The sequence below is a fragment of the Mus musculus genome, chromosome 3, assembly GCF_000001635.26.
Source record: "Mus musculus strain C57BL/6J chromosome 3, GRCm38.p6 C57BL/6J".
Classification (NCBI taxonomy): Eukaryota; Metazoa; Chordata; class Mammalia; order Rodentia; family Muridae; genus Mus; species Mus musculus.
The window spans coordinates 104,548,510-104,620,598 of record NC_000069.6 but is presented as its reverse complement, the minus strand read 5'-3'; the positions used below and the strand labels follow the sequence as shown (position 1 = coordinate 104,620,598).

The 72,089-nt window shown below is 44.6% G+C and overlaps 1 long non-coding RNA gene and 1 other non-coding gene across 3 annotated transcripts, besides 1 other annotated feature; one reads left to right on the top strand and one right to left on the bottom strand.

Annotated features, from left to right (window-relative positions):
* The first annotated feature begins 19,332 nt into the window (after positions 1-19,332).
* Positions 19,333-19,441, top strand: Gm26091. The gene has a single exon (XR_003954740.1). It is a non-coding gene; the product is annotated as a U6 spliceosomal RNA (small nuclear RNA).
* Positions 20,000-23,664: an enhancer, noted in NCBI's record as "VISTA enhancer mm143". NCBI's record gives its function as "enhancer in: heart[3/3]" and the evidence as "EXISTENCE:transgenic organism evidence [ECO:0001131][PMID:17130149]".
* On the bottom strand, positions 49,228-65,213 carry Gm34490. Of its 2 annotated transcripts, none has more exons than XR_375933.3 (3): positions 65,175-65,213; positions 51,850-52,067; positions 49,228-49,972 (listed from the first exon to the last, which is right to left on the bottom strand). It is a non-coding gene; the product is annotated as a predicted gene, 34490 (long non-coding RNA). The 2 variants fall into 2 exon arrangements; XR_001784064.2 differs by having other exon boundaries at positions 51,850-52,063; positions 65,175-65,211.
* Between the last annotated feature and the right edge of the window lie 6,876 nt (positions 65,214-72,089).

Here is a 72,089-nt window from a genome sequence, read left to right as displayed (position 1 = left end):
TACCTCAGCCTCCCAGTTGCTGGGATCAAAGGTGTGCACCACTGCACCTGCCTGGTTCTTTCTTTCTAGTATGTGAATTATGGGAATTGAATTTAAGTCATCAGTACATATACAAGTGTGTTCATCCCCTGAGCCCTCTTACTGGCTCAGTAAGTGAATGGAAGACAATGACGACGACAACAACAACAACAACAACAACAACAACAACAACAACCAGACTCAGATCAGAATTATTAAAGAAAAGACTACAAATACCATAGATATGAAATAGTAGTGGGGGTGTGTAGTGGGTTGGCCTGGTACTGTGTGTATTCTGATGCTAATACTGGTTCCTCAAGATCTGCTTGCCTCAGGACAAGAGAGTCCTCACATAGACCCAAGTGACCCATTGTGACCTTGCCCTCAGGTTATTTCTGATTGGTAAATAAAGGTGTTGACAGCCAATAGCTGGCCAGAACAGACATAGGCGAGGCTTAGGGTTCCCTGGGCTTGGGGGTTGGAGAAAAGAAGGTACCTGGAGGAAGGGGACACCATGGGTAGGAGGAAAGGAAGTGTGGCCTAAGGGCTGGCCAGTGGGAGTTATGAGCAGCCCAGATGAAACATAGTAAGTAAAAACTCAGGGTTGTTGAGAAGAAATAGATTTTAATAGTATAGAAGGTAGATACTGGCCCAACTTTAGTCCTGATTAAGGTTTATTGTAAATAATAAAAGTTGTGTGTCTTTTATCCCAGAACTGAATGATCAAAGGTAGGGTAGAAACCCCAGATTAGGATTAAAATATTTCTACAACAGAGAAATAAGTATGTATATTTCCAAATGCTAGATTAGAAATGAAGCCATGAAAACAGTCACACAGATTAGACATGTACGCTCCTGCCATTCCAAAGATTGAGAAATGGAGACAGGTAGATCAAGAGGTTAGAGACTCCCAGGATATATAAGACTCTTCTGAAACAAACATGCTTTATATAGGCAAGAATATAGGCAAATACTGTCCAAGTAGCTCTCTGAGCCAAACACAACACTCTTCAAAGACTTGAGAAGTGAATGGGGCTGAGGATGTAGCTCAGTGATAGAGCACTTGGGCATTTGCCTAGCTTTAGAAAGGCCCTGAGTTTGATACTCAGGTCTTGCCAGGCAGTGGTGGTATACGTCTTTAATCTTAGCATTTGGGAGGCAAAAGCAGGAGACTCTCTGTGAGTTGGAGGCCAGCCTGATGTACATAGTGAGTTCCAGGACACCCAGACCTACATACTGAGACCGTAACAGAGTTGGAGTTTGGTTTCCAGCACCCATATCCAGAGGCTGACAGCTGTTTACAATGCTGGCACCAGGGAATCTGACATCCTCTTCTGGACTATAAAGACTTACACACACACACACACACACACACACACACACACACACACACACACACACACTCACACAGGAACAAGGATGGAAAAAAAAAGGGTGAAATCACAGACTACTAAGCTAGAGAATGTGTTGGAAATACTGTAACCCAAGCCCTGTTACTGTACAGCTGGAAAAGTTAGGGTTTATCCAAGGCCATACAGGGCAGGGCTTCCAACCCAAACAACAACGAAATTTTTTAATTCCCAGGATTGTTAGCTCATCTTCTTTTTCCTTCCCACTTATGTATAATGCTGTGGCTGAAAAGAAGAACAGAGAACTTGAAGATAAATCAGCAACATCTGAGTAACATTGTAACACAGCCTTCTGTTCTGAGTTGATATTTGAAAAAAAGAGAAAGGAAAGAAACCATACTTTACGGCTATCTGCAGAATAGCCCATTTGAAAATAAAACCTCCTCGTGCTGATTTAAATATCATCCTTTAATATCTCCCTGTTTCCATCTAGTGCTCTTATTATCCCTGAAGTACAGAGGCTACAGGAAGTAAAAATCTGCTTCTCAGAGCAGTTAGATAGCTCAGTGGATAGACCTGACCACCTGCTTTCTATCTCTGGGATTCTCATGGTGGAAGGAGAACTGACTCCCACAAGATGCTCTCTGATCTCCTCCCAGAGCTATGGCACATGCAGACCTACACACATTATACACAGAGAAGAAATGTTAAAAAGAGAAAAAGGCAATGAACATTGTGTGCCTTTTTTAAAAAATACATGTAGTATTTATTTATTTATTTTTACTAGATATTTTCTTCCTTTACATTTCAAATGCTATTCCCAAAGCCCCCATCTCCTCCCCCTACATGTAGTATTTATTTCTTGAGTTCCGGCCATGAAACTGACTGTGTGCTGTCTAATATGTGATTCTCTGCTCGATTGTACTTCATAAGGCTGAATTAGTGTCTTATCAGTACAGTGCATGTAGTAGTAAGTTTTCTCTGAATTCTTGTGGACAAAATGAGTTTTAGTGGAGCTTGCTCTACCATCAACTAATTAGTGACTACCTCAGACATACATTTTGGGAGACTGAGAAATAACATAGACTAAGAAGCCCAGAGGTGACCTTTCTCTTGATTTTAGCATGTTCCTTCCAATTCAATCTATAATCCAAATGACCTAGAGCTGGGTCTAATGTCTGACTATGAAAAGATCCCTGACACAAAATGTGTTTGCGTGTGGCCAGCTGATGACAGAGGTAACTGCCTTGGCGCTCAGCTCCTGTTATCACTGAAATGGGAACAGATTGTCGTCATGGCTGTGATTTTGCTCTTTAAAAAGGAAACACTTTGGTATTTACTATAGTTACCATAGTTTGCATGAGATAATTTGGGGGATATAATCAGAGAGATTACATGACTGAACAGTTTGTTTGTTTGTTTGTTTGTTTGTTTGAGATGACTGAACAGTTTTAGATTCCAACACCAAAACCTAACAAATCTCTAAAATTGCATATATACATTTGTGCTATACTTATTTCTCTATTATATGCACATTTCTGCAGTGCTGAGAAGTGACTTCAGAGCCTCCTGCAGGCTAGGCAAGCATTCCATGATTAAACTCTACTCTATCCCAGTCTCTCCTCCTCCCCCCGCCAGCCCCCATAAGTGTGTGTGTATGTGTGTTTTAAAAGATTATTTTATTTGTATGAGTATGTTGCAAGCACATATGTATGTACTTCACGTATGTGTCTGTAGACCTCTGAAGCCAGAGGAGGGTGTTGGGTCCCTTAGAACTGGAGATACAGAGGGCTGTGAGCCACTATGTCGGTTCTGGGAACAGAACCTGAGCCCTTTGCAAAAGTAGCAAGTACCCTTACCTGCTGAGCCATCTCATCAGCCCAAGTAATACATTTTTTTTAAGTGACCATAATGCTGGGAACTTTAGCAGATATGGAGACCAAGTGATATTCAACCATGCTTTTCATTTATACCACAGTGAAATTGGGCCAAAGAAGTAAAATCCTGTAAGTGTTTTCCTCTGTAAGCACCCCTAGAAATAGTAGATTCTAATACTTTAATGTGTCTGGAAAAGCTAACACAACAGTGAAAGGCAAAGATTTGGCCCTCTCTAAGTCTGGCCCCCTAGAAGATAAAGCAGTGCACTTGGGTCTCCAAGTGTCAGGTTTGGGGGATATTTTTTGGAGGTTTTTTTTTGTTTTTTGTTTTTGTTTTTTTGTTTGGTTTAGTTTCTTGAGACAGGGTTTTCCCTGTATAGCCCTGTCTAGAACTCTCTCTGTAAACCAGACTGGTTTCGAACTCTCACAGACCCACCTGCCTCTGCCTCCTGAGTGCTGGGATTAAAGGAGTGTGCTGCTGCCACCACCACCCAACCAAGTGTTAGCTTATGTGTCTTCCAAGAGAAGGGAAATACTGTCCTCCGACCTAGGAAGACAGTGGCAGTGTGTGGTGGGTGATCTTACCCTCTGACAGGATTCTGGAATCTGTGTGGGATTTGGGAGGGGGAGGGGTGTGGGGGTGTAGTTTATACCTTGTTACTTTCTAGCAAATACAGAGAGTAGTCACCTGACTTCTCAATCCACGGGTTTCCTAACCTTGAGGGCAGAAGAAAGGGGTCTCTATCGTCACTTTTAGATGGACCTTAGATCCCATTAATGAGCTGGCGCCAGTGGAAGAGATACATGAGCGTGGGTCTCACAGGCTATGTACTCTGAAAATGAAATCATAAACTAGAACATCTGATGTGTGTCTCATCCACAATGAGCAAGGGAAGGCTGCTGACGGAAATGTCACATGCGGCTGCTTTTAGAGCCTGGCTCTCCTTGATGATGCCTCCCTCCTGCCACCGTGCCCCACCCTCTTTCTGCGAGCTAGTCATTCGGGGCTCTCTGTTCTCATCCTGCGTGCTTTGAAGCAGGCTGTAAATTGATATCTGTTACATCAGCCTCTTTCATGGTTGGTTGATATGCCTGATGGGGCTATAAGAATAACTGGCTCAGCTAAAGTTTGAGTCATGAAAGAAGATTTACTTTAAGACAGACTTGCCTGCAGTGCCCTGATCTCTGCTCATCAGCGTATGCAGAACAAGCTTTCCTCTACAACCTCCCCAGTTGTCCAATTAAACCTGTATGCTGCATGAATTAATGGACCAGAGAATGTGCTGTTTCCTCCAACCCTGAGTTCTTCCCTTCGCTTTTCTGCTGCTCAGTCCTCCGTCTTTGAATTTGAGTTAAGAAACTTAAGTACTTTGAAGAGATCTTCCTGATCGCGCATCTCAAAATGAAGATGTTTTCCTAGTTTACCATTCTGTAGCACCCAGTATCTTGACTCTTACGACCAACATTATGCTTATTTCATAAGAATTATTCAGTATTTATCTTCCCTATCAGATTGTGAGTCTCATGAGGGATTTGTGCCTGTCTCCTGCACCTTGACTCTCTAGTACCAAGTACTGTGTGTCACCAAATTCACTTGGTAAATAAATGAATGACAAACTTTTATCTCATAATCATGCTGAGATTCCTTTGGTGAAAAGCCCTACTAATCATTCAGGTAAAATTAAGATCAGGTATTGAACACCAGCCAAAAGGAATTCTGATTGTTGGGTGGCTCCCCTGGCCTTGACTGTTCTTTCTCTTTCTATAGCAACACAATCTAAAGTCTTTAGCCATGAGAACTGTTCCTAACTCTCTAAGCAATCACGTCTTAGAGGACTGTGGTTCCATTTTTATATGAAAACAGAAGTCTCTGTGATCCCCTCCCCCTCACAGCCTCACTGGGATCAGCCATTCGGTAGCTCTTAGAGGTTGGAGTAGGGCACCTGTGTCTCACAGGCTGCTGTGGCACTCTATGATCTTGGAGTCTTGGAGGCAGCTCAGCCCCAGTCACCCCTCTAAGCATTTCCTTTTTACCAGCTCTCTTCAGTGGCCTTTGCTTTTCAGGTTGGGTGTTGTATTCCTTCATATTTTAGTCAACTTAAAGAATGCAGGAGAAAAGGTATCCTGACCTGTGCCTGTAATTCTAGCACTTGGGAAGTAAACACAGCATGATGAGGAATTCAAGCCCATTCTCAAGTCAGAGGCCAATATGAACTGTATGAGTCCCTGTCTAAAAGGAAAGAAAAAGAAACCCAACAACAGTAATGAAAGGGAAGCAGGGTTGGGCATAGTGGTACAAGCCTATCGTCCCATCAGTCAGAAGGCTTAGGCAAAGAATATCGAGTTCAAGGCCAAGCTGGGCTATATAACAAGACTGTCTCAGAGTAAAAGGAGGTGGGTGGGGAGAAGGAAAGGGAGGGATACAGTAAAAACAAGAACACTCCCAGGGGACTTAAAATATTTTATATAATCTGTAGTTATATTTGAGAATGAGCTCACAGGCTTTAATAAACTTTTACTAAAATAACTTACTAACGCTAGATGTTCCTGAAATATTAACCTGAACTCATCCATTTTTGTCTCATTATTGTTGCAATAGTAGCTGACTCTGTAGCCCAGCCTGACCTGAGACTCACTGGGTAGTCCAAGGTGCCTTTGAGTTCTCAGGAGTCATCCTGCCTCAGCCTCTTGAACGCTGACCCCACTATATTCATTGAATAACCCATCCTATTTAGACATGTCTCAGAGTAGTCTCATAAGTAAAAGAAAAGGTTCACTACTTTATTGACCATTGACTGAGCGATCATTAATGAGCACCGTAAGTCAAGCACTTTCCTAGGTATCTGGAAATGTCAGTAAGACCAGGCATGATGGGGATGCCTTTAACACTAGCAGAGACTAGCCAGGCTTTGTGAGTTCCAGGCTAGCCAGGGCTACATAATACATTCTCTGTCATCTTGGTTCACACAACCTCTCTTGCAGTTAGGTTGGGATCCTATGACTAGAGCTGGCTTATGTCCAATGAAAGAAGTACCCTGTGTAATTTTCAGACCAGGGAAGGAATCAGGTCACGTGCTTCACCTCTGACACAGCAAGCATTCTCCATGCCCTTGTGCTTCAAAGTACAGCCTGAGCCTCTGTGGTTACAGAGTATCTTTGTCTGCTCAGCTGCTGTAGTAAAACACTTGAGGCTAGAGTTGGATATAGTGGCCTACACCTGTGATTTGGCACTTTAGAGGTAGAGGCAGGAGGATTCCAAGTTGGAAGCCAACCTGGCTTATATGGTGAGAACCTGTTTTAGAAAAGAAAAACTTGAGGCTGGGTAACTTACAAATAATATAAACTTACTTCTCTAAGTCCTCACTATTGTCAAGTTCAAGGTAAGATAAAGAGGACTGGCATCCAGTGAGAGCTACATCTTCCAGAGGGATGAAGACTATGTCCTTACAAATAACAAGGCTCCATAGGAATGCCCTGCTTCCTCAAGCTCATTTATGAGGCCCTAATCCATTCATGACTGGTAATTCACAGCCTAATCCCCTCAAGGCCCCGCCACATAATATTGTAATGGGGATTAAGATTAAATGTGAAGTTTGGAGGAAACACAAACATTTAAACCATAACATTCCATCCTTGGTCCTCCATATGCTGTAGCCTTCTCACATATGAAATCCCTCATTCCATCCCAACAGTTCCCAGAACCTGCGCCAATCAACGTGAAGCCAAGTCTAAAGTCTCATCCAAATGCAGTCTAAATCAGATGGCACTGAGGGTACAGTTCCTCTTAAGGCACATGTCTCTAGCTGTGAACTTGAGAAGTAGAGTAATTGCCTTCTCCAGAAAGACAGGTAGAGAACACACACATTCCCATTCCAGAAAGTAGCAATAGGCCAAAAGCACTAGCTAACAGCTCATAAGTAGATCTAAGACACAGTAAGAAAATGACCTTAAACCTGGAGGCTGAGACTCAAGTCAAATGATCTTGACTGTCTGACCCGTTTTCCAGACACACTGGGGCAGAGGTTAGGCCCCGGGCAACCCCACCTCCACAGCTTCTCAAGGAGCAGCTGCTACTCAGTATGCTTGGAATTGAGCCCTCGTGTCTCTCCCAGCCTCTATTATCTCTCTAGGCACCGTCCCATGGAGCCTGTCTGTAGTGGCTCTCACCTCCCTGCTCCACCAAGTGCCTTACCCATGTAGAACCTCTCTGCATTGGGCCTCAAGGCTCTCTGGGGACAGCTTTAGAAACGTAGGTAAAGCAGCAGCTCCACAGCTCTTGCGCTGTGCATACCTAGAGAGCAGACCCTACAAGAACCCAGCCTAGGCTTATGTGCTTCCAAAGGGGTCATGAAAAGCCACTCCTGGGCCATTTGAGTCCCAGCTCGAGTGGCTGACAAGTGCTTCCAATGAGGCAGTGCTGGACAGTGACCCTTCAGGCCTCATTGGTCCACAAGCCTTCCTAACTATTCTGCCCCAGAAGCCCTAGCTCTCTGGGCCTGCGCTAGAACTAGCAACCTGGAAGCTCTCTGAAACCCCTCACTGTTGTTCTTCCTCTGGCCTCATGTTAGCCAGGGAAACCCTCCTTATCAAATGATTGCTTGGGCCGCAACCCTGTAATCTCGCCAAGCTGGCTTTTACAACATAGTCAGCTTAAGAATTTTTCAGACCTTTAATTTTGTTACTGTTTTCATTATAAAGTCAATCTTTAGTTTGTTTCTGTCTTCTCACATTATACATATACATAGTCAAAAGAAGCCATGCAGCCTGGGGACTGAATTCCATGAGTTCTCTGACCTCTGCATGTATATGCTGCGACATACATGTATCTTCACACACTCCCACGTGCATGTGAGTGCACACACATACACACCTTGCCTCTTCCTGTTCTCAAAGCTGCTGTGTGCTGTGTGTGTGTGTGTGTGTATGTGTGTGTGTGTGTGTGTGTGTATACTGTGCATATTATATGTGGGTGTAAATGTAAAAAACCTAATTGATTGCTTGTATGCTCTGCAATCAACATGAAGCATTAGGACAAAGACACAATTCAGCCAAATTCTGTCGCTTTACGACAGATTGCTCTTTGCTCCAGTCTCCAGTACCTTGTTCTTCATTTCCATCTGAGACCTCATCAAAATACCTTTTCCTGCCAACTTTGCTACCAGCATTCTGATTACAACCACTTAAGCAATGTGCAGGGCTTAGGCTCTCACTCTGGCTCTCCCTGCCCTTGCCAGAATTGCCCTTTAGCACTCTAGCAAGCTAGGCTTTGTCTAGTGTGTACTCTCACCCTGTCCCGCCTCTACCCATCAGTCACTGCTGTAGCTGCATCCCCATCTTCAGACACATGTTAGAAACATTCCACTGTCAATAACAACTCACTTCTGACTGTATTTGTGCTGTTACTTATTTTTATTTTTTAGTTATTTTATGTATATGGAAATTTTGCCTACATGCGCATGAATGCCTACTGGAGCCCCTGGAACTGGGGCTACAGATGAGTATGAGCCACTATGTGGGTCCTGGGAATCAAATCTGGGTTCCCTGCAAGAACAAAAAGTACTCTTAATCACTAAGCCATCTCTCCTGCCCTTTGTGCTATTATTGAAAAATAAAGAAATACAAAGCTAGATGTGAACTCAACAACAATAGCATATACTGCTCTTGCAGAGAATCTCAGTCCAGTTTCCAGGGCCATCTGGTGGTGTACAACTTCCTGTACTCCAGCTTTAGGGGATCTCATATCCCCTTCTGGTCTCCACAGTTACCTCCATGCATGCACACACACACACATACACACACAGGCACACACACTTAAAAATACATTTTTTGAAAAAAAAAAAAAAGATGAGGTGTGGTTGTTATATGCATCTCTAATGCAGCCCTTGGGAGACAGAGGGAAGAGAATGGCCAGGAGTTTAAGGTCAGTCTGGGCGACATAGTAAAACCCTGTCTCAAAAAGACAAAAGAGGTAAGGGCCATTGAGATGGGCTGGAGAATAAAGGAGCTAGCTATTCATTATCCTCTAACCTCCATGTGTGTTGTGACACGCACACACACTGTACACACAATTGTCAGAAAACTACCGAACAAGTAAGTAAATAAAGCAACAGAGACTGAATAATTTATAAACAACGGAAATGACTCGTCACAGCTGGGGAGGCTGTGAAGTTTAAGAACAAGGTGTTTGAAAGCTTGCTGTCTGATGAGAGCCAGTCTCTGCTTCCAAGATGGCTCCTTGTGCTCACAAAGTAGAAAGGGCACACAGGGAAGAGAAGAAATCTGTGTGAAGCTTTTTTTTTATATGGTATTAAGTCCTCTTCACAAAGGCACAGTCTTCCATTGTCAGAATGTAACCAACTCCTACAAGCATGTCCACCTCTTTTTTGGGGTGGGAGAGAGTGCTTTTCAAGACAGGGTTTTTCAGTGTACCTGGCTATCCTGGAACTCACTTTCTAGACCAGGCTAGCCTCAAACTGCCTCCACCTGCCTTTACCTCCCAAGTGCTGGGATTAAAGGGGTTCATCATGATATCCAGCTACAAGCCCAGCTCTTATAACTGTAGCAGATTAAGTTCTGACTTGATTTCAGAGGGGACACAGATGCTCCTGTCATCACATGACGCAAGCTGGAGCAGCCCTCGTCCTGCTCTGATCGCCAGCCTGGGCTAGAAAAGTGTTGTGTGCGAGGTTCACACTTCTGTTGTTGAAGATACTGAGAATTCAGGGTGTGGCCAACATTCTCTGCACTGAGTGCAGCCCTGTTGTTTATTTAATCTTTTCATGTGCTGGGCAGGCACAGTGCTGGGATATTTGTACTAGTGATTTATTGCTATTAAAGCCCTGAAAAGACAATTTCCTTGCCAAAGACATATTCAATATTCATTATGAACCATTGCATCCACTCCTGCCAGATCTCCTTCGTTCTGTTTTCTTTTAATGTTAGTTCTGAAACTGATGCAAATCCTGACATTTTAGAGGGGGAAAGAAAAATGTGAGGATTTATTCTGAAAGACACAGACCCAGAGCATCCTCAGAGCCTGAGTCTGTGGTGTCAAAGAAGAGTAGCTCATTGCCCCTTTTCCCCTAGAATTAAAACTGGAGATGATATGTTGCTACTGATACAAGTTTATTATGATACTCCAAATGACTTAACTGAATAGACAGAGTGCAGGCTAATGGATGACGTAATGCTTTCTTGTCACTCAGCCTCTACCCGCAGGGCTTGTTTAGACTTACATAGGCACTAAAAAGACATTGTTCTTTTTGGTTTTCTGTGATACTGGGATTAAACCCAGGAGCTCAAGCATGCTAAGCACACGTACTCGGAGTGATGATATCCTCAGTCCTACATACGTTGGCTTTTATCATACAACATGCCTCTGCATTAATAAAAGTAAAGTGTAAAAGAAATAACTCAGATGAGGTCATTCAAATCCCTCCCAGCCAGCCTGTCTTCTGAGTCACTCGCTGATATCTGTATTTCAGCCCCGTGCCACCCATGCCAACCAGCACACTACTGGCACAGCCTTCCCCAGGCAGGACTCCACGGTTTTTGCTTTTGCTGTAATTTGGTTGTTTTTTTTCCTGAGGATTTTGTTTGTTGGTTGGTTGGTTTTTATGTTGTTGTTTTGTTTTTGTGCCACTGTAGTAACACAATGTAGCACTTTCTGGCCTGGATCTCACTGGGTAGACTAGGCTAAACTTAAGCTGACCAAAGGCATATGTCACAACGCCTAACTCTTTCTGAAGTTTCCTTCAAACCTTGTGCATCCATCCCTTTTTAAAAATGTTTTATTATTTTCATTATTTTATATTTGTATTTTATGCTTGTGTAGGCCAGAAGAGGGTGTCAGATTCCCTGGGACTGGAATTATAGAAGATTGTTGGCTGTCATGTAGGTTCTAGGAATTGAACCTAGGTCCTTTGGAAAAGCAGCCAGTGCTCTTAACTGCTGAGCCATCTCTCTAGCCCTGACCCTTCACATTGTATGTCTTAGTTAGGGTTTTTCTGTTGTGAACAGACACCATGACCAAGGCAACTCTTATGAGGACAACATTTAATTGGGGCTTGCTTATAGGTTCAGAGGTTCAGTCCATTATCACCAAGGCAGGAGCATAGCAGCATCCAGGCAGGCATGGTACAGGAGAGGCTGAGAGTTCTACATCTTCATCTGAAGGTTGCTAGGAGAAGACTAGCCTCCAGGCACCTAAGACAAAGGTCTTAAAAATCACACCCACAGTGACACACCATCTCCAACAAGGCCACACCCCCTAATAGTGCCACTCCCCCGGGCCAAGCATATATAAACCGTCACATTCCACACCCTGTGCAAAGCATATACAAACCATCACATGGTGTTTTCTTGAGCTTAGTAGGTGGTGTCTATGGAAGATGGTCAAGCAATAAGTAGGACCTGTATTCCTTATACCAAAGTTTAAATCAACACACTAAAATATCCATGGGTTTCATTTTCTGGCCATGCCTGAGTGAACAGCAACTGAATTTGTGCATGAACAAGCAATGGCAACCACATTAGAATGGCCAACTAGCAAACAACCACAAAACATCTTCCGTGATAAGATATACCTCATCTTCACAGACATTAAATATGACAAGATGTGTCCTAGACTAGATAAAATACAGTACTGTTGTTTTACAAATAAGGCTCTATAGTAATACGTCTCTAGTACCACAGGTACTCATAAGATTGCAGATAATTCTTCCATTTACTTACATTTTACCCTTGGCCTCTAACACTGATCATAACAATGATCCAAGGACTCTCCTGTCTAGGGGAAAAGACGGGGCTTTGGTGTCAGAGACTTAAGCATGCCTCTCAGCATTACAGTTTTCATATGTGTTACTATGGGGGAGTGAAGTTACTAGGCTAGCAAAATATCTGACTCCAAAGGTTGTTGTGTAGGAAAAATAATGTTTGAAAAGTACATTGTAAAATCTTTATGCAGGTGAACGAGATCTAAAGGTCACGTGTCAGGACCTGTGAAGGGCGTTTGGCACTTAGTACTCCGTATCTCCTGTGAGCACATGAAGGTGCCCAGTGCCTAGGAACTCACCTTGCTATCTGATTAATCACAGACTCTTTACCCTCTGCAGTAACCCATCCGTTGCCTCACAAGTTAAAGTAGAAATTTACAACCACCATTTGTACCAGAAACAAGAGTTGATAAAAATGAGCCCGGTGTAGACTCCGTTGTAGCTAGACTTCTGTGGGCCATATGGCACAGCAGTGGAATATTACCTAGCATGTGTGAGACTCAAGCTTTGATTCCCAGCACTAGAGAAAGATAAAAGTAACACTTGAGTTTGGAAAAATGGCTCAGCCGTTAAGAGTATTTGCCGCTGATCTTTCCTGGGACCAGAGTTCAGTTCCCACCGTCCTGTTGAATGGTTCATACCTACCTGCAACTCTAGCACCTTCTTCTGGGCTTCAAAGGTCCCTGAACACGTGTGTATACATACATATACACATATATGAGAAACAAAAAGATAAATATAATTCTCTGTATTTTCTCCATAGATAAAACTGGGGATAATACTTTTCTACCACTATTATAAGGTTATTATGGTAATCAATCTAAGCTGTGAGTAAGCTTAGTTTATGTGAGCCGTGAAGTTTGTGTGAGCCATGAAGTTTGTGTGAGCCGTGAAGTGTTCATACCTACAGGACCATTCACTGTGAATTGAATCCAAGAGATTACTGCTGGTAAGGTACTGTTACAGTACTAAAACTGAAAAGAATATTAATAATTAATAATAGCAGATTAATAACTGTAAAAGCAAATGAATGAGAGAGAGGGAGAGAGAGAGAGAGAGAGAGAGAGAGAGAGAGAGAGAGAGAGAGAGAGAATATGCCCCTCTTACCCCTACTTCTTTTGCTTTTGGTTTTTTCAAGGCAGGTTTTTTCTGTGTAGCCCTGGCTGTCCCAGAACTTACTCTGTAGACCAGGCTGGCCTTAAACCCAGAGAGCTGCCTGTGCTTTTGGAGTGCTGGGATTAAAGCTGTGCGCCACCATTGCCTGGCCTGAAATAGAACCCCTTTTGTCTGAGCTGTCTCTTAGGAACAATTCAGAGATTTGGGGGTTGTTTTTGAGACAGGGTCTTAAACTGCCCTCAGACTTGGTCTGTAACCAGGGGTGATCTTGAATTCTGGTCATTCTGCTGGGATGTCACACGTGCACCACTACTACAAGTTTTATTTATGGAGTCCTAGAAATTGCACCCAGGGCTGTATGCATGCTAGGCAGGTAGGTAGTCTACCAACTAAGCTGTGACTTGAGTGGAGAAAGGCTATACTTATGGTTTTAAAAATGTTACAATGAATCCATGAGTTAAGATGCTGACCTAAAGAGCTTTAGACAGTTTATTAAAAAGGCTCATGTTGGTGACCATAAAATATTGTCCATAGAGCCAGGCATAATGGTACATGTCTTTAGTTCTATCACTTGGGAAGCAGAGGCAGGAAGATCTCTGTGACTTTGAGGCCAGCCTGATCTACATAGTGAGTTCCAGGACACACACAGCTACATAGTGAGACCCTGTCTTAAAACAACAAAGACACACACGTACAGCAGCCATAGAGACCAGAGACTGACAAAGAGACAGTTGAAAATTAGGCTGGGCAGTGGTGGTGCACACCTTTTATGCTAGCATTTGGGAGGCAGAGGCAGGTGGATCTCTGAGTACCAGGCCAGTCAGGCCTAGTACTATCATGCAGATACTACACAGAGCTAGTTTCATATCACAGGGCTTCATAGAGAAATCAGGTCTCAAAATAAAGGCTTCCATATGAAGGGACGCTCATTAAGATACAGGATGTTAAAGGGGAGTCAAAGACTCCATCGGGCAGGAAAGTCTTTAAGCTCAGGAAGTAACCCAATGGCTTCAGAAAGTCCCTAAAAGTTATCCTTACTTTGTTCTGTCCTCCCTTCCCCATCTGGGGTCACTGAACATTTGTTCATGGCTACTCCAGAAATGGTGTCACACCACATTCTTCTAGAAGAAAGAACTGGAGTCCTTAAAGTGGAATGCACTTAATGTTCAAATTAGGGTCATGATTCAAACTAAGAGGCTGCAGAGACATAGGCATGTTGTATACTGCAAATGAAAAGTGATCTTGATTTAACAGAGAGTAGAGTGGAGGAGGGGTGAGTAATAGACTTCTTAGTGTTTCACATGCCCATGGGTCGAGGAGCAAAGCCCCATGGAATTGGAAGACTCCATAGAATCATCTTAAAGCTGCCTTCTTTAGGACATTTTCTTGTCAGACATTTAATCTCTGTGACAAACACCTGAGGAAAATAGTAAAAGGGGTGGTTTAATCAGGCTCACAGTTTCAGTGGTTTCAGTCTATGGTCTGTAAGCTACTTTACAGGCCCAAGGCAAGATGCACCATACTGGAAGTGGTGGTAGGAGGCAGAGAGCAAGCAGGTGCTCACCCTCATGACTGCCAGGAAGTGGGAAGAGAGACAAAAGAAAACAGAGCCCAAAGGGTTTTTTGTTTGTTTGTTTTGTTTTGTTTTGTTTTGTTATTCATTGGCTTGGGGAAAGGTATGACCCCAGTCACTGTTCCTCTAACTAGGCCCCATTTCTACCATGGGTAATGCCATTGAATTATGAACACATAGTATATTATTAATCTATGGACTGAGTCAGCGCTCTCATGACCCAATCACCTGCCGATGCCTAGATTCACTATCTGGGTTCCAAACCCTTACCATATGAGCCTCTTAGGCTATCCAGACACCGTCAACAACAAAACTGTAATATTTAATTTGTGACTATAAGCATATTGACTCCCCATTGAGATTTGTATGTGTGTGTGCACATGCTCACACACGTATGTATGTGTGTACAAGTGTACATGCAAGTGCACAGAAGTGGGGTGCATGTACATGAGGCCAGAAGTTGACACTAAGTATCTTTGGGGTTTTTTTGTTTCCTTTTCATTTGTTTATTTGTTTGTTTGTTTGTTTGTTTGTTTGTTTTTTTTTTGAGACAGGGCTTCTCTGCATAGCCCTAGCTATCCTGGAACTTGCTCTGTAGACCAGGCTGGCCTTGAAATCAGAGATCTGACTACCTCTGTATCTTAGGATTTCATTGCTGTGAACAAACACCATGACCAACTCTTATAAAAGACAATATTTAATTGATATTAGCTTACAGGTTCAGAGATTCAGCCCATTATCATCAAAACAGGAAACATGGCAGCATCCAGGCAGGCATGGAACATGAGGAGCTGAGAGTTCTACATCTTCATCCAAAGGAAGCCAGGAGCAGATTATTTCCAGGAAACTAAGAGGAGAGTATCCAAGCTCAACCCACAGTGACACACTTCCTCCAACAAGGCCATACCTGCTCTAACAAGGCCAGACCTCCTAATAGTGCCACTCATGGGGCCAAACATATTCAAAGCACCATATTCCACTCCCTGGCCCCCATAGGCTTGTTCAAACACAAGAGTCTATGGGGGCCATACCTAGCCATAGCATAATGCTAAAACATTTATTACAACTTCAAAAGTCCCCAGAGTCTATAATAGTCTCAACAATGTTAAAATTTCAAATTCAAAATCTCTTCTGAGATTCATCCAATCACTTAACTATAATTCTCAAAGCAAGACAGGAAACCAGCTAGGCAAATTCCAAACTCTGCATCTCCATGTCTGATGTCAAAGTGGTCTTCAGATCTCCAACTCCTTTTTCATTTTTGTTGACTTCAACAAACTTCTTTTTCCTGCACTGGTTCCACTCCCCATTAGCAGCTTTCCTCAGCGGGTATCCCATAGCTCTGGCATCTTTACTATCTTGGGATCTCCAAGTCAACTTGAACTTCGCAGCTTTTTGCTCCAGTGTCTTGGTTCCACACATGATCTTCTGAGCACCAACAAAGAGATTTTATCACTTCTCCAGCTCTGCTCTGTAGCATTCAAGGCTTGGGTTGATTCCACTCTAATGCCAATGCTGTTTTGGATGGTGTCTTAGTCAGGGTTTCTATTCCTGCACAAACATCATGACCAAGAAGCAAGTTGGGGAGGAAAGGGTTTATTCAGCTTACAATTCCATACTGCTGTTTATCACCAAGGAAGTCAGGACTGGAACTCAAACAGGTCAGGAAGCAGGAGCGGATGCAGAAGCCATGGAGGGATGTTCCTTACTGGCTGGTACCAACTTCTGTCTTAGTTAGGGTTTTACTGCTGTGAACAGACACCATGACCAAGGCAAGTCTTATAAAAAAACAACATTTAATTGGGGCTGGCTTACAGGTTCAGAGGTTCAGTCCATTATCATCAAGGTGGGAGCATGGCAGTATCCAGGCAGGCATGGCACAGGAGGAGCTGAGAGTTCTATGTCTTCATCCAAAGGCTGCTAGTGGAAGACTGACTTCCAGGCAACTAGGGTGAGGATCTTATACCCACACCCACAGTGACACACCCATTCCAACCAGGTCACACCTATTCCAACAAGGCCACACCTTCAGATGGTGCCACTCCCTGGTCCAAGAATATACAAACCATCACAGATGGTCATCACATGGTACTGGGATCTCCAATACGCTGGGGTCTTCTGCTGCAACTAAGCTTCACCAATAGACTCTCATAGGCTCTCTTCATTGTGTCAGACCTCAGCTTCTTTGTATGAACCCCTTCAGTCCTGGGCCATCAACTGCAATTGAGGCTGCTCTTTTACCAATGGTCTTCCCTGGCCTCTCACAATGTCAAGCCTCAGCTGCTCTTCATGACCCCTTCATGCCTTCAAAACCAGTACCCTCTGGGTGATTATTACATATTACCAAGTCCAGCTGCAGCACAAGGTACAACTCTGGCTATCTCTGAAACACAGCTTCTTTGTGCTCTCAGAAAGATTTCACCTCAGTGATTCCAGTCTCTTCTTAATCACTGCTAATTCCTTAGCTCCCTTCTGATGCTTGCTGGGGCTGGAACATTCCCCCCAACCCCCTTATTCTATTACCAGCTTTCTATTTTCCAACTCCCTCACTGACTAAGCTTGGCTGTCCTGGAACTTGTTCTGTAGATTGACCTTGAACTCAGAGATCTGCATGGTTCTGTTTCCTGAGTGCTGGCATTAAAGGCATGTACCACTGTGCCTGGACCTAAGCTTTTCTTCACCTAGAACTTGCCCTGTCCCAGGCTGGCCTTGAACTCAGAGATCTCCTTGCCTTTGTAAACAATAAATTTAGCAGGGTGGGATCTGCTTTGAGGTCCCTACTGCCAAAATCTGTTCAACTCCTTGAACATAGTATTCAGCTCCTTTCTACTTCCTGGTGTCCCTTTAATACTTGAATCATACATTTTATATTTTTTCTTTTTCAGCTTACTCCTTTTCATTAAAATGTTCTTCATAAGAATGAACTATAGTGACCACACAACAGAATTTATACAAGGCTGTTTCAGGACTCCCTTTGTCAAAGCAATTAAAATTTTCACCTTAGCCTCAGGCAGACTCTTCAGACAATGGCAAAGAACAGCCACATTCTTCACCAAAATACCACAAGAACAGTCTCTATGCCACTGAAATTCTTCTCCACTGAAACCTCTTGGGCCAGGTCGGCACAATTCAAATCACTCTCAGCAACAAAGTCTTCCATATTCCTACTAGAATAGCCCACTAAGCCCCACTTAAAACATTCCATGGCTTTCCAGATCTAAAGTCCCAGAGTCCACATTCTTCTTAACAAAAGCATGGTCAGGCCTATCACAGCAATACATCAGTCCCTGGTACCAACCTCCAGCCTCAAGATCTGGATCACGGGTGAGCCCTCCATTTCTGGACTGTAGCTCATTCCAGATGTAGTCAAGTTGACAACCTAGGATAGCCATCATTCTCTGCCTCCAGAGTTCTGGGATTAAAGACACCACCACTGCCTGGTGATGCTGAGATTGTTTTGCTACCATTCTCCACCTTGTCTTTTGATGGGAAGCCTCCCCGGATGTGGTGGTGCTCACTAGTTGTCTACACTAGCTGGCCACTGAGCTCTGGGGATCTGTCTCCACTCAGGAATAGATTACAGGGAAGTGTGACCATGCCCAGATTTTATAAGGCTCTGGATCTGAACTCAAGCCCTCATGCTTTTTCAGCAACACTCTCTAACTGAGCCTATCTCTCCAGCCCATCAGTGAGATTAAACATAGGCAAAAAAAAAAAAAAAAAAAACAACAACAACAAAAAAAAAACAAAAAACAAAAAACAAAAAAACAAAAAAACACAACAAAAAAAGTCTATGTGCACAATGTGTAGCATAATGCCATGTATCAGAAAATCAACTGCACCTCTTCCTACTTAAACCTGGAAGAGATGCATAGTACGTGATATCTGTAAAGGTGACATCTTACATTGCTTTTCAGAGAACTGAGCCATGCCAGAAAAATCCATTTTATTTGCAGAACTGTTGCATAACCCATCTCTCCTCTACTTCAATGGAATGCCCCTGCCGTTGCCAAATGTTGTTTGCCTGGTGGAAATTCTTGGCCAGACCTATGGATTGCCAGACCTTGCAGCTGTTTACCCTTGAAGTCCAGTTCTCCTATAACATCAAATCAAACAACATTTCCTAATGCCCTAACAAGAGTGCTCACCAAGCTAGTTGCCAGTAAGGATAGGACATCACTATCGCTACCCTCAAGTGATATAGAATCGATATAAAAACAAGCCTATGAGTATCAAAATAGTAAGTGCAGACTGTGGAGTGACAGCCAGGAATGATAGAAGGGATAGCAAAGACCCAACAGAAGAAAGGAAGGCTACCTGCGTTCTCAGCACATGCTTCTGTTCCTAGGATGTCAGGGGTATTATTTCTGCGCAGCCTTGCCTTACCACCTACAACATGGCCTTCGAAGGACCACCTTTTCCTCTAAGACTCTCAGGACCACCCTTTCTTCTAAGAGGAAGAGGCCCGGCTTTGCCTAAAACAGTGCAGTAAGTGTAGCTGAGAATGCTGGTGCATGGCTGTAGTTCCAATATTCAGAAGGAAGAGACAAGACGATCAAGAGTTCAGGCCAACCTTTGTTACAGAGTGAAGCCTCGTCTCAGGAATGTAAAAACCAGTACTCGCGTTGGCAGCACATAGAGTAAAAAAAAAAAAAAAATAGAGTGATACAGAGAAGATTAGCACAGTCACTGCACGAGGATGACACGAAAATCTGTGAAGTGTTCTATGTTTTTGGGTGTTTTGTTTTGTTTTGTTTTTTAAAGAAATACAAAAACCAAACCCAAATCAAACAGAGAACAGTGCAGGAGCCACAGCCTGCTCTCTGCTAACCTCTTGCTTTTGGCCACTTCATTCATTTCCCTGTGAGAATGAATGTCATCCCCATTCCAAGTCTTCAGTCAATGTGTTCTAAAAGGAGAGAGAGCCTGTGAGTATGAGTCAACTTTATTCCTGGTACTGGACCCTGTTTGTTCTTGTATTAGTTGCCCCGAGGAACAGGGAAGAGCAATGTAACTTCGGTTTCTCCGGCTATTAAAAGGAAATGATTGGCAGTCAACCCAGTTTACTAAGTGAGAAGAAAGAGCTTGCACACTGAGCTCCTGTTAGGTACACACAGGGACTTTTGAAGAATTTACTTTATAGTGCTCCACTTGCTTGTATTAATCTTGACACTGGCTTCTTGGGCACAAAGAGAATCAGGCTACCCCAGAAGGCTCCAGGCATCTTCCTGGTGGGCTGGTAAGGGAAGTGCATTCCTCTACCTCTGCCAGGTAGAGCGACGTTTACTGATGGGCTCTTCTGTCCTCCCTCTGGAGTGCACTGATTTGTGTGGGTACCTATGTCCTTGTTAGATGATAGCCTTCTGAAGGATGGGGTGTAGCTCAGCGGTGGAAAAATTGTGAGGTCCTGGGTAGGATCCTCAGCACTGGAAAAACAAAAACAAACTCTGAGAGTTAGGATCAAGAATTCACTTTTTATGTCTCTTCAATCCTCATTCATATCAAATTGTGCAGTACAGAGCACAGTGTTGCCAGTGCTCAGCAAGAGGTTTCTAATCAGTCAGTTGATGAATAAGTCTGTTAGGATCGCCTGCCTTTATTTAAGGGTATCGTTCCCGTATGGCAGTTCATTAAGAGTTAAAAAAACATATTGGGCATGGTGGCAAATGCCAAGAAGCAGCAGCAGGTAGATCTCTCTGAGTCTGAGGCCAATATGGGCTACAAAATAACTCCAGGACACTCAAGGCTCTGCTGTTTAGAAGAACAACAGGAAAAACGGTTAAAAAATGATGACAAGGACCTTCGAGGTAGATAAAGGTGCTGGCTGCAAAGCCTAGTGACCGGAGTTTGTTCCCAGGAACTGATACGGGGAAGGAAAGAACAGACTCCGGCAGACTGTCCTCTGACCGCCACCTCTGCAGGTGCACCCTGCTCTACTCCACTCCCCCTCCCCCCCAAAAGAAAGAAAAAACTGACAGTAGAAGTTTCTCGTAGTGAATCATTAACAACCCTCCTGACGACCAATGCAAGCAGAGGAAGGGAAAAGAATCTTGTGGGGGACGTAGTTCAGCCTGGCCCAGGGAAAGGAGCCTGTGCACACCACCACATCCGCAGCAGTATCTCTCTGGCTTTTCAGCAGTCAGCACACAGCCTCTGAAGGACCTTGCTCTTAGGTCACTCTGTTCTCACACTGTGAATGAGGAGGGCAAGACTCTCTGGCCCAGCCTGTGATTCTGAGAGGCTCCCTGACAGGGCGGCTGAGAGGTTGAGCAGACGCAATAGGAATGAACGCCTGTGCTCTTCTCTGACTGCCTATTTTGGCCATCTCTCTGCTTTGAGTCGATGCTGTGGAGGGGTCAGAGGCCTGAGCCAAGGCAAAGATATAGGAGAGGTCTGGAATCCACCTCAATGGGTAGGGCCCATTAGGACGAAAGGGAGTAGAGCGTAGGGAATGTTCAAAAACACCCAGACCCAGAAGGATCACCGAGGGGCCAAGCCTTCCCATTTAGTTAACCCTTAAGCACTGCTAGGAACGCCACGCGTTTCAGGTGTGAATGTTGGACTGAGGCAGGAAATGGTAATAAATTTTCCTATGTTGAATAAATGAACTTGGCAGTCTAGAACCCTGCTTGGTCTTCAATGAGCAGGGCAGACAGTCTGAATGCTTCTCCCAGCAAAATCAAGAGATCTCTCCCAGAAGAGGTCGTGGATCACCAAATATTTCCAGTGTTCTGTGGCCTGGAGCTCAGAATCTACCTAGGAGTCTTGGAAGAATGAGTCTCAGAAGGCAGGGTCTTGCCTGGGAAGTGGTGTCAAAGGGCTATTATAAGCTCAGCAACTCTGAAGCAGGACTGGGCTGGAGCCCCCCCCCCCTCCCCGGGCTGTATAGTGAGGCCATGCCTCAAAAAAAGAGCAAAACAAAACAACCACAGCAAGGCCTGGATCCTCACTGTATTTGCCTGTGTGGGAGCCCAGAAGTGTAGGGGAAAAAACCTGCCCCAGAGCTCACAGGCCCTATCCCTCCCTGAGGGACTATTGGCAGTTAATGGTTGCTAGAGAAGGAAGTTATTTTATTCAGTGGTGTAATCACTGGTAAATTGCCCAGTGTCTGGTACATAACCCCCCACCTATGCTCATGTGAACAGCTCTACCTAAACTGAGACTCTCTCCCTCCTGCAGCACACTCCAACAACTTGAAAGGAGGCAGGAAGGAATGGGAGAGAGGTAAAAGAGGGCAATGGTCCAGTGTGATGTTACAAGTCTGTAGTCTCAGAATTTGGGAGGCAAAGGCAGCGGCAGACAGATTTCTTTGAGTTCGAGGCCAGTCTGGTCTACAAAGTGAGTTCTGGGCCATCCAAGACTACACAGTGAGTTTAGTTCCCAGCACCCCTGACAGGCAGCTGGCAACTGCCTGTAGCTCAAACACCCTCTGCTGCCTTCTGAAGGGACCTGCATTCATGTGCACATATCCACAAGCGTGAGCATGTGTGCCCATGGGCCACCCTTCCCCAGCCCCCACCCCCCAAATTTAAGAAAAGAAAGAAAAACCAGGTGTAGTGGTACATGTCTTTAATCCTAGCAGGGGCTAGTAAATTCTGTGTTTTAGGACTGTGCTGGCTACTTTTATGTCAACTTGACACAAGCTAGGTTTTTCCAGGAAGAAGGGATCTTACTTGAGAAAATGACTCTGCAGATTGAACTATGGGAAATGTTCTTGATTGATGATTGATGTGGGAGGGCCTAGCTCCATGTGAATGTTGCCATCCTTAGGCTGGTAGTCTTAAGTCTATAAGAAAGCAGGCTGAGCAAGCCATGAAGGAGCAAGCCAGTAAGCAGCACCCTTCCATGGCTTCTGCTTCAGCTCTTGCCTCTAGGTTCCTGCCTCTAGGTTCCTGCCCTGACTTCCTGACCCGACTTCAGCCTTCAGTGTTGGACTATGACATGTTGCTTTTAGCGATAGTGTTTCGTCATAGCAGTAAAAACCCTAAGACAAGGCCAGCCTAGTCTACACAAGTTTCAGGGAATCCAGGACTACATAGTAAGGCCCTGTCTCAAAATTAAGTAAATAAGTAAGATTAATTACATAAGTAAAAATATTTCTAGAACACTGGTTAATAAGATATGAAATTGACCAAAATTTGTGAATTCATTCTGAATATAACAGATGAATTATAAAGAATTAAAAAAATAAATTAAAAGCAAATCTGCTCCTCAGAACCTACATTTTCTTCCCTGAACTCTGAGAGCTCAGGAGAGGTGAGAGGTTGCTCATGGCTTGCTCAGCCTGCTTTTTTTATAGACTTAGGTCTATAGTTTCTCTATACTATCCCCTCTGTGCAAAGTGTTATATAACATACACAGGCGGGGTTCATCCTTTCTTGCAGTAGATTCTGACATGACCTGATTCCAGGGATCTGGCCGCAGCCATTCGCCTTTAAGTTCTGGCTGCCTTAGCTAGTAGGACTTGGAGCCTTGTCTTTCAGAGGTTGTCAGCAGGAGACTCCCAGCATGCTAGAAGCTCTGCACGAAAGCAGGAGCTGCCAATGTTGCTGTAGCTGTGGGAACTGTGGCCAAGAGCCAAGAACTAGAGCCGACTCTTGCTGTGTGCAGCGACTCCCCCAGAGTTGGCACAGCCAGGGAGTCTGCAGAGCCATGTAGATCTTCCTCCAAGCGGTCTGTCTCTTCGGTAGCTACAGAAACAGTATTTGTTATCCTTTGGTTTTCAGGAGACAGGCAGAAATCTGACGGCGACAGTCTGTTTCTGAAGCTTGAGAGCCCACCCGGCAAAACCTTCAGAAATGAAAGAGTAGCTAATGTCCACCAGCCAGCCCTGGCTCTTAGGCTTCAGTCAGGATTTGAAGCCTCAAGAACTTGGAACTAACTTGCCCTTTCAAGATCAGAAAGCTGAGAGTCAGTATAGTATCCAACGTTTCACTTAGTAAAGGAAAAGCACGGCCCCGTGGGCTGCAAGGTGCTGTGTGGTATGGGGTAATAATTGACCTCAATTCACACACAGTATTCAGGACCAGGGCTGGACCCTGGAGGCTTTGGAACAGAAAGGGTCTCAGAGTGAAAACTGAGGGTTCAAGGGCTGGCAAGAAAGAGATTACCCTCACCTGCTCAGTTCTTAAGGCAGGTCAGTTGATGCCTTGGCACCAATGAGCCTGACTCTGTCATGATTTGCAGTATCCATAACTTAAAACAGACTTCCTAGAGACAAAGGAAAGGGGCTCCCTGGCTTCTGATGCCGGCTCTGCAAGCAATGACTTTGGCCACTAGGCTTCCTGAGTGCTGAACGTGTGACATGAGTGTATCAGTCCCCAGCCTTTGTGCTTCTTTCTGTATCCAAGAATAATTTTAAGAATAAACTGCTGTTGTGATTTTAAACACCAGCCTCTGGGATTTTGAATCAGCTTTAGGAAACAAATTCACTGCCTATGTGTTAGCAGATTGGATTTTGTTCTGGCTTTTTTGTTTTGTTTTGTTTTTAAACAGAGCCTGTTCTGTAATTCCAGGCTGGTCTTAAATGTATAGCAATCCTCCTGCCTCAATTTCCCAAGTGCTGGGATTACAGGTGTACGCTGCCATACCTAGTAAGGCAGACAGACTGAATTTCTAAACATATGTGGCTGAGAATAAAAACCTCACTGTGGTGAAGTCATGCCACACAAGACTTCTTGGGGGCCAGGATGACTCCTTGTCTGACTTCTAGAGACCCCCGGTACAGTGAGGGTTCCCTCAGTGTTCAAGGACCAGAAGGATATATGTTTGGGATCCTGGTCTGGGATGGGACTTTGTGCACCACCTTTTTTCTATTTTCCTTTTAAGCAAATTCCTCACTCTTTCTCTGCCTCTCCCTTCTCATCTTTGAACTGGGTATGACAAAGTGACATACTGCATGCTTATGCTAACATACTACAACACACTACATACTAACATACTACATGCTCAGCATGTACTAGTTTTCTTTTCATTTGGAGACAGAGTCTTTCTCTAAACAGCTCTGCCTGTCCTGGAACTCCCTCTGTAGACCAGGCTGGCCTTGAACCCACAGAGATCCTCCTGCCTCTGCCCCCAGAGTGTTGGGATTAAAGACCAGCACTACCGAATCTGGGCTCCATTTAATTTTTAAATTCAATTTAATTTTAGAGACAAACCTAAACTCACCTCAAAGTCCTGAGCTCAAGTGATCCTCCTGCCTCAGCCTCCCTGGTAGGGGGGACCACTACAGTTAGCTGTTTCTCTTTGTTCACTGTGCTAATAAATCTGCCCAAAGCTGAACTCTTGGCAAGAAATAGAAACAGAACTGAGAGTTAATCAGACCAAAGCTTGTGTGTTTGACTAGCAAGTTAAACTGTCTGACAGTTCAATAAATACACAGGAAAGTTTTGTTGCCTTTAAAGGAATAGATTTGGAAGGCTCTATATTAGTCCGATTTAGAAATTTGTTTTTGTTGGGGGTTACCTATGAAATCTGTGATATATAGTGGGGTTTTGTTGGGAGCCGCCCCCACATTCGCCGTTACAAGATGGCGCTGACATCCTGTGTTCTAAGTGGTAAACAAATAATCTGCGCATGTGCCAAGGGTATCTTATGACTACTTGTGCTCTGCCTTCCCCGTGACGTCAACTCGGCCGATGGGCTGCAGCCAATCAAGGAGTGACACGTCCGAGGCGAAGGAGAATGCTCCTTAAGAGGGACGGGGTTTTCGTTTTCTCTCTCTCTTGCTTTTTCGCTCTCTTGCTTTTCTCTCTCTCTTGCTTTTCTCGCTCTCTTGCTTTTCTCTCTCTCTTGCTTCTTGCTCTCTTTTCCTGAAGATGTAAGAATAAAGCTTTGCCGCAGAAGATTCTGGTCTGTGGTGTTCTTCCTGGCCGGTCGTGAGAACGCGTCTAATAACAATTGGTGCCGAATTCCGGGACGAGAAAATCCGGGACGAGAAAAAACTCCGGACTGGCGCAGGAGGGATACTTCATTCCAGAACCAGAACTGCGAATCAAGGTTATAAGGTTCCCGTAACACAGACTGTTGAGAAGGATTCAACTGCCGAATTCAGAACTCATCAGCTGGGGAACGACGGTGATAAAGGTTCCCGTAAAGCAGACTGTTGAGAAGGATTCAACTGCCGAATTCAGAACTCATCAGCTGGGGAACGGAAGTGAGAAATGGCTTTACCAGGTATGTTTGGCCTTGAACTTTTTCTAGTGTTAGGAGCCCTTTTGTTCCTTTTCACATGTTATATAGTGCTTAAGGCAGGGCTAAAAATTCTAGAGGAAATTCAGGACAGTCTATCAGAAGTAAAGCGGAGAGAGAGAGTAGGAACAAGGAGAAACGGTAAGTATACAGGCCTTTCCAAGGGTCTTGAACCCGAGGAAAAGTTAAGGTTAGGTAGGAATACCTGGAGAGAGATTAGAAGAAAAAGAGGAAAAAGGGAGAAGAAAAAAGATCGATTAGCGGAGGTCTCTAGGAGATACTCGTCACTAGATGAGCTCAGGAAGCCAGCTCTTAGTAGCTCTGAAGCAGATGAAGAATCCTCCTCTGAGGAAACAGACTGGGAGGAAGAAGCAGCCCATTACCAGCCAGCTAATCGGTCAAGAAAAAAGCCAAAAGCGGCTGGCGAAGGCCAGTTTGCTAATTGGCCTCAGGGCAATCGGCTACCAGGTGCACTCCCGCCCTATGCGGAGTCCCCGCCCTGCGTAGTGCGTCAGCCCGTAGTGCGTCAGCAATGCGCAGAGAGGCAGTGCGCAGACTCATTCATTCCCCGAGAGGAACAAAGGAAAATAGAACAGGCATTTCCGGTCTTTGAAGGAGCCGAGGGTGGGCGTGTCCACGCTCCGGTAGAATACGTACAGATTAAGGAAATTGCCGAGTCGGTTCGTAAATACGGAACCAATGCTAATTTCACCTTGGTGCAGTTAGACAGGCTCGCTGGCATGGCACTAACGCCTGCTGATTGGCAGACGGTTGTAAAAGCCGCTCTCCCTAGTATGGGCAAATATATGGAATGGAAAGCGCTTTGGCACGAAGCTGCACAGGCGCAGGCCCGAGCAAACGCAGCTGCTTTGACTCCAGAGCAGAGAGATTGGACTTTTGACTTGTTAACGGGTCAGGGAGCTTATTCTGCTGATCAGACAAACTACCATTGGGGAGCTTATGCCCAGATTTCTTCCACGGCTATTAGGGCCTGGAAGGCGCTCTCTCGAGCAGGTGAAACCACTGGTCAGTTAACAAAGATAATCCAGGGACCTCAGGAATCTTTCTCAGATTTTGTGGCCAGAATGACAGAGGCAGCAGAGCGTATTTTTGGAGAGTCAGAGCAAGCTGCGCCTCTCATAGAACAGCTAATCTACGAGCAAGCCACAAAGGAGTGCCGAGCGGCCATAGCCCCAAGAAAGAACAAAGGCTTACAAGACTGGCTCAGGGTCTGTCGAGAGCTTGGGGGACCCCTCAGCAATGCAGGTTTAGCGGCTGCCATCCTTCAATCCCAAAACCGCTCCATGGGCAGAAATGATCAGAGGACATGTTTTAACTGCGGAAAGCCTGGGCATTTTAAGAAAGATTGCAGAGCTCCAGATAAACAGGGAGGGACTCTCACTCTTTGCTCTAAGTGTGGCAAGGGTTATCATAGAGCTGACCAGTGTCGCTCTGTGAGGGATATAAAGGGCAGAATTCTTCCCCCACCTGATAGTCAATCAACTGATGTGCCAAAAAACGGGTCATCGGGCCCTCGGTCCCAGGGCCCTCAAAGATATGGGAACCGGTTTGTCAGGACCCAGGAAGCAGTCAGAGAGGCGACCCAGGAAGACCCACAAGGGTGGACCTGCGTGCCGCCTCCGACTTCCTACTAATGCCTCAAATGAGTATTCAGCCGGTGCCGGTGGAGCCTATACCATCCTTGCCCCCGGGAACCATGGGCCTTATTCTCGGCCGAGGTTCACTCACCTTGCAGGGCTTAGTAGTCCACCCTGGAGTTATGGATTGTCAACATTCCCCTGAAATACAGGTCCTGTGCTCAAGCCCTAAAGGCGTTTTTTCTATTAGTAAAGGAGATAGGATAGCTCAGCTGCTGCTCCTCCCTGATAATACCAGGGAGAAATCTGCAGGACCTGAGATAAAGAAAATGGGCTCCTCAGGAAATGATTCTGCCTATTTGGTTGTATCTTTAAATGATAGACCTAAGCTCCGCCTTAAGATTAATGGAAAAGAGTTTGAAGGCATCCTTGATACCGGAGCAGATAAAAGTATAATCTCTACACATTGGTGGCCCAAAGCATGGCCCACCACAGAGTCATCTCATTCATTACAGGGCCTAGGATATCAATCATGTCCCACTATAAGCTCCGTTGCCTTGACGTGGGAATCCTCTGAAGGGCAGCAAGGGAAATTCATACCTTATGTGCTCCCACTCCCGGTTAACCTCTGGGGAAGGGATATTATGCAGCATTTGGGCCTTATTTTGTCCAATGAAAACGCCCCATCAGGAGGGTATTCAGCTAAAGCAAAAAATATCATGGCAAAGATGGGTTATAAAGAAGGAAAAGGGTTAGGACATCAAGAACAGGGAAGGATAGAGCCCATCTCACCTAATGGAAACCAAGACAGACAGGGTCTGGGTTTTCCATAGCGGCCATTGGGGCAGCACGACCCATACCATGGAAAACAGGGGACCCAGTGTGGGTTCCTCAATGGCACCTATCCTCTGAAAAACTAGAAGCTGTGATTCAACTGGTAGAGGAACAATTAAAATTAGGCCATATTGAACCCTCTACCTCACCTTGGAATACTCCAATTTTTGTAATTAAGAAAAAGTCAGGAAAGTGGAGACTGCTCCATGACCTCAGAGCCATTAATGAGCAAATGAACTTATTTGGCCCAGTACAGAGGGGTCTCCCTGTACTTTCCGCCTTACCACGTGGCTGGAATTTAATTATTATAGATATTAAAGATTGTTTCTTTTCTATACCTTTGTGTCCAAGGGATAGGCCCAGATTTGCCTTTACCATCCCCTCTATTAATCACATGGAACCTGATAAGAGGTATCAATGGAAGGTCTTACCACAGGGAATGTCCAATAGTCCTACAATGTGCCAACCTTATGTGCAAGAAGCTCTTTTGCCAGTGAGGAAACAATTCCCCTCTTTAATTTTGCTCCTTTACATGGATGACATCCTCCTGTGCCATAAAGACCTTACCATGCTACAAAAGGCATATCCTTTTCTACTTAAAACTTTAAGTCAGTGGGGTTTACAGATAGCCACAGAAAAGGTCCAAATTTCTGATACAGGACAATTCTTGGGCTCTGTGGTATCCCCAGATAAGATTGTGCCCCAAAAGGTAGAGATAAGAAGAGATCACCTCCATACCTTAAATGATTTTCAAAAGCTGTTGGGAGATATTAATTGGCTCAGACCCTTTTTAAAGATTCCTTCTGCTGAATTAAGGCCTTTGTTTAGTATTTTAGAAGGAGATCCTCATATCTCCTCCCCTAGGACTCTTACTCTAGCTGCTAACCAGGCCTTACAAAAAGTGGAAAAGGCCTTACAGAATGCACAATTACAACGTATTGAGGATTCGCAGCCTTTCAGTTTGTGTGTCTTTAAGACAGCACAATTGCCAACTGCAGTTTTGTGGCAAAATGGGCCATTGTTGTGGATCCATCCAAACGTATCCCCAGCTAAAATAATAGATTGGTATCCTGATGCAATTGCACAGCTTGCCCTTAAAGGTCTAAAAGCAGCAATCACCCACTTTGGGCAAAGTCCATATCTTTTAATTGTACCTTATACCGCTGCACAGGTTCAAACCTTGGCAGCCGCATCTAATGATTGGGCAGTTTTAGTTACCTCCTTTTCAGGAAAAATAGATAACCATTATCCAAAACATCCAATCTTACAGTTTGCCCAAAATCAATCTGTTGTGTTTCCACAAATAACAGTAAGAAACCCACTTAAAAATGGGATTGTGGTATATACTGATGGATCAAAAACTGGCATAGGTGCCTATGTGGCTAATGGTAAAGTGGTATCCAAACAATATAATGAAAATTCACCTCAAGTGGTAGAATGTTTAGTGGTCTTAGAAGTTTTAAAAACCTTTTTAAAACCCCTTAATATTGTGTCAGATTCCTGTTATGTGGTAAATGCAGTAAATCTTTTAGAAGTGGCTGGAGTGATTAAGCCTTCCAGTAGAGTTGCCAATATTTTTCAGCAGATACAATTAGTTTTGTTATCTAGAAGATCTCCTGTTTATATTACTCATGTTAGAGCCCATTCAGGCCTACCTGGCCCCATGGCTCTGGGAAATGATTTGGCAGATAAGGCCACTAAAGTGATGGCTGCTGCCCTATCATCCCCGGTAGAGGCTGCAAGAAATTTTCATAACAATTTTCATGTGACGGCTGAAACATTACGCAGTCGTTTCTCCTTGACAAGAAAAGAAGCCCGTGACATTGTTACTCAATGTCAAAGCTGCTGTGAGTTCTTGCCAGTTCCTCATGTGGGAATTAACCCACGCGGTATTCGACCTCTACAGGTCTGGCAAATGGATGTTACACATGTTTCTTCCTTTGGAAAACTTCAATATCTCCATGTGTCCATTGACACATGTTCTGGCATCATGTTTGCTTCTCCGTTAACTGGAGAAAAAGCCTCACATGTGATTCAACATTGTCTTGAGGCATGGAGTGCTTGGGGGAAACCCAGACTCCTTAAGACTGATAATGGACCAGCTTATACGTCTCAAAAATTCCAGCAGTTCTGCCGTCAGATGGACGTAACCCACCTGACTGGACTTCCATACAACCCTCAAGGACAGGGTATTGTTGAGCGTGCGCATCGCACCCTCAAAGCCTATCTTATAAAACAGAAGAGGGGAACTTTTGAGGAGACTGTACCCCGAGCACCAAGAGTGTCGGTGTCTTTGGCACTCTTTACACTCAATTTTTTAAATATTGATGCTCATGGCCATACTGCGGCTGAACGTCATTGTTCAGAGCCAGATAGGCCCAATGAGATGGTTAAATGGAAAAATGTCCTTGATAATAAATGGTATGGCCCGGATCCTATCTTGATAAGATCCAGGGGAGCTATCTGTGTTTTCCCACAGAATGAAGACAACCCATTTTGGGTACCAGAAAGACTCACCCGAAAAATCCAGACTGACCAAGGGAATACTAATGTCCCTCGTCTTGGTGATGTCCAGGGCGTCAATAATAAAGAGAGAGCAGCGTTGGGGGATAATGTCGACATTTCCACTCCCAATGACGGTGATGTATAATGCTCAAGTATTCTCCTGCCTTTTTACCACTAACTGGGAACTGGGTTTGGCCTTAATTCAGACAGCCTTGGTTCTGTCTGGACAGGTCCAGATGACTGACACCATTAACACTTTGTCAGCCTCAGTGACTACAGTCATAGATAAACAGGCCTCAGCTAATGTCAAGATACAGGGAGGTCTCATGCTGGTTAATCAACTCATAGATCTTGTCCAGATACAACTAGATGTATTATGACAAATAACTCAGCTGGGATGTGAACAAAAGTTTCCGGGATTGTGTGTTATTTCCATTCAGTATGTTAAATTTACTAGGGCAGCTAATTTGTCAAAAAGTCTTTTTCAGTATATGTTACAGAATTGGATGGCTGAATTTGAACAGACCCTTCGAGGCTTGCCATCATTCAGGTCAACTCCACGCGCTTGGACCTGTCCCTGACCAAAGGATTACCCAATTGGATCTCCTCAGCATTTTCTTTCTTTAAAAAATTGGGTGGGATTAATATTATTTGGAGATACACTTTGCTGTGGATTAGTGTTGCTTCTTTGATTGGTCTGTAAGCTTAAGGCCTAAACTAGGAGAGACAAGGTGGTTATTGCCCAGGCGCTTGCAGGACTAGAACATGGAGCTCCCCCTGATATATGGTTATCTATGCTTAGGCAATAGGTCGCTGGCCACTCAGCTCTTATATCCCATGAGGCTAGACTCATTGCACGGGATAGAGTGAGTGTGCTTCAGCAGCCCGAGAGAGTTGCAAGGCTAAGCACTGCAATGGAAAGGCTCTGCGGCATATATGAGCCTATTCTAGGGAGACATGTCATCTTTCATGAAGGTTCAGTGTCCTAGTTCCCTTCCCCCAGGCAAAACGACACGGGAGCAGGTCAGGGTTGCTCTGGGTAAAAGCCTGTAAGCCTAAGAGCTAATCCTGTACATGGCTCCTTTACCTACACACTGGGGATTTGACCTCTATCTCCACTCTCATTAATATGGGTGGCCTATTTGCTCTTATTAAAAGAAAAAGGGGGAGATGTTGGGAGCCGCCCCCACATTCGCCGTTACAAGATGGCGCTGACATCCTGTGTTCTAAGTGGTAAACAAATAATCTGCGCATGTGCCAAGGGTATCTTATGACTACTTGTGCTCTGCCTTCCCCGTGACGTCAACTCGGCCGATGGGCTGCAGCCAATCAAGGAGTGACACGTCCGAGGCGAAGGAGAATGCTCCTTAAGAGGGACGGGGTTTTCGTTTTCTCTCTCTCTTGCTTTTTCGCTCTCTTGCTTTTCTCTCTCTCTTGCTTTTCTCGCTCTCTTGCTTTTCTCTCTCTCTTGCTTCTTGCTCTCTTTTCCTGAAGATGTAAGAATAAAGCTTTGCCGCAGAAGATTCTGGTCTGTGGTGTTCTTCCTGGCCGGTCGTGAGAACGCGTCTAATAACAGGGTTTGTTGTTGTTTTATTTTTTGAGACTATGTCATGTAGTCCAGGCTAGCCTCAAACTCACTAGGTAGCTGGGGATGACCGTGAACCCCTTACTTTTACCTCCCAAGCCGCAGGGTTATAGTCATACACCACTAAGCCTTGTGTTTTAAGTGCTGGGGATTGAACTCAGAGCCTTGTGCATGGTAGCTAACACTGTTCCAATAGAGTATAAACACAGTGCTTCTGAACTTAACACACACACACACACACACACACACACACACACACACACACACACCAGTCCACAGGATCTCATACATAGCAGTGGCTGGCATTAACTTACTATGTAAAACAGAACTGCCTAGAACTCACAGAGATCTGCCTGCCTGTGTTTCCTAGTGCTTGGATTAAAGGCATGTGCCACCACACCTAAACTAAACCCTGATTTTTTTTTTTTTTACGTGGGTTCTAGCTGTTTGTTTGAGGTAGGGTTTCACTTTGTAGCCCAGGCTACCCTTTAATTTACCATGTAGCCCAGGCAGACCTCAAACTGGCAGGGCTATACCTGCCTCAGCCTTACAGTTTTGGCTACCACGCTCAGCTTGAAACTTACCCTTTCCTTCCTTCCTTCCTTCCTTCCTTCCTTCCTTCCTTCCTTCCTTCCTTCCTTCCTTCCTTTCTTTCTTTCTTTCTTTCTTTCTTTCTTTCTTTCTTTCTTTCTTCTTTTTTTTTAAAAAGATTTATTTATTTATTATATGTAAGTACACTGTAGCTGTCTTCAGACACTCCAGAAGAGGGAGTCAGATCTTGTTACAGATGGTTGTGAGCCACCATGTGGTTGCTGGGATTTGAACTCCGGACCTTCGGAAGAGCAGTCAGGTGCTCTTACCCACTGACCCATCTCACCAGCCCAACTTACCCCTTTCTTAAATTAATATTGTTACACTTATTTATTTGGGTTGGTGGCAGCATTGCAGGACAGCCTGGTGTGGTGGCATGTGCCTTTAATCCACATGCTAGGAGGCAAAGGCAAGTAGATCTCTGCGCTTGAGGCCAGACTGGTCTACATAGCAATATCCAAGCCAGCCACAGCTACATAGTAAGACTCTCTCTCTAAAATGGAAGCAAAACAACAAAAAAGAAATCAGAGGACATCTTGTGGGAGTCAGTTCTCTCCACTACAGGGCTGTCAGGGATCCAACTTGGTAGCTAGGCTTGGCAGCAAGCACCTTTTCCTGCTAAGCCATCTGGCTGGCCCTTGAAGCTTGCTTTTGTTTTGAGACCAGGTCTCTGGCTAGCCGGAAACTTGCTAAGTAGACCAGTACACTGGCCTAAAATTCACAGAGATCAACCTGACTTTGCTTCCCAAGTGCCGGGATTAAGGGCGTGTGCTACCTACCACACCTGGCCCTCAGCAAACTCTTCAGAGGTCAACAGATTCATGTAAATATTAGACTTAATATGTCCTAGAACATGTTACATAGTTTTCCATGCCATTTATCAAAACAGTATGGGATGTAATTAGCCCTTTTGATAATAAATAAAAATAATAATTAAGATTGGAATATAAAGAAATAAGGCAAAATAATGAGTTAAATTTTGAAGTTGACAGGTAGGTTTGATTTAGCTTCTGTTAGTTACCACATGGGTGGACTTTGACAGGTTTCTTAGCCTGTGACTCATTCTTGAATGAAAAAGGAAATAAAAGGAGATCATTACTGCTCCTGGGTGAGGCGGAGGAGAGGGTTCACTGTAGACATGAGGGAGAGCATAGCCAGAGGCAGGAACATCTGGGAGAGCCCAATGAGCACGACCCTGAGCTAGGCCTTGGAAGGAGAGGAGGAAGGGAGAGGGGAGAGAGGGGAGCCAGGAGAAGTGGCCAAGATGGGAAAAGTTCAAAAAGATTAAAAAAAAAAAAAAAGCCAATGTAACCAGAATGGCTGGGTTATATAGGCAAGTCTCCTGGGCTGGAGACTTCAGGGTAAGAGGTGAGTATGCCAGCCAGGAGGACTCCGCACTGGGTAGGAACTGAGGGATGTTGTGAGAACCTGGCCTTCAGCATTCGCTTTGGTTTTGTTAATAGGTGCTTCAGCCTTTTGTTCTGGGCTTAAGACTTAAAAATTCTGGGCTATAAATTAGGGATATTTGTATCTACTACATAGGCTATGGACTCACTAAGTGAATTAAGCCTAAGAGACATCCAAGGAATCAGTAAAGCACACACGTCCGGGTATGTCTGTGAAAGTATTTCCAAAGACAGTTGACACATGGGATACGGACTGATGGGATGGGGCCCTAACGTACCCACCTCTGTTCAGTAGTCTGGAGTCTCATTGGAACAAAGTTGGAAGGAGAGGAAGTCAGGCCATGCGTGCAAGTCCAGCTGTTCCTGAACCAGTAACGTCTGCTCCTGCTGCTGTCACCACAGCCAAGCAGAGTCTACAACCTCACAGCATGGACCTACAGCAGCGACTCTCCAGGGAGAGTCGCTTCAGCCTCACACTAGGGCTGTCATCTATCTGTCTCCCTTATTCTGAGGCCTCTGGCATTTTGGACTGAGAAGCACCGTGGCTCTCTGGCTCCCCAGCACACAGATAGCCATTGTTATACTCCCCAGCCAATCATGGAGTCCATTTAACAAGTCACTGTTCACATCCTATCGGCCCTGTTCTTCTGGAGAACTCTGATGAATGGAGCAAGAGTTTTATCACTTGGTTGACGGCCTTCAGTGTTATCACTGGGAAAGTGGCTTCCCGGTGCTGGGCTGTGCACAGTACCCTGAGTCATCTGGAGAGCGCACACTACCGGCCCAGCTCTCTCTCTCTCTTTTTTGTTTATTTTATTTTAAATTATGATGCATTCTTTTGTGGTTCTTTGGGGGGGGGGGCACATGTGTCACACAAATACAAATGTCAGAGAACAACTTGTAGAAACTAATTCTTTCCAGTGTGTAGGATCTGGGGATAAACTTTAGGTTGTCCGGTCTGTCAGCAAGAACCTTTTACCTGTTGGACATCTTTCCAGCTTCTGTTTGGCACTTTTCAGACAGGGTCTTAGCCTAGTCTACATGGTGAGTTCCAGAACAGCTAGAGCTACATAGAGAGACACTGTCTCAGAACAAAATAAAACAAAACAACCAACCAAACAAACCATTGAAAGTTGAGTGTGAAAATTAGATATATATGGTAGTTGCTAGCATTTAGGAGAAACTAAACAAACAAACAAATAAAATCTTCATATTATCTTTATTATTAAAATGGATATGTGTTGTGAAAATTAAGGTTTACATAAAACAAGGGGATAAAAACAGAACTATAAGCCAGACTTGGTGCTGTACACCCGTAATCTGAGCACTTGAGAGAGAAATGGAAGCAAAAAGATTAGGAATCAAGACTAGCCTCAGCTACATAGTAAATTTGGGGTCTACTTAGTAAGTCTTCTGGGCTACAGAAGACCCTGTATCAAACAAACAAATAGAAAACCCAAAAGAAACGAACAGAAAACACTCACACACAAATTGCCAAGCCATTTTTCTTCTTTTTTTTTTTTAAAAAATTAAGTTAGTTAATTAGTTGAGATAAGGTATTACTATACACAGCCCAGTCTGGCCCGGAACTCAGTAGATAGTTGAGGCTGGCCTCAGTTTTTTTGACAGTCCTGCTTCAGCCTCCTTAGTGCTGGGATTACTGGCTTGCACTACGACGTCTGGTTCAGAACCATAGTCTTACTTCTATATCTGACCCGCCATTTCCTTTTATACAGTCATACATCTGTTCTATGTGATCCAAAACATGAAAATGAAGCTGGTGACAACTTAGTTGGGACATCTGGTGAGATGGCTATTCCTGGTTGTCAACCTGGTTACATCTGGAATAAACTACAATCCAGAAATGGAAGACACACCAGTGATCCTGGTCTTGAGGCTGGAAGACATAGCCTTCTGACCCGGATCTGAGGCACAGTGGCCATGAAAAGTTTAGACCCAGGCAAGGTAATCCCAGGAGGCTGAGGCAAGCAGATCTCTGAGTTCAAGGCTAGCCTGGGCTGACCAAATTCCAAATCCAAGTGGTTTACACATTTTTAATCTGGGCCATACTTTCTGCTGGAGGCCTACATAAGGACAATGGGAGAAGAAAGACTCACTCTTTTTCACTTGCTTGCACTTGCTTGCCAGCACATCTTTTGGGTCCTACCTCTTCACAATCCCAGCTTATACAGAAGATCAGCTGAAACAACTAGCTTCATGGGACTGAGCAGCTATGACATTCTAGGACTTTCCATTCTCAGCTGCCCACTGTTGGACTACAGACTGTAAGTCATTACAATAAATTCCCTTAATATATGGAGAAATACCATATGTTCTCTGACTCTAGAGAACCCTGACTAATACAGATGGGAAGCCACCAAAAGTGTGCAAGGAAGGCAGGCATTGCCTGCCAGAAGGCCTCTTGGGAGCACAGTCAGAAGTAAGGGTTCTGGTGAGAGCTGTCCAGCATCCAGCAACAGAACAGTCTGCCAGGACCATAGGCAATACCTGGCTACAACAACAAAAACCTGTGCTTTAGCCGCAACCACTTGTTAGCAAAGTTATGGAAGCCTTCCTACATGAAAAAGAAGCCAAGCTGAATGACCCTGAATGCTCTTCCTGTCCCTGATGTTTTAGCATCATGAAATGTTTGCTGCAAGGATGTACAGATGGTGTGAGATTCCCAGCCCACACAGGCTATTTGTGTGGTTGTTCCTTAACTGTTCCCAATCCATGCCCGTGAAATTCCTAGGAAATTCCTTGAATGCCTCGGGTGATGGATTTGCCTACTCCCCTTCGTCCAAAACTGAGGACGTGCAATTCTCCCAACGGATCCCAAGTCAATATGGAGAAGAAAGCAAAGGGCGGCAGGGTGTGCCTGCAGAGACTTCACATGAGATCTTCAGACGTTGTTTGTCTGCTTTTTAAATTATTATTATTTGAGATTTGTTTGTGAGAAAAATTCCTGACCTGGCAAAAATTCATAGTAATTACGTAGGAGAAAGGCACAAAGAAGAAACAGGCAAACAACAACAACAAAAAAGTATTAATAAAGTGGGGAAACCTGAGCCAGAGCTTCAGTGGGAGAGAAGACCAGAGGTCTGGAGAAGGCCCGCCCAAATGTTTTTTGATGTTTGACCAATTATTATCTTATTATTCTTCCTGCTATAGATGCAGCTGGAATTTATGTAACAGGATGTTTAAAAAGATGAAAGAGAAGGTGTAGTGGGGTTCTGGGGTGATAAGAGCTTCTAGAATATGTATTTATGGACGTTTAGAGTATAAGTTCCCGTACATTCTTGTAATAAACCACCTATTTGTTTTTCTTTTCGTAAGAGCAACAACTAAAAAATTGGGCTTCAATATGGCAGCTTCCTGCGGCAAGCGATATAGGAACAACAGCAAGGAAAGCGAACAAAGAGTGTTGCCAACGGGGTTGGAGGTGATTCAATCTGTGGCCCCCACTGGTGCTTAATTAGCTTTGAGCTTTGGGTCCAGAATGTTTCATCTTTGTATTATACAAGTGTTAGAATTTATTTGGTTTCAACCTGTTTATCAGAAAATGGATTCTTCTATTGTTTGAGAAAGAGAGCTCTGTGGAATTCGTGACTGAAATCACCCAATGTGAAGATGAAAGCGAAAAAAATACTTTTTGTCGGACCAAAGTTGAAATGAGTTGAACTGACTGTGTGTTAGAAGGTTCTGTAGGTGCCACGTGCTTTTTATTAGAGACAGGGCTTCATTGTGTAGCCTTGGCTGTCCTGGGACTTACTCTGTAGACCAGGCTGGCCTCGAACTCACAGAGATCTGCCTGCCTCTGCCTCCCCAGTTGGCACATACTTTTAATCCTACATCTCTAGAGGAAGAAGTAGGTGGATATCTACCAGTCTGAGTCTGGTTTATATAATGAGTTCTAGGCCAGCCAGGGCTATATCATGAGACTGTCACAAACAAACAAACAAATAAACAAACTTTCTATATGTATTATAACTAGAGTGACTCACAGGAACTCTAAACTCCTTCTGAGTATGCTGTCTTGTCTTACAACAAACTGATTTGACCCCATCAAAAAGGTCTTTGGGCCTGGTGGCGATGGCACACTCTTTTAATCCCAGCACTAAGGAAGCAGAAGCAGGCAGATCTCTGTGAGTTCAAGGCCAGCCTGGTCTACAGAGTGAATTCCAGGACAGCCAGGGCTACACAGAGAAACCCTGTCTCAGAAAATTACAAGCAAAAAGAGAAGGGCACTCTTTTTTTTTTTTTTTTTATTATTATATGTAAGTACACTGTAGCTGTCTTCCGACACTCCAGAAGAGAGAGTCAGATCTCATTTCAGGTGGTTGTGAGCCACCATGTGGTTGCTGGGATTTGAACTCCGGACCTTTGGAAGAGCAGTCGGGTGCTCTTACCCACTGAGCCATCTCACCAGCCCGAGAAGGGCACTCTTTTTTCATAGCCATAATACAAATATGAAAACCAAGAAGTCAATTCCAATTAAATAATAATTTGATGTTGGGAGCCGCCCTCACATTTGCTGTTACAAGATGGCGCTGACATCCTGTGTTCTAAGTGGTAAACAAATAATCTGCACATGTGCCGAGGGTAGTTCTCCACCCCATGTGCTCTGCCTTCCCCGTGACGACAACTCGGCCGATGGGCTGCAGCCAATCAGGGAGTGACACGTCCTAGGCAGAGGATAATTCTCCTTAAAAGGGACGGGGTTTCACCATTCTCTCTCTTGCTCTCTTGCGCTCTGGCTCCTAAAGATGTAAGCAATAGAGCTCTTGCTCTCTTGCTCTCTTGCTCTCTTGCTCTCTTGCTCTCTTGCTCTCTTGCTCTCTTGCTCTCTTGCTCTCTTGCTCTCTTGCTCTCTTGCTCCTGAAGATGTAAGCAATAAAGCTTTGCCGCAGAAGATTCCGGTTTGTTGCGTCTTTCCTGGCCGGTCGCGAACGCGTGTAAGAATTTGAAATCTATAAACCTCATTAAAACATGGTTCCAGTGTCTCAATAACATTATTATATAAAATATATTCCACATCATCCAGACCATACCCAGTTGTCAAGTATGTTTTGGTGGTACAGTGGTGAATACAGGACCTTAAGCATGCTAGGCAAACACTCATCCACATCTTTGCTTTCTAATCTGGAATAGATTTTTCTGCACTTAGGACCATGACATATTGGACATTTGTAGCGCATCCTATCATAGGTTGGTGTTTCCTCATGATTAGGCTCAAGTTATGGATTAGCAGGAACGCAAGGAGTGACAGCACTTTATAATTTATAATTTAGTTTATAATTGCAGGGGCTGATTTGTTCCATTACTGTGGTTAAGTCAATTCTCCCAAGTTTCTTCCCTTCAAAGGTAGTTGATAGATACTTTGTTGGGAGATAATTTGAGACTTTGTAAAGAGCCTGACACTCATCAAACTTGTATCTACTGGGTTTAGCATCCAGTGATAAGTCTCCTGCCTCTACCTCTCAGGTGCTTGGGATTAAGGGCCTGTATTCATTTCCTCCCTCTAACCCTATCTGCTGACACCGAGAAGAGGAACTCCACTCTTCACTACTGTCCCCAATGCTCTTGCACCCTATTCAAGTTCATTTCAATATGTTCCTATGATACTGAGGAAAAACACATCATCCTTGCTCCAGCCAAACCAGCCCATCACTTGGACAAACCAAACTCTCTTAGGAACATCTGAGAAAACAACATAGCAGGGTGATGATGGACTTGCCTTTAATTCCAGCACACGGGCGACAGAGGCAGGCAGCGGTGTACCCAGCAAATTCCAGGACAGACAACGCTACAGAGAAACCCTGTCTCAAACAAAACAAAACAACAAAAAGGAAGGAAGGAAGGAAGGAAGAAAGGAAGGGAGGGAGGGAGGGAGGGAGGGAGGGAGGGAGGGAGGGAGGGAAGGAGGGAGGGAAGAAGGAAGGAAAGAAAGAAGAAAAGAAGAAAAGAAGGAAAGGAGGAAAGGAGGAAAGAAAACAAGCGGCAACATAAAGTATATCCAAAATATAGATTGGAACAGTGGTGTCTGTGGCCACTGTGTACCCTCCTGATGGTATGCTCTGTAATAACCTGCTTTCTATGTTACTTGTGTGTCTCCTCTGAAGTCTGTCAACACAGATCATAAGGACTAGGGGAACCAAGTCGAGTCCAGACCAAGATTCCAGTGACACTGTCATTTTGAAGCCGATCTACACACACACACACACACACACACACACACACACACACACACACTGATTCTAGGCCACAGGCTCCTAATGTCAGTTATTTATAGCCAGTGCTCTTTAGAGCCAGTGCTGCCCTGCTTCTTTGGGACCATGATGTAGGATGCTTCAGCCTCTGATCTCTTTCCTAGACATTCAAACTGTAAAAATACACAGAAGCATGGCAACTCTGAAATAGATGCTTAGAACCCTAATGCTTCGCAGGACTGTAGAGAACACACACACACACAATTTATAAAGCGGGTTTCAGGTTTCATATAGTCCAGGCTAGACTTGAACTTATTTTTAGCTGAAGGTAACCTTGAACTCCTGATGCTTCTGCTTCTGTCTCCCTCCCAGGTGCTGAGGTTGCAGTGTGCCCCACTGTGCTCAGCTTGCGTATCCTTGTTGATTTTAGCTCTTACAATCTTGATTCACACAGGAATCTGATTTGTGTCCAGCATCTCTTTTCTCTTCCAGCCCTATCTAGCAGGCTTTTCTTCCCATAGGATGAACTTTTCTTCCCATTGTATGAGCTGCCAGAGTATATCAGCTTAAACTCTCTAAACACTCCATCACTTTTGCTACTCCCTTAAGTTACACGCATCAGTAGTCGATCTGGAAATCATCTGGAAGACAAAAGACTGGACCACAGCTGCAGCAATCTCCTCCCGAAAATCTGATCCAAGGAAAAGAATTCCTGTTGAACCTAAAGATTTGATCCAAAGTAAAGAATTCCTTTGCTAGGTGAGGTGACAAACATGCCTGAAATCCCAGCATCCAGGAGGTAGGTGAGGGAGGACGTGGAGTTCAAGGCTAATCTGGCTACATAAATCTTACCCCTAACACACAGAAAGAAAGAAAGAAAGAAAGAAAGAAAGAAAGAAAGAAAGAGAGAGAGAGAGGGAGGGGGAGGGAGAGAGAGAGAAGGAAAGGAGGAAGGAAAGGAAGAGAGAAAGAAAGAAAAAGAAGGAAAGAAAGAAGAAAGAAAGAAAGAAAGAAAGAAAGAAAGAAAGAAAGAAAGAAAGAAAGAAAGAAAGAAAGCAAGCAAGCAGGAGGAATGGAAGGAGGAAGAGGGGAGAAAGAAGGGAGGTAAATAGGGAGAAGGAAGGAAAACGGGGGAAGTGGGGGTTGGGGGAGACTCCCTTATGAACCTACTGACTGATGGAGAAAAGGGACTGGAGAGCCCTGAGCCACAGCAATTGTAATGACGTCACTGGTCATTCTGGCTCATTAAAAGCCATCAGCAAGATATAAACGTTATTTCCTTTTATCAACAATGCTAAACTGTTCCTAATATGTCATTTTCTCTCTTCTCCTGTTTCCAAGTGAGTGCATCTGAAGGAGAACTGGCTGGGGTTAGCCAAGCAGTCTGTGGCTATGAGACTAAGAGGTATTAGCTTATTTGTACATGGAATAAGGCCAGCACTTGCTAACCGTGATGCCATTAACATTCCTCCCCAGCCATTGAGCCAATTACCCACAGACTAGTTAACAGGTGAACATTTTATTACTAAGTATCTATTTAACATTATTTAATTACTTGCACTGAGATAAACATCTCCTAATTACATTAAAGAGGTATGTGTAAGGTTATGTGCAAGACAGATGATTCTGAGTTAGAGCCAGGATACATAAAATCTTCAGCATATGACTGGATTGAGTGCACTAAACCTTCAGACTGTCTATTTCGACTACTGGAATTGTTTCCTGACTGATGTTTGCCTGGCATGCGTGAGGTCCCAGGTGTGATCCCTAGCCCTCAATCATGGCACGGGCCTCTAAGATTCCAGCACTTGAGAGGTAGAGAAGAGAGGCTCATGAGTTCAAGGTCATCCTTGGCTACACAGTGTAAGTTTCAGGCCAGCCTGGGCTACTTGAGATCCTGTTGTTGTTGTTGTTGTTGTTGTTTTCATGGTTTCCTTTATTGGACTATACTTAAACTTCGTGAAAGATGGAACTTTGTTTTATTATTCTATTTCTAATATCCAGTGCATATGCCTGACACACAGTCAAGATTTAATAACTATTTTTTGAATAAATGAAAATAATTTAGGCATAATAGACAAAAATTTTAAATTACTAAACTAAATAATTGCTGAAGGAGTTATTGGTGAAAAGAATTAGGGAAAATAGATGCTGAGGAGTCATTCAGAACGTGACTATTGCCTGCAGAGTCCCTCCCCTCCTCTCCCCTCCTCTCCCTCCCATCTGCAGTAGTTCAAGGGCTCTCTAAGTCCATAAGCCTTTCTAAGAACTGACCTAGATCCTTAAATAGACAGTTAAAATTTTCATGTGTTTCGGGAGTAGCTAAGGGAGTGGCCTGTGACTTGAAGTTTCGAGCAGCACATTTTTAAAAGGAGTAAAGTATTTTAATGTGTTCCAGGGCAATTAGAAGGGCTTAGATTCAGGGGTCTCAAACTCAAATGCAGTCAGAGGCCGGGCTAGTAGCATAACAGGGTGAAGCAGTTAGATAAAATACAGCAGGAGAGTGGCATCTGGAGAAACCAGTAACTGCATACACCTGCACCTTATAGGGCCAATGAGATCAGATAGTGGGTAAATGTGCTCGCCTGATAACCCTAGTTTGAGTCCTGGAACCCATGTAGAGATGACAGAGAGATCCAACTCCACAAAATTGTCTTCTGACCTCCATGTGGGTTCTGTGGTGAGCACAACACACACACACACACACACACACACACACACACACACACACACACACACTGCATTTTATAGACCTGTGCTGTCTCGTGCCATAAGTATATGAAGAGGATGAGTCTATAAGGGGCCACCTGTCTTGCTTCACATTCACTCTTTTGCTAGACACATCTTAGAGAGCAATACCCTCAGAAGAGCTGTGCCCAGGCGGCTCCTTGGGAGGCAGACCAAGTGGAGCTGCTGCCTGCTGTGACTGAGAGGTGCTCTGGGAAGAACCGATAATTTCCACCCAATAGGGAATAACTCAGAATGGGTGGTGTTATGGTTTGTATATGGGATTGGCACTATTAGAAGGTTGGAGTAGATGTGTCACTGTGAGTGTGGGCTTTAATACTTTAGTCCTAGCTGCCTGGAAGCCAGTATCTGCTAGCAGCCTTCAGATGAAGATAGAACTCTCAGCTTCTCCTGCTCCATGCCTGTTTGGATACTGTCATGCTCTTACCTTGATGATAATTGAACCTCTGAACCTGTAAACCAGCCCCAATTAAATGTTGTTTTTATAAGAGTTGCCTTGATCGTGGTGTCTGCTCACAGCAGTGAAATCCTAACTAAGACAGGTGGTATATCCCAATACCTCTTCCTATAAAAATCTCATAAACTGGGGAGTGGTGGTATACACCTTTAATCCCAGCACTCAGGAAGCAGAGGCAAGCTGATCTCTGTGAGTCTGGGAACAACCTGGTTGTCCAGAACTAATTCCAGAACATCCAGGGCTACACATAGAAACCCTGTCTCAAAAAAGCAAAACAAAAACAAAAAAGAGAATTGAAATTGATGTTGGGTGGGTGTCTTCCTTGATTGTATTCCATTTCATTTGTGGGGGTAGGATGTCTCCCCAAACTCAGTGCTCAAGGATCCCATCTTGTCTAGCTTGCTAGCTTGCCCCTGGGGCATTCCTGTCTCTGCCTCTTGAGTGCTGGCTTTCCAGGTAATTGCCAAACCTACCTGACTTTTATCTGGATTCTGAGCTCCTCATGCTTGCATGGCTCTATCTACTGAGCCATCTCCCTAGCTCTCCCCCACCTTCAAAATGTATGTGTATGTATGATGTGTGTGTTTAATATGTATATGTGTGTATGTGTGTGCATGAGTGAGTGAGTAAAGATATATTCCAGCCACAGAAATGTGTAGAAGTCAGAGGACAACATTAGTGTCAGTTCTTCATTGAGACCCTGTCTCAAAAGAAAAACAAAAAACAAATTGGGACCCAAAGTAAAACCTTCCTTGCTCAGGCTGTTTTGGTATGAAAAGAGAGGCATGTGGTGGCTCACATGAAAATGGCCCCTAGATATAGACTTATTTGTTTGCATACTTGGACCACATTGATGAAACAGTTTGGGAAGGATTAGGAGGTGTGACCTTGTTGAAAGAGGTGTCTGGGGTAAAGGTCACTGGGAGAAAGCTAGGATGTTTCCAAAGCTCACACCATTTCTAATTATCTCTCTTCCCCCCTCTACCACCATGGCCCTCTGCCTCGTGCCTGTGGGTCAGGATAGAAACTCTCAGTTACTGCTCTAACACTATGCCTGCCCACTGCCATACTCCCCACCAAGATGATCATGGACTCCAAACCCCCTGAAATGTGAGCCCAGTATGTTTTCTTTTATAAGTTACCTTGGTCATGGTGTCTCTTTATAGCAACAGAAAAAAAGTAACTAAGACAGCAGCCGGTACAGAGTGGGGCGTTGCTGTAACAGGCCGATTGTGCTGTTTTGTGGAAGATTCGGGACTTTGGACTAGGGAAAGGGTTAAATGCTGTAAACAAGATTTAAGGGGCCAGCCCTGTAGGATCCTGGAAGACAGTAGTGCTGAGAGCACTGTGGACTGTGGAGGCCCAGCGTCACTCTGTAGATCAGGCTGGCCTTGAACTCAGCGATCTGTCTGTCTCTGCCCACTGAATGCTGGGGTTAAATATATGTGTCACCATGTCCAGGTGATATTTGACTTTTTAAATGGAGTGTTGAGACTGGAAGACTGTGGGGACCTTTGAAGTTGAATAAATACATTTTACATTATGATATGGCCATAAGCATACAGGGACCAGGGAGTGGAATGTGTTTGAATGATGATGGCTCCCATAGGCTCATATGTTTGACTATTTGGCCTCATTCTCAGTGTGTACTTTCTCCCTCTCTTCCTCCCTTCTTCCCTCTCTGCCTCTGTGCCTCTTCCTTGCAAATTAAGATGTGAGCCCTCAGCTGTTCCTACCACCATAGCTTCCCTTTACCACAGTGAACACTAACCCTCTGGAACTGTACACCTAATTTAAATACTTTTTTTTTTTTGATGAGTTCCCTTGGTCATGGTGTTTTATTACAGCTGTAGAAAAGTCACTAAGAAAATGAGTAACTGAGACAGAGGCTGTGGCTAAGATGATATATTCTAAAATGAGAAACTTCTGAACTTCAAGACCAGCAAAATCTGGACCTTTCCAGATAGCTCAGGGCAATGACTGTTCTTAGTGAATCTCATCAGCAAACTCTTGGGCGTGTAACTGCCTTCACGTGCTTGAAGCAATCATTAATTCGAGTTTCTCCTTATTTGGAAGCTCATTAATGAAGGATTAGTTCATTTTTCTATCGTTTAGAGCAAAGATTGAAAAGTAAGACCATAGATTGGGTTGGTGGCACATACCTTTAGGAGGCTGAAGTCAGTGTAGCTGAGTTTGAGGCTTGCCTGGGCTATATAGAAAGACCCTGTCTCAAAAATCTAGTTAATCAGAGGCACCAAGTGGTTTTGATAATAGTAATCTTAAGCAAGATGACACAATATATTGGGAACTGGGAAAATTTTTCCCCCATGCTAGGATTTTTAATTTTGAGACTGAGTCTCATATATAGCAAAAGCTGATCTCAAACCTGTGATCCTCCTGCCTCAGCCTCCCAAACATCTGGGATTTATAGGAATATTCCACCATACCCAGATCCCCTTTAAAAAAGGATTTCTTTTTATTTTATGTGTATGAATACTTGACTGCATTATGTATGTGTATCATATATGTACCTGGTACCTCAGAGGCCAAAAGAAGGTATCCGAATCTCTGGAATGGGAGGCACTGCAGCTGTGAGTCACCATGTGGATTCTGAGAGCTGAACTGGGGTCTTCTGCACCGGTTGCTGTTAACCACTAAGCCGTCTCTCCAGCCACTCCTTTTGTTTTTATTCACCGAAGATGATTTGAGATATTATTTGCCAGGCGCAGACCAACCCAAGTGTTGGACACGTTATCTTTTAATTGGCTCTCCTAATATTAAAGATCAGAAGAATTATTCTGAGATGTAATTCTGTCCATATTGTCTCATGAAGGAGACGAGTGAAGGCACTGCATGAAGGGTGAGTCAGGCCATATTCTACTCCCAAATGTTTCTATTGTTTCAGCCTACTGAACTTTCACCCACTTAAGACCTTCTTTGAACAGTCTGATCAAAAACAAGATCTTAAAATAAATTTTTTTTTCTAGATTGTTTGCTTACAGTTAAACCTTTAGACAGGAGGCCAACTCTCAGTGGTCAATTTCAAATAGGTGAACTTTGGACTGAATAGATTAAAAAAAAAAATCCCACAGCCTTTAAGCAGACATGTAAATGATACCAGGATTTTGGCTTTATCTGCTCTCCTGAAGTGATTCCTCTCTCATGGAGAACCTCAGGGAAATTAGGAGAGTGTTAAAGGTGAATCATTTCTCAGTCCTGAAGAGAGTGCAGTTGTCTGGGTCACAGTGACCCACAGTTACAGGCTGATTGGGAGGCCTGCATAAACTAAAGGAGAGAGGGAAAATGGGTGTGGTCCTGTGAGGTGCACATTCCTGTTCCTCCCTGGCAGGTACCTTTTCCTGTCAGTGTGCACGCTAACCTCCTGCCTTTAAAAGGTAAAATATCGCCAGGCAGTGGTGGCGCATGCCTTTAATCCCAGCACTTGGGAGGCAGAGGCAGACAGATCTCTGAGTTCGAGGCCAGCCTGGTCTACAGAGTGAGTTCCAGGACAGAGAAACCAAGCCAAACCAAACAAAACAAAACAAAAGGGTAAAATATCTCAGGAAAACACTGTTTTCCAATGTGTCGATCTTGAGGGTGAATGATGGTCCAGGCCTTCAATCCCAGCACTAGGGAAGGTGAGCAGACAGATCTCTAGAGAGTTCAAGGTCAGCCTGGTCTACAGGGTGAGTTCCAGGACAGCCAAGGCTACCCAGAGAGACCCTGTCTTGAAAAAACCAAAAAAGAAAAGAGACAAGAAATGTTCTCCTGGACTTCTAGGAGGAAATCGAAGCATTTTGGATATGAGACACTCAACCTGTTTTTGCAATCTCTCTGAGTGTTGCTATGTAAAATGTTGGTATGGTTAATATGTTTTATGTATGGTTACTCCAATAGTTTTGTTAAAACTGAGGTTGCTGTTTGCTTGTCTGGTGGTTTGATTGTTGTACTGTTTTGTTTTTGGAGATAGAGTTTCTCTGTATAACAACCCTGGCTGTCCTGGAACTCACTCTGCAGACCAGGCTGGCTTCAAACTCTTCGAGATCCACCTGCCTTTTGCCTCCCAAGTGCTGGCACCAAAGGCATGGGCCACCACGGCCCAGCTGAAGGTGTTATCAACAAGACTAAAATTACTGGGTAAGGTGTGGTGACGGTTTACAAATAAAAGCCATTGCCACACTGCTTTCTAAAAGACTATATCATACTTTATATTTCGATAGCAGCACATGAAAACACCCTTTACTCCACAGCCTTGTGAATGACGGTTGAGGAGAGGAGTTTTATTGCAGAGGGTGTCAGGTCTTGGAGTTACAGACAGTTGTGAGCTGTCACATGGGTGCTGGAAATTGAACCCTGTCCTCTGGGAGAGCAGCTGGAGCTCTCTCTCCAGCCTGGAAAGCCTTTTCTATCGTTTACCTGTCTACTTTATTCTCTTCAACATCCTCTTTGTTCCTTTCCTCGTTTTGCACAGGGGGAGTTCATTCACTCTTGTTGCTCGGAGTTAACTTGTTGGATGACGGGCTCCCCCCAAGCCATTCCCCACTCTGAGGCTCATGGACTCTCAGGTCCTGTGGCATCGGAAGCCTCCCACCATGCCCTGCTTTGTGCCATCCAGAATTCAGACGCTTGCAACACTTTCTGTTTACATGAATTATTGACTTTTAGCTGTTTGACAGAAACACCCAGACTTGGTATCAGCAAGAGTCGAGAGATCTCTGTCCAGTTAAATATCAGTGTACTAACTAACATTATTTGGACAAAATTGTTCAGAGAGCTTATACTACAGGTGTCTAGTGCTTCTCTCAGTGTGCATTTACTTGTGCAGCTCATTCTGTTCACTTACAGGTTGGGCATGGTGGCCCATGCCTGGGGGGGGGGTGAGAATTATGAACAAAACACCAGGTTCACATCTTCATAGTGTTTATTTCTTAGATGATTTCAAGTATAAACAAAATGAAGTGATTTCGATTACTTTTACCTCCGTGCAGGGGGAGCTGAAAGGAAGAAACCACTCAGAGATGAATGAGGGATGGACCACTTTAGAAGGGACAGGGGCGCCTGGAAGATGCGTTACACATAAGGAGATAGCTGAGGTGCAGCCTGCTGGACACAGGAAGGCCAGCACATCTGTAGTGAGTAAGAGAAAGGGCACCACAGCTGGAGCAGTTAGGGCCTTGAAGTGTGTTAATCACAAGCACGTTGGTGCAAGAAGATGCACCACCAAGTCTGCCTTTAAGTGAGACTTGAAGCCCACACATGAGGAAGATGGTCAGCAAACACCCATGAATTGACAGAGTTTTTAGAGTTTGCCTGCATAGATGAGAGCTCTGTGTTATTTTGTTTTTTGTTTTTTAGTTTGTTAGTTTGTTTGTTTGTTTTTGTCGGAGGCAGGGTTTCTCTGTGCAGGCTGCCTGGAATTCACTTTGTAGATCAGGCTGGTCTTGAGTACTGGGAAGAAAGATGTGTGCCACCTCTGCCACCTCTGCCACCTCTGCTACCTCTGCCCTGTGAGATCTCTGCTTTCTGTTGCTGCTGTTTGGGCTTCCTTCTTTCCTCCCTCTCCCCCTCCCTTCTTTCCTTCCTCCCTTCCTCCTGCCTTTCCTCTCTCTCTCCCTCCTTCCTTCCCTTCCTTCTTATTTCCCATTCTCTCAAACTTCCTTTTTATCCTTTCTCTTCTGTGTAGCCCAAGTTGGCCTGGAACTCCTGATCCTCCCAACTCAGCCTCCTCGGTGCTGAGCTCACTGGTGTGCCCCACCCTGCCGGGCCTAAGGTCTCAGTCTTTCCTGTGGATGGTTCAAGGACCTGCAGCCTCTCTCCATCTCTCAGTGGGGCCAGCTTGCCGCTGCCTCGGCCCTTCTTTTACTATTGTATTTTCAGGTTTTGTCTGCAGCACGCTGCACACTCCTGCCTGAGCCCCGCTTGTTCTTTAGGGCTCAGGGTAAGCGCTCCCTCCTCACAGATGCTTAAGGCGGTCTTCCCCTGAGACACTGCAGCTCCTTCTGCTGAGTTCACAGACAACCCTGGGGTTTCTCAGCATTTGTAATTCTGCTGGGACCTCTGATATCTGTCTTCTGGCCAAGGGACGGGAACTGGCATATTTTGTTTCTATCTCATTCTTGTTTCTTCTTCCAACGACTGGAACCTAAAAGGCACACAATAAATATTTGTTGAGTGGATGAACTTGCCCTTAGTGGGCCCACGTTGGCAGTTAGGGTCAGTTAGTTTACGTGTTCATAAAACATGTTTGGATAATCTATGCCAGGCTCTTTCCAGGGATCATTGAAGGTTTTGTTTCATTTCAATGGTGTTGAGGGTTGAATCCAGGGCTTTGTCCCTGCTCTCAGGTACTCCCTCAACTGAGCTGTGCATCCACCACCACCCACTTTTTAAAGGATGTTTTTATTTTGAGATAAGTTCAAGACAGATCTTGAACTCACTTTGGGTTTTATTGTTGGTGGTGTCTAAGACAAGGTCTCACTCTACCACCCAAACTACTAGTCTTGATCCTGTAATCCTCCTGCCTCAGCCTTCTAAGTAGCTGAGATTACTGGCATACATCATCAGAGACTATGAAACCTCAGTTTTCAGGATCTCACTTTTTAAAAAAAAAATTACTTTTTACTCATTCACTTTATATCCTGCTCACTGCACCCTCCCAGTCACCCACTTCCACCATCCTTCTGCCCTCTCCCCTTCTTCTCTGAGCAGGTGGGGGCCCCCTGGGTTTCCCCCTACTCTGGTACTTCAAGTCTCTGCAAAGCTAGGTGATTTCTCTTCCACTGGGACCAGAAGGATCTCCCTTTTTCTACATAGCAAATATACTTTTTATTTTAAATTTAATTCCCATGTTATATAGGAATAGTTTTTTAAAAGTACCAAATATTATAAATAATAATTTAAAAACTGTGTTCTAGTCTCCAATTATATTCTCTAGATATATAATTACATTAGGCAATTTTGGTCAATTCTCTTTCTTTGTTTTGAACCTAGTCCTTCAAGCACACTAGGCAAGCACTTTACCAAGGCGTAGCCCCAGTCTTTGTTTAGGTGTGAGGCTTACACTCTCTCACAGCCCCACATGGAAGGAACTTCCAGCTAGGTACATGAAGGGGTATCAAACTGGTGGAGATGTCTCAGGGCCAGCATTTGGGGCCAGCATCAGCGCATTCCACACTTCTCAGCTCATATCATGTGAAGAACAGACACTTTAGCAGTTGGAGCCCTTTTAGGCTGAATCAGCATCCGTGGATGCTGTATGGTGGAGAGAGTCCTGAGGAAATTGCTTTTTTTTTTTTTTTTTTTCTTTTTGAGAAGGAGTAGCAGACTGTTCTGGCATTTGATATGTAGACCAGGCTGACCTGAACTCCCAGAGATCCACCTGCCTCTGCCTCCTGAGTCCTGGAATTAAAGTCATGAAGCACTACCCCCTTCTTCATTTACTTATTTTTGTTTGTTTGTTGAGACAGGGATTCGCTGTGATTCGTTTATTTATTTGTTTGTTTATTGAAGCAGGGAGTTCTCTGTGTATCCCTTGCTATCCTAGAATTCACTGAGTAGACCAGGCTACCCTCTAACTCAGCCTCCCAAATTCTGGGATTGAAGGCTGACACCACTGCCACCTGGCTATTTATTTGTGCATTGTTATAGACTTGATTCTAGAAGCAGCTCTAGAGGTGAGAGCATGTAATCCTCAAATCTGGGACAGAGAGAAGGAGATTTACCTCAAGACTCTTGTCTCCAAAAATCCAGAATGAGTAGATGATAAACTGAGCAGAGAGATATAGGGTTGGATGTTGGACCAGCATGATGGCCTCCTGGGGTTCCGTCCTTTCCCAGCCCACTTGCCCCTTCCCTTTTGACTTTGCATTGTGAAGTTGTCACTTAAAAATCTCTGCTTACCAAGCACCCCTCAACCACGTTATCTAATCTAAGCAGGTCATTGTGCACGTGTCTTCTCATTACCTCTGCTCTTCCTCGTCTCCCACCAGCACACAAATCTTGTTGAAACAGACAACTTACCTGGCTTAGGACCAGAATTAAGGTGGTGTGACGGCTATGTGACCTGGCGCCAGGCAGTGAAGGGTTGGGGATTCCTCTTCCTCCCTTGGGACCCTGGTGGTGGTCAGTGGTCGGAGGAAGTGCTTCTGCTCCTCGCTGGCCTACTTTTTGCCTCGGTGACCTTTGACACACTGCTCTGCCCTGAGCTTCGGTTTGGACAGAATTCCAGGTCATCCTTCCTTCCCCAGCAGATGCGAAGACCAGAAAAGAGAAAAGGGCAAGAATGAGTCTCAGGCAGAGCAGTGGGGCCTCTGGCTATGGTGCCTTTTCTTTTTCTTACCTTTTCCTGTCTCCCCCCACCTCTGGGTGAATCTTATTAATTTATTTTTACTTTATAAAATAGAAAAAAATTATAAAAATTTTAAAAAATATATAAAATTTTATAAAAATTTGAACTCTATAAAACCTGCTTTTTCCAGGCAAGGTGGCTCTGGTCTGTAATCCCAGTACCAGGAAGGTGGGAGGCAAGTCTGTGCAACATGAACCAAGTAGGGGTGTTTTGTTTTTTAAACGTTTTATTGATTTTTTTTTTGTGAATTTCACACCATATACCCCAATCCCACTCATCTCTCTGTCCCTTCGTATCTGCCCTCTGCCCTTGCACCCTCCCCCCCAAACCAAATGTCTTTTTTAGTAAACTAATTTATGAAACGAAATGAAGCTCTATATTATATGATTCCTGCCTCCCACAGCACATTATAAACTGTAAAAAAGAAAAAAAGAATATTTGGTGCACTGTGTACTTCTCTGACTTCTAAGTCGTGCTTGAATTCCAGAGAAGAGCTCTGATTCTCTAGTTTGGAATTAGGCAAGCTTTTCCTGGAGCTTGCCCCAGGCAGCAGGGTAAAGGCTGAGAGCTGAGGGCTGAAGGCAAGACTTCCCTCCTGCAAGGGGACCTAGGGGCAGACACCTGAATGGATGGTGACTGTCCTTCGGGGGTGGAACTGCTCAGATACCCTGAGGCATAGCCAGGCAGGCGCATCATGGGGCCACACTAGTAATCTCAGCACTAGGGAAGTGGATACACAAGTTTGAATCCAGCCTGGGCTACATAATGAGACTCTGTCAAAAGAAGAAAGAAGGAAGAAAGTATAAAACACACAGAGAACCAAACAGACACTGCTACTGAAGCCTCACGTAACAGTGCGTGAGGTAGTCCCAGCTACCTCAGAGGCTGAGACAGAAGGATCACTGAACCCAGGAGTTCAAGGCCAGTCTAGATACCACAGCATCTCAAAATATAAATAAACTAGAATAATTATTATTATAGTAAGTCACCTCACTAGGTATTTATATGCTTCTCTAGGGAGAGGCCAACAGAAGATTGAAAGTCAACTTCAGCCCAGTATATTTTGCTTGATTGTTTGTCTGTCTGTCTATTAGACCCAGGGTCTTACTACAATAGCCCAGGCTAGCCTCTAACTCCTAAGCAATCCTCTGCCTCAGCTGCTGAGGGCTAGAATTACAGCTACGTGGTACACACTCAACTTCAAGCCACTGTTTGTTTGTTTGTTTGTTTTTAAAGTCGTTTTACAGCATTTACTATCTCTTTAAATGTTTTGTATTTATATTTTATTTATAGGTATGGTACATACATTTTAAATTTTTGAATTAGTGGGAAATTCTTTTTTAAAAAATTTAATTGGCTATGCATGGTGGCAAATACTTTTAATCCCAGCATTCAGGAGGCAGGAGCAAGTGTATCTCTGTGAGTTAGCAAGTGTATCTCTGTGAGTTCAAGGCCAGCCTGGTCTACAAAGTGAATTCCAGGAGAGTCAGAACTGTTACACAATAAAACCCTGTCTCAAAAAACAAAATAAATAAGTAAATAAGTAAATAAATAAATAGATAGATAGATGCCTCCACTCTTTGCCAGCAGTAATAACAACAAGCTGGGCATAGTGGTTGCACATCTGTAAATCCCAGTGCTTGGGGGACAGAGGCAGCAGTTCATGAGCTACATAGTTGAGACTCTTTTTTTTGGGGGGGGGGGTGTTCGAGACAGGGTTTCTCTGTATAGCCCTGGCTGTCCTGGAACTCACTTTGTAGACCAGGCTGGCCTCAAACTCAGAAATCCGCCTGCCTCTGCAGGGATTAAAGGCGTGCGCCACCACACCCGGCTCCATAGTTGAGACTCTTAAAAAACACAACACAAGACAAACCCAAAATGATTCTGACGAAAGAGCTCTAAGACACACTGACCACGAAATGAGGCTACAGCTAACCTACGGAACAGGGCTGCTACCGAGCCGGAGAGAGAATCCATAACAGTTTAAATCAAGCTTCCTGTGCCCATCAAGGTGCTCAGTTTCTCTACAGGCTGCTTCCGCCCATCCCTCCTTACACACTTAATCCACTAAATCACCCTGGCTGTCACGGAGAGCAGTGGAGAGCAACACGCAGCCGCTCTCCGAACTGCGCACCAGCTTCCAGCCACAATGGCCAATTTGGTGTGTCCATTTCAGCCCATTTTCAAATTAAAGTTTCATTACTGCTGCTATTAAGTTGTTCCCTTAAGGAGGGGGGAAAGAAAAGGGAGGTCTTGGAAAGAGTAAGCCGGGAGTGGGCCTCCCGAAGCGACTGGCCACTTTAGGCAGATCGCTTTGCAAAATGCAATGGGTGATGTGTGGTTCCTGGGTAGGGCATCTGGCCACCTTCACTTCAGCAAACTGCTGATTCCCAGGTTCTGGCTCTGACTGGACTGCCAGAGACCTGACAGATGGCTAACATCCTCCCATTCTCCCTTTCCTGTCTTTATACTCTGTCTCTCCTCTTGCCCTGAAAATGGCCAGGAAAAGGAGTTTCTCTTTCATGCCCTGGAGGGTTGAGACACTCTTGCCTTCTTTCCTTCCTAAGTTTAATGCCGCAGACTTGTCCTGGCCAGGCCAGAGAAGGTTGCATCACAGATGCTGCTGCTGCTGCTGCTATATTTAACCCCCACATGCCTTTCAATCAGAGCAGGCCATGCGATGAAAAACAGCCGTGACAAACTGCTGCGGGTATCTTCTGGAGAAGAAAAACATTGAATTTTAAAGCTGTGTATGCTTTTGTCTTGCAGTACGTTTCTCTGGGGACTAAATTTCCTCGCCCGCTTTCTGAATCCTGTCTGAGGGGGGCAGGGGTAGGTAGTTCAGTTAGCCTCTAACTGTTAGACAGTGCAGGTGCACAGGCTTTGAGTTGACACCACCGCAAAACAATGAAATAACTTAAATAAGAGTTAAGGAAATGTGGGTGTTTACTCTTCGGGCTGTCAAACAGCCCCTGAGAGGAGTCTAAATAACCAGGAGACTTGCAAGCAAAGCCTTTGTTAGAGTGTTTCAGTCTAAAGATCCCGTACCCTGTTCCCTCCAGCCTCCTTCAGATCAATTCCCTTCATCTCCAAGTCCCAGTTTTCTACTCCTGGGTAAAATGGTAAAATGACCAGCCCTATTTCACCAGGGAGTTTACTGTGAGGAGAATTAATGTGGTAAAGTGACACCCCTGCCCCTCAGACAGGATTCAGAAAGTGGGCAAGGAAATTTAGCCCCTAGAGAAATGCACTGCAAAACAAAATTATACACAGCTTTAACATTCGATGTTTTTCTCCTCCTGAAGATACCTGCAACAATTTGTCACAGCTGTCTTTCATCACATGGCCTGCTCTGATTGAAAGGCATGCGGGGGTTAAATATAGCAGGTCTCAAAACCTGGCCTAGTAGTGCTTTCCTGATCATGAGTTGGAGGCCAGCCTAGGCTACTAGAGGACTCCATGTCTCAAAAACAAAGTGAATAAGTGTGGGCAATAATTAATTCAACTCTAATTTAGTCCAATAGTCAGTCAGTCTCTCTCTCCCCCCTCTCTCTTTCTTCCTTTCTTTCTTTCTTTCTTTCTTTCTTTCTTTCTTTCTTTCTTTCTTTCTTTCTTTCTTTTTCAAGATAGGGTTTCTCTGTGTAGCCCTGGCTGTCCTGCAACTCATTCCCTAGACCAGGCTGGCCTCGAACTCAGAAAGCTGCTTGCCTCTGCCTCCTAAGTGCTGGGAATAAAGGCATGGGCCACCATGGCCTGGCCTCTTTTCTTGAAAGAGGGTTTCTCTATTATGTAGTCCTGGCGCTTGCTATGTAGACCTGGCTGGCCTCAAACTCAATCCTTGTGCCTATACTTCCCAAGAGCTGGGATTAAAGGCATGCATCATGCCTGCAAACCTCTTTTCTCTTTTCTTTTCTTCTTTCTTTCTTTCTTTTTCTTTTTTTCTTTCTTTTTTTATTTTTTGTTTTTTTTGAGACAGGTTTTCTCTGTATAGCCCTGGCTGTCCTGGAACTCACTCTGTAGACCAAGCTGGCCTCGAACTCAGAAATTTGCCTGCCTCTGCCTCCCAAGTGCTGGGATTAAAGGCGTGTGCCACCACCGCCCTGCTTTGCTTCTTTTCTTTCCTTTTCTTCTTTTTCCTTTCTTTCTTTCTTTCTTTCTTTCTTTCTTTCTTTCTTTCTTTCTTTCTTTCTTTCTTTCTTTCTTTCTTTCTTTCTTTCTTTTCCTGAAAGGAGAACTTACTCTCTTACTCTGCTGCTTAGGCTGGCCCCCAATGCCGGGCCTCAAGTCATCCTCTTACTTCAGCCTTGCCGCCAACCTTAGTCAGAGACCACAGCACCAGTACCAACACCATTTCTTGCGTGTGATGTTACACCTGCTCTTTTCTTTCTTTTTTCTTTTTCTTCCTTTCCTTTCCTTTCCTTTCCTTTCCTTTTCCGACAAGGTCTTCATATGTAGCCCATGTTAGCCTGGCACTCACTATATAACCCAAGCTAGCCCCTGACTGAGCCCCTGCCTCCCCCTCCTGAACTCTGTACCACCATTCCTGTAGCTGCATGCACTCTTCAGGGTTTAAGATAAATTTATAAAGAACCATAACCCCAAGATTTGTGAGAAAGACTACTGAGAGAATTGAGGAAATATCTATGGAGGAGTCAGGGTTCAGCATGAGCTTGGGGACAATGACAATGATAGCAGTCTGACTCTCATTGGGAGCTAGGGGACACAAGCTGAGACCTGGGGGGGGGGGGGTTGGAGGGATGGGAGGGGCTGGGGAGGCTGTTATGCATATTTATGGATATTTTACAGGGGTGCGTGTGTGTACACGCAAAACTATGTTTGTGAAGGTAGGACTGGACTGAGTCCTTAGGCCTGGTAGCAAGCACCCGCTGAGCCGTCTACCTGGCCCAATGCTTTAGATGAGGTGTGACAGGATTGAATGGTGCTTTAGGTGTTTTCATGTGACAGTGGCAGAGGTGGTGGGGACAGGTGCCTCAGCGAGGACAATGGCAGAGCATCCCAAGCCTTCCTCGGGCTGTCGGTCATCCAAACGGAGCCTGCATCCAATACCTGTCTTGGGACAACTTCCTTAATTAGCCAAACATATTTTAGGTGGGTGCCCATTCTTTTCCAAGGGAAGAATGGTGAGGTGAGAGGCATGGGGACATTCCAGACGGAACAAAGAGTGGGCTTCCTGAGAATGGGGCCTTTGTTCTTTATCTCTGGCTCCCCTCTGGGGCAGAGGTTCAAACACCCTCCATTGTGAGCCTCCCTGAGTCAACAGACAGACTGCAAACCTCCAGGCCTGCTACTCATCACCCCCTCTTCTGTTTCAGGACCTTCCTCCATCCCTCCCTCCACTGCTTCCTGTTCTTTTGCTCTTTCTTCCTTGGCTTTGGCTTAGCTGCATAGCCCAGGCTGGCCACCCTCCTTGGCTCTGGCATTACGAGCGTGTGTCACCATGCCTGGCTACTTGAGGCATTTCATCACCGTCGAAAATGTCCTATCAGTTAAGAGGGTGAGAGGGGGGGAAAGGATGAACTGGGAAACAGATGAGGTAGGGCACAAGTGTGCCTATGTAATAATGAAAGCCAAAATTGGAAAAATGGCCCTTTGAAGTTTGTTTCATGACATCTGTCAAGTAGATCGGATGTGCCAAGCATCTTGCGACTTATTTAGGTTGTGATGGGTGCAAGTGTTCTGCCACTGAGGGGCACAGCCAGCCCCTACCTTGCTCTTTAAATAGGATTGGCATTCCTCTGGGGTAGGTGTTATGGCTTTATGGGCGAGAAGGCTCATGCGCAGGGAGATTTGGTACTTTGTTCAGTGGCTCATGCAAAGAACCGAGTCAGGATTTGAACTGTGTTTCTTTGGCTTCAACATCCCATTATTTATTTTGTTTTGCTTCATGGAGATGGGGTCTCACTATGAATCTCAGGCTTGCCTCAAACTCATTGTGTGCTCAAAGCAAGCCTCCTGTCTCAGCATCCAAGTTGCTGGGATAACAAGTGGATGCTACCACACCTGGCTCTATAATTCTTCCCCCCCCCCCCCTTGCTTTTTAAAAGAAATTATTTATTTTTATTCACTTTACATGCCAATCAAAGCCCCCTCCCTCCTCTCCTCTCAGTTCCACACTTACAGAGACTCTCCTCAGAGAAGGGGGATCCCCCCTCGGGCACCACCCCATCCTGGGACATCTATCTAGTCCCAGCAGAACTAAGCACATCGTCTCCCACTGAAGCCCAACCAGGAAGTCCGGGTAGAAGCAAGAAGATCCAATGTCCAGCAACAGAGTCAGAAACAGCCCATGCTCCAATTGTTAGGGGACCCACATGAAGACCAAACTGCACATCTGCTACAAATGTGTAGGGGGCCTAGGCCCTGCCAGCTTCTGCCTGACCCCCCCCCCCCATTGGTGGCCCAGTCTCTGTGAGTCCCCATGGGCCTAGGGTATAATTATTTTCATCCTCTGTCTTCAGGTTCCCACGGTAAATCAAGGCTATTAGTATAATTTGTGGAAAGTACCACTTCTAAGTTGGAGACCTAGCTACCAAAGACCAGGTAGCCTTCCTTGTAATACAAAATGACTCTCTGTGTAAATATTACTCAAGGGTCAGAAAGCCTTAGCTCCGTGCTGTGGCCTGACTGTTCCTATCCCTACCTCCCCACTTCACAGGCATGCTAGGCAAATACTCTACCGCTGGGCTGCACCCACAACACTCTTAATATTCCCTGAGATAAAATTACAAATTCCGGTTCTCCTTATCACTAATAGCTCTCCTCTGGGTCTCAGTGCTTACCACTAAATACTTCATTCTTTCCCCCTAAGATAACCAGGCCTGCCACAACAATGGATGGGATCCTACACAAAACAAATATGTGGGGGTGGGGGGTAGCCTAAAAGCAATTCACAGCTTCTATTGGGCTCTTTTGAAATGGACGGAAGTGTTCTCAAACCTCCATTAACACCTGTAATTCCATTCTCGCTTCCCTAGGAGAAAGGCTCCCGTTTGACCCAGAGTTAAAAAAGGTAGAAGGAGGGGAAAGTGGGTGAGGGAGAAAGGAAGAGTGGGGATGGAGCCACTCTGGGCTTTCTTCCCTTCAGTCTGATGCTTGAAGCTGCCTGCCAACTCAGCTGAGAACAAAGCTGTCCTTAGGATGGACAGATACGGATTCTGGAGAGAGGATCCTTAGATGTCAATTTCTGCTTCTTATTACTCCCTTTATTTTCTGAATCTTGTGAAATAAAATAATTCTTTTAGTTATTCTGTGTATATGAGGTTATGTGTGTGTGTGTGTTTTAATCCTGGGATTAGGATGTGGCTTAACAGTCACACACACACACACACACACACACACACACACACACACCACCCTACTGTCAAGTGATGGTATTAATTAGCATCAGTTGAAAGTTTGAGTACTGCCAACGGCTTTGTGAATGGAACATGAGTCCTGAGAATTTCAGGCTCTCCTAGAACTCCTGGCCCTCCTGCCTTAGCTTCTCCGTGATAGAATTACAGATCTATAACATGTTCAACCATAATACGCGTTTTGTTACGAAATTTGAGTCAGGTTGAAATAAACTAGAAAGACCTCGGGTATTTTTAGCTGAGATGAAGTGTGAGCCAAACAGCACTCTGATCTGGATGAAGTCTGCTGTCCCCCTGGGAAGGAAGAGGGTGGACAAAGTCACCGCACTCTACCGCAGCTATGCATGTGGCTCCCTAATGCCATCCTGATCTGTCTGTGACTGGAGAGAAATTGTTTTCAACATGACCACCAAGAACGTACAACGTGGCTTTGACACAATTTTTGTTCACTTTAGGGTCCTCCTTCCAAGATCTGTTTTGGAGGCCTGATATTTCAGGGGTGTAGTTCAAGCTTCATGCTCTGCCTGGTTGTCCTGGTTTGTTTTGCTTTGAGGAAGTAAGGCCTGGGTCCTTTCCTCCGGAACCTTACTTCTCCAGAGCCGAGGAGCATAGGAGAAGAGGAGAAGGCTCTAGCACAATAAAAGTGCCAGCTAAGTAGGACAGTGTCCTTTCCATTGCTACTTTCTTCCCTTTTCTCTTTTTTTTGGGGGGTGGTGGTGGTGGTGGTGGTGTTTCTTTTTGCTGTTGTTTGAGACAAGGTCTCTAATGTAGTCCTGGTTGTCCTGGAGCACATAGATCCTGGACTAACAAAGATCCTTCTGCCTCTGCCTTGCCAGTGCCGGCTTGGTCCACCACACCTGACCTCAGAGTCTCCCTTTTTCAAGACAACAGTCTTGAAAGTAACAAGTCTAGGTAACACACCCATGAAGATTAAATATATATCCTTTCTTTTCTTTTCTTTTCTTTTCTTTTCTTTTCTTTTCTTTTCCCTTTTCTTTCTTTCTTTCTTTCTTTCTTTCTTTCTCTCTCCTCCTCCTCTTCCTCCTCCTCCTCTTCCTCCTCCTCCTCCTCCTTCTTCTTTCTTTTTTTTTTTTACAAAGCTTCTCTTTTGACAATACCGAAGGGATTCTAGCTGGCTGAGCATGGCAAACATGACTCTGGCAGGCCTTGCCCTTTCCCCATTCCTTCTTCCTTGCTAAAAACCCTTATACTGTATTCCTAAGGCTAGCCATCAAGGTCTATTCTCTTCCTTCCTCTGAGGCTGACCACCAAGGTCCAGCTATCAAAGTATTGAAGTCTAACAATCAAAAGTCCCCTTTGACTACCCTAATTAACATGCCCACTTAACATTAAACACCCCATCCCCTTTTACCTTTATAAACCTCCATTTGTCTATGGGACATGTCTGTCTCCTCTTTATTCAAAGGCAGTCCATTGTCCCCTAGGGACAAATATCCCTTCCCTGTCTCCTTGGTTCCTTTCCTTTTCTTTCTCAGCCACTATCTCCTGTTTCTTATTCCTTGCCTTTTGTCCCTCTAGGGCAAATAAATCTATGTCTTGAGAACTTGGTCTTGGAATATCTTGTGCCAACTTCGAGTTCTTTTCAAATATTACTTATCAGTAGATAGTGAGCAGACTTATTGGGTCCCTTAATTTCTTCTTTTTTTTTAATAGAACATGATTTTAATATTGGGTTCCTTAATTTCAATAAGAATCAAAGAAAACAAAATCATTTTACCTCCATTATAGTATTATAATAAATTTTTTAAAAATCCAAGAATGGGGACTGGAGAGATGGCTCAGCTGCTCTTCCAGAGGACCTGGGATCATTTCCCAGGACCCACAAAGCAGTTCACAACTGTCTGTAAGTCCAGTTCTCTCATACTCATATGCAGGCAAAACACCAATGTACATAATTCAAAATAAATACCCTAATTTAAAAAAAAAAAAACAATGCAAGAATGAGCTAGTAAGTATGGCTTAGTCTCTGCCCAAGCCTGATGGCTATTACCTAGGAAACTGGTTCAGTCAGGTGGGAATAGGTAGCTTTCTCTACGTTAAGCATGTTCTACAGACAGGAGTTGAACATGAGTGAATATTTGGAAGATGGTTCCCTACAATCAGCCAGGAGCTCTTTGCGCAAACCGTAAATGGTGAAGCAAGGCAGTCTCTAGCTGGGGCATGGTCTCTAGTGGAGACACCCTTCCCGGTCCTTCCTTCAGTTAAAGTCTCAGCCCACGGAGTATACTCATCACCCTCTCTGCAGACAGAGGCTACTGGGCATTAGCTTGTCACCTCAACTTCACACAGCAATAAAGCTCTGTGCAGCCATGTGACAACCTGGTTTCAAGCTGTTCACCATGGGCAGAGGTTTCTCAAGAGATTTCCTTTTGGATCTCATCTATAGACACTAGTATAAGATCTGGGATGTGATAAAAGAATTATCACCAGTTTGCTAATGGAGAGAGGAAAAGTAAAAAAGGAAGGAAGGGGTGGGGGGGGGGGAAGGAGAGGAGAGTGAAGAAGGAGGTGGCTAGAGGGAATGAAGGGGAGCAAAGCCCGGAACTTCTAAGACAGGAAACAGGAAAGGCAGCCAGCCGGGGCCAGGCTCCAACCATTTGGACAAACTCTCCTGAGGTTAACCACCGATGCCCCATGGATCAAAGCTTCTTCACTTCATCATCCTGTGCAGCAGGAGAAGACAGGCTACCTGCTTGTGTCTCACCTGCTACTGTTTGTTCTGTAACCCTTTAAAAGCACATAGCCCTGGGCACTTGGAAGGTGTGGCCTCTCTTCGAGCCCCTCCCTTACAAAGCTTAGATCACTGGCATGGGCCACTGACTGCACCCACCAGGAAAACTTCTCCAGTGTAGTAAGTATTACATTACAAAAACACTGGGTCCTCATTTGTACACGTTCTATCATTCTTCTTTTTTTTTTTTTTTAACTCAGAGATGGGCCAGAAGGCAAACTCCTGTAATCCCAGCACTTGGGAGGTAGAGACAGGAGAATCTCGAGTTCAGGACCAGCCTGGGCTATATTATCAAGTTTCAAGCCAGGACTGCATGAGACTATCTTTCTAACACATGGTGTTGGTTGAATCACAACTTTGGAGTCCGCAGGCTTCACTCCTCAATGTCCACAGGGCTCCATCCTAAACACACTGAGCTTGCAGGTCCAAACTCTGCAGCTCCTATCTGGATTCTATTAGAGTTCTCATCCCTCAGCTGCCCCTCATTGCCTCTCACCCAACACACCACCTTAGTGAGCAGAGACAGCCCTGCCTACATTTCCAGGCAGGACCACCTGGAGAGGGTATCATATGTGTTTTGTTTTCCTTCCTCTTCCTTCCTACTTCCTCTTCCTTCCTTCCTTCCTTCCTTCCTTCCTCCCTCCCTCCCTCCCTCCCTCCCTCCCTCCTTTCCTTCCTTCCTTTCCTCCTTCCCTTCTTCCTCTCTCTCCTTCTCCCTCTCTTCCTCCTCCCAGCTCTCTCAGTGTTTCAAGATACTGTTTCTCTGTAGCCCTGGCCATCCTGGAACTCACTCTGTAGACTAGGCTGGCCTAGAACTCAGAGATCTGCCTGCTTCTGCTTCTGATTAAAGGTGTAGGCTGCCACCGCCCAGCTTTGGTTTGTTTCTTTTCTATATTTTTTCTAACAAAGTCTCATGCAGTCCTGGCCTGAAACTTGCTAATATGGCCAAGGCTGGTCCTGAAATTGAGATTCTCCTGTTTCCACCTCCTAAGTGTCGGGATTCCAGGAGTTTGTCTTCCTGTCCATCTCTGTGTTTTGGAAAAAAAATTGAAGAATGATAGAACACGTATAAATGAGGACCCACGGCTGGACAGATGGCTCAGTGGTTAAGAGCACTGGCTACTCTTCCAGAGGTCCTGAGCTTAATTCCCAGCAACCACATGGTGACTCACAACCATCTGTAAAGGAATCTGATGCCCTCTCCTGGTTGTCTGAAGGCAGCAACAGCAACAGTGTACTCACATACATAAAATAAAAATAAAATCTTAGAAAGGAAAAAGAAAAGAGGACCCAGTGTTTTTGTAATGTGATACTTGTTACACTGGAGAAGTCTTCCTCCTGGGTGCAGTGGCACACCCGCAGTCTACACATTGAGAAGGCTTGAGGCAGTGGGATTGTGCAAGTCTGAGACCAGCCTGGAAGACCTCATCATCCCAATTCCCCCTAGCTGCATCACCCCCAAATTTGAAATTGCAACAAAACCCTTTCCTCTGAGCCCAGTTACAGGAAAAGCTACAAAATGAGTCCTAGGTTGCATCATCAATTTAGCAGGTCATAACTGGTGTTTTGATGTTGAAATTTCTGTATGGTTTGTGGTAGGGTTAGGAATGCTTCAAGCAGGAACTATAATTCAGGTTTGGGCTATAATTTATGATACAGGATTGGAATGGTATCAGATGCATTTCTTACTCTGTGCCTGACTTTAAAGACAAATTAATAAGTGAATCAGCAAAACTAGCAACAACAAAATGTCTAAATTTTTTTTTCCAACAGGGTCTCATGCAATCCAAGCTGGCCTGAAACTGGCTAACGTAGCTGACGCCAGTCCTGAACTCTCAATTCTCCTGTCTCCACTTCCCAAGTGCTGGGATTACAGAAGTTTGCCTTCCTGCCCACCTCTGTGTTTTGAAGAAAAAAAAATTTTTTAAAGAATTATTTATATTGGTCAGGCAGTGGTGGCACATGCCTTTAATCCCAGCACTTGGAGGCAGAGCAGGCAGATTTCTGAGTTCTAGGCCAGCCTGGTTTACAGAGTGAGTTCCAGGATACCCAGGGCTACACAGAGAAATCCTGTCTCAAAAAGCAAAAAAAAAAAAAAAAAAAAAAACAACCCAAAATTACTTTATTTTATGTATCTGAGTACACTGTCGCTGTCTTCAGACACACCAGAAGAGGTTATCAGATCCCACTACAGATGGTTGTGAGCCACCATGTACTTGCCGGGAATTGAACTCAGGACCTCTGGAAGAGCAGTTAGTACTCCTAACTGCTGAGCCATCTCTCCAGCCAGCCCTGAAGAAATATTTGGAAGAACGATAGGACATGTATGAACTCGGACAGGTATTTTTGTAGTGCAATGCTACCTCTCTGACTTAGGGAAAGTGAACCTCCTCTCATTTTAAACCTGTGAGTCTGGCAGGACTGGGGGGGGGGGGACCACCTCACAGTGGGGAAAGAAAGACTTGGCAGGGAGGGGTGCACTGAAGGAGGTAAGTTAGAATACTCAAAACAGGAGGCAAGGTGAAGGGCAGGAGGAACAGAGAGAAAGGTGCCAAAGCTAAAAAAGAGACCCTCTGCAGGGCGTAGCAGCGCAGGCCTTTAACCCCAGCAGTTGAGTAGCAGAGGTAGGCAGAGCTCTGTGAGCTGGAGGCCAGCCTGGTCTACAGAGACCAAGACAGTCAGGGCTGTTACAGAGAACCCCTGTTTGGAAAAACAAAAACAAAAACAAAACAAAACAAACAAACAAACACAAAAAAAACCAAAAACAACAAACAAAACCTAGAGACCCTCAGCCTGTCCTGACCCTTGCCTTGGTTTATTTCTTCAGTCACGCACCTCCTTTCTCCCCTCTGGTTACGTGCTGTGTGCGTACCTGCCCAGTGACTTCTCCCTGAAGCATCGCCTGATGCTGATGAATGGCTGTGTAAGCAGGCAGGTGTGAGGCTTAATTACCACTGGCTGCCACAGGCCTATTTTCATTCTTCAGTGGGGCTGGGCAGTGTTAAGACCCTTAACATTCTTGGAGCTCATGTGTGTCTGGACTGTGGAGTGGGCTGGAGGAGATGACAAGAGGAAAGTTTAGATAAATGGTTCATCTGGGGATGAACCGGCACAGCAGCTAAGGAGGCCGAGGCAGAAGAATTGTTTTGAGTTCCAATCGAGCTCCGTAATGAAAGTCAGGCCAGCAATGAGATCCTATTTCAAAAGTTCTAAAGCCGGGCAGTGGTGGCACACGCCTTTAATCCCAGCACTTGGGAGGCAGAGGCAGGCGGATTTCTGAGTTCGACACCAGCCTGGTCTACAAAGTGAGTTCCAGGACAGCCAGGGATACACAGAGAAACCCTGTCTCGAGAAAAAAAAAAAGTTCTAAACAAGCAAATATGGTAATAATGAAAGAAAGAAACAACGCATATAATTTCCATTTTATAAATTAGAAAGGGTGGCCCAGAGAAGCTTAGTCCCTTGCCCAAGAGTGCCTAGGGTTCAGCTCTCACCTGATGCTCTTCCATTCTGCTGGGAGTGACCTGTGCTGCTAGCCAGGACTGGGGAGGAAGAAACGGTAGACTCTTTTGGCCCAGTTCTGGATAAACCACACAGTGGGACTTTGTGGGAAAGGCAAGTCCTGGCCATTCTGTTTCCTCCCAGTCTATAGCTTCAGTTTTCACACATTTTTGCTCTTGTATTTTTTTAATTTATTTTTTTTAAGTTTTGAAACTAGATGTAGTGGTGCCTATAATCTTCACTTGAGAGGTGGAGGCAGGAGAAAAAAGAACTCATGGACAGCCTTGGTTATACAGTGTGCTTGATGTCCATGTTAGAAACAAAGAATAATTTTGGTGTCCCACCAAAAAAAAAACCACACAAAGCAGATGTAGCTCAGCCAGGCAGATTTCTTTCAAAAAGGGTACACACAACCGAACGCGCTAGCAAACGCCCAGGGGCAGAGCTCACCTGGGTCTTATTTATCCTCATGCAGGTGGTAACTGACTGTCTTCCCTGTGGGCTGGAATCCCACCTCATGATCTTTTGAAACTGACTAATTTTGAAAGAATCTGCAGAAAAGAAAAGAAGGGCCAGGGAGAAGGCCAACAGGTTCTGGGGGTGAGCGGTAGGGAGGCCTTGTACAAACAAAAGTTTTACGGGTTTGGGGGGGTGGGGGTGGGAGGGAGAGGGATGGAAAGATTTGCATACAACTGTTCTGAGGTGGAGGATTAAAAGCAGGGGGGGGTGTTGGGAGGTGGGAATTTATGTTACATTGGTCAAGCCTCCTTTGATAGAAACAAAGCAAAACAAAATAGCACATTTCTCCCACTGTCTCAAACAAAACAAAACAAACAAAACCCCACAAAAACCTAGGAGCTATGAGGTGGTTCATCAGGTGAAGGTACTTGCTGCCAAGTGTGACAATTGAGTCCGGTTCCCATGGCCCATATGTGCCATGGTAGCACTCCCCCACCCCCACCGCAAACACACACAGTAAGTAGACGACTTTGTGGAGCTGGCCCCCTTTCTACCTTTATTGGGTTCTGAAGATTAAGCCTTAAGCCATCAGGATTTCAAGGCAAGTACTTTCCTCTGCTGAGCCCACCCCACAATTCACTTCTTAGATCATGAAATTTTATTGGTAATTTGTCTCATAAAGGTATGGGAAAAGCAAGTCAGTGTTTATGGTTCCTTGAAAATAACTGAGGCTGGGAGTGAGGGCTCACTTGTAATCCTAGGTCTCAGGAGGCAGAGACTGAGGACTGCTGTAACTTTGAAGCTAGCCTGGGCTACACAGACAGGTCGCAGCCCTCCAGGGCTGCTTAGTGAGACATTGTTTCAAACAACAGAAGGCAACGATTACAACAGCAAATATATAAATTTTAAAAAGAAAGAAAGAGATAGATGATAGAAAGAAAGAAAGGAAGAGAGAAAGAAGAGAAGAGAATGAAGAGAAGAGAAGAGAAGAGAAGAGAAGAGAAGAGAAGAGAAGAGAAGAGAAGAGAAATAAAGAGAATAGTGGAAGAAAGCCAGGTGTGGTGGCTCATGCTTTTGATCCCAGCAGTTGAATAGCAGAGGCAGGCAGATCTCTGAGTTTGAGGTCAGCCTGGTCTATGAGTTCCAAGATAGCTAGGGCTACACAAAGAAACCCTGTCTCTAAACAGTAACAACAACAAAAATTATGGCATGAGAAGGCTTTACATTCAGCAATATAGCTGGGCATCCTTAGCAGGATGGGGGTTAGGAAGCTGGGGGGTAAGAAGTAGATGTTGTTGTTGTTAAGAGAAATTAAGAAAACGAGATGAGAGGTGTTAGCACAGGATTGCAGACCTCTATACTGACATCAGTTTTACAGAAAAGCACAAAGGAATATTGAAGATCCGGAAATGGATTCCTTTGAAAGTATCCGGGACCCTGTATCTCCTGAAAAGTTTTCCCATTCCCTGGCCTCTTACTGCCCTACTAAACTCCATGCTTAATTTGTTGTTCTTGGGCCCCACTTTCTAGGGATTCCTACTGGATCACGAAGTAGAAAGGAAGGTTTGCTATTTGTTTCTTAGCCAACCAGTTATGAACAACTCCCAGCCTCAAGGATCCAGTCATCCTGGAGTCCCTGAGGGTGGTTTTTTTTTCCTTTTCTATTTATTCCTTGTTAGGGATGGAACCTAGGGCCTTGCTGGGTAAACTGCCTACTATAGAGTGACTTAACTCACTAAGATAGAACAAGTTGACCTGGAACTCACTATATAGACCAAGCTGGCTTCAAACTTGAGATCCATGTGCCTCTGCCTCCTGAATTCTAGGATTAAAGGCCTGTGACACTGAGTCCAGCTCAACTGATGATATTTTATAAAATTATAAAACACATTTCAAAGTTAAATTTTTCTAATATATATTCTAGGGTCAAAACTGTAATGTGTCAGCGAAAAGCTACAGCAGGCTCCCTGTGCCTTAAGAAGCTAAGTTAGTATATAAAGGTCCCGAGGATTGTTAACCAATCTCTTACCCTCAGAATACAAAAGCCCATCTAATATTACATAAACCTTCTAGGAGTCAAAGCTTAGGAAAAGGCTTTGTCAGGTTGCTGTGTTCCAGACTAGAAATGTGAATAGTAGTGCTAACTCTTCTGGTCCTGTGTTCATGTGCTGATAGTTATATCATGACTATTCTTTTATAAGCAAAGATCATTAGACATGCCCCGACACTGTCTACTGTAAACAGTGCCTCTTAGGAGTTTAAAGGTAGTAGGTACCCATCCCCTAAAAAGTCCATTTGTAAGGCAGTACTTCATTTTCAAATTAGCTTTCTTTAAGTATTTGCAATATATGTATATATTTTAAAAGACATTTTGTTACCAGATGGGGTGGTGCTTACCTTTAATCCCAGCACTTGGGAGGCAGAGGCAGGCACATCTCTAAGTCTGAGGCCAGCCTGGTCTACAGAGTGAGTTCCAGGACAATCAGGAGTACACAGAGAAACCATGTCTTAAAAAACCAATTCAACTAACCAACCAACCAACCAACCATCCAACCAACCAACCAACCAACCAACCAACCAAACCCAGTCAACCAAACCAAAAAGCCAACCCCCCACCATCATTATTGTTTCTATTATTATTGTGTGCATGTGTGTGTATGAAGTGCTTTTGTGAGTATGGGATCTTGTGTGCCCCCACACTTGTGATTTTTCTCCTTAGATTGTGCATCTCGGAGATTAAACTCAGCTGTCAGACTTGCAAGGCAGGTAGGTTCTTTTCCTGCTGCGACATCTACCTCACTGGCCCAACATTTGCTCTTGGTGACTGTTTTGTATTCTCCTTGTGAGACTTTGCAATGGTTTTTCCATGGACATCCGCAGGAGCACAACCTTTAACAAAAGACCATGAGCAGTATTATTTTTTGCGATGCATCTTTTACAGGGCAGAACCACCAGATGGTTAATCACAATGTCTTCAGGGAAAATTATTCAGCAACAGAGGAGGAAGCGGTCATAACAAAAATGGAATGCTGGGCACAGTGTCATTCAATCGCAATCTCAGCATTTGGGGGGCTGAGGTAGGGGGATGATGCACTTGACTTCAGCCTGGACTTTATAGTGAGACCCTGCCTCAAAGCCAGCACCAAGCTGGGCCCACATTTGCCAGCACGTCCAAAAGTATTGAAAGCCCAGAGGATTCGAAGAGATGCTCCAGATGCGTGCTGCCTGACACTAAGCAAATATCATTTCAGTATTTGTTCTAGGCAGGACATAGTTCAGGAGTTCTCACACCAACTGCAGCCTATCACCCAAATCCCTTAAGATTGAGATCTAAAAACAAATCCAGGGGAATTAGGTCCTTGCTCTCTTCTGTTGGGTTACAGATTATTAAGACAATGGTCCCCAAGGACTTTGGAATTCCCCAGGAATCTCGTGCTGGGATAAGGAAAAAGAATGAAGGAAGCTGGCCCTGGTGCCAGTTAGAGGTGGAACCTGTTTCCCAGGAAGAGATTTCAGAGTGCTGACACCTTATCAGAGGGACTACCTTGCAAGACAGACTGGAGCCAAGACCAGAATTGCTTACTTATGCACAGCCCTTGCTCTCCGAAACCTTGTGCTAGCACCTGGACAATAGGCTTGGGGGTCACGGGGCCTTTTATTTGTTCTCCTTCCTGTCCTTGCCACAGTGACCAAATCTCCTTCACCTCTTTTCATTCTTGCTTGTCTCTTTATTTGGAATATTGAGGAGGACCCTAGTTTTTTTTTTTTTTTTAGGAACTCTGGGATCCAGGCTTAGACCCTAAAAATTATAACAACAGTTTCTGCTCATTTCATTTATCCTCTGTAACTTGTAACAACAGACTTGCGAGGCCTTTCTCTGCTACAGTGAAATATAGTGGTCCCCTTGTCCATGATCTTTGTTTTCAAGGATTAGTTACTCTTCTCCATCCCTCCCTCCCCACCTCTCTCTCCTTTCCTTCTTTCTTTCTTCCTCTCTCTCTCTCTCTCTCTCTCTCTCTCTCTCTCTCTCTCTCGTCTAGACAGGGTCTCATTATGTAGTCCAGGTGGCCTTAAGCTTTCCATCCTCCTGCCTCAGCTCCTTCAGTGTTAGTGCTGTAAGCATGCATTAGCACTCCTTGACTCTGTGCAGCTTCAGGTTGGAGAACTTGTAATCTTCCCTCCTTATCCTCAGGGGTGCTTCCAGCTCAGTTTGTATTACAAGTCCAACTGTAAAGGTTGTGACTATAGTCACAGTAAGTACTTAAGATGGGGAAAGCTCTGCGGGTATGGGTGGAAAGTGAGATCAGAAAACGTATCCCAGCTGGCAGCGAAAGCACGGAGCCTGGAGGAAGACCCCTGGAAATGAAAGATGCTAAGGAGATGCACAGATTTATGGATAGACTGGGACTACAAATATAAACGTGAAAAAGCCAGGCTTAGTGTGCAGAGCAAAGAACCCACACACTCTGAGAAACAAGAATAAAAAATTATCTTCTTGTGTTCTGCAAGAATATCTGAAAGCATGAGTGACAGCTGTCTTTTCTATGGACTTGTTTGGTTCCTGACATGCATCTCACAACTGTCTGTAACCACAGTTCCGGGGGATGCAAACACCCTCTTCTGGTTATAGACACCTCTCCCACAGAAAGTCCTATTAGTAATAGATAATTCGGGGGGGGGGGCAGTAAGGGGAAGGAGAAGAGGCAGGGGAAACTTCAGTCAGGATATAAAAGAAATTCTCTCTCTCTGTCTCTGTATATTTCAGCCAGATATGGTGGTGAGCTCCTTTAATCCCATTACTTGGGAGACAAAGGCAGGTGGGATTCTGTGAATTTGAGGCCAGCCTTGTCTTCAAAGTGAGTCCCAGGTTAGCCAAGCCCACATATTAAGATAGGTCTCAACAAAACAAAACAGCCAAAAAGACAGTTCACTGGTTGTCTATAATGTGCTATGAAAATATAGAGGGTACATTCTTACCTCTAAGTACAACTTCATAATCATAGCCCTTAGACCCAGGAATTATTTGGTTTGTCAAAGGCCAGACCTATCCACTTAGTGTGTGATCATATTTGGTCAGTGATTGATACAGGGCATATGTAAGTCTGTGCACAGCACAGGGCTGAAGATCAACCACTGTTGCTCATGGAACAACATTCATCAAAATGACAAAAGACAGATTAAAACTTAAATCCGTAAGAGCCGCTGGAAGAAAGTAAGAAGTCACAATCAGCTTTTAAGGCTTACTGGGGGGATGCGTGGAAAAATCTAGAATGATCATTCTCAAGCCAAGACAAGTTGGTAGAAAAGCCCAAGATGCTTGATGAGGAAGTGGAGGGGCAGAGGGAGGGCCCCAGGGACGTGTTAATTAGAAGTGAGGGACTGGAGGAGCCTGTGGCAACATCTTCAGAGGGAGCCGGAAGATTAGGAAGGGGCAGAAGCTGAGCTGGCCAGTCGACGTGACTGAAACGTGCCCAACCGTTGAGTCACACAGAAATTGAAAGACAAAACTACGGGCTATGACCCTCGAATGGAACATAACACAAAGTCACCCGACTTGCTGTGGAAGGGGTGCCACTTCAGCACTGTGGGCTGAGGTTCTCTGAAGAAGCCGTATCTATACCGAAGATCCTGCAGAGAGTTTGTGCGATAGGAAAGTGGAACTGTGGGCAGGTGGAATGTGGTCAGTCCAGAGCTGAAGTTATCTTGGGCCATCTTGGGTCCCTTAATAGCTGTCCACTTAGCTTAACTTTTGTATCTGACCCAACATTCTTCTGGCTAATAGGTAAACTTCTTGGAATGTATCACTAAGCTTAGCATCCCCGGAGCC